This window comes from Felis catus, chromosome C1, assembly GCF_018350175.1.
Source record: "Felis catus isolate Fca126 chromosome C1, F.catus_Fca126_mat1.0, whole genome shotgun sequence".
Lineage (NCBI taxonomy): Eukaryota > Metazoa > Chordata > Mammalia > Carnivora > Felidae > Felis > Felis catus.
Window position 1 is genome coordinate 201,189,004 of NC_058375.1, and position 72,089 is coordinate 201,261,092.

The following is a 72,089-nucleotide window of genomic DNA, read 5'->3' on the forward strand; positions in this document are numbered from 1 at the left end:
ATTTACACCCTTTACTCCGTTTACCCCAGTGCGGCCACCTTATGTGATACTATAGTGCAATATCACAACCACGATATTCTTGCCATCGGCACAGTCCTGACACTGAACGTCTCCATTCCCTTGGGGATCCCTCTCCTTGCCTTTTTTTTTTTAATTTTTTTAAACATTTATTTATTTTTGAGACAGGGAGAGACAGCATGAACGGGGGAGGGGCAGAGAGAGAGGGAGACACAGAATCTGAAACAGGCTCCAGGCTCTGAACTGTCAGCACAGAGCCCGACGCGGGGCTCGAACTCACAGACGGCGAGATCATGACCTGAGCCGAAGTTGATGCTTAACTGACTGAGCCACGCAGGCGCCCCTCTTCTTGTCCTTTTATAGCCACACCCTCTTCCCTCCTGCCCTTATCACTCCAGAAACTGGAAAAGACCCAGATGTCCTTCCACTGGTGAATGGTCAAACAAACTGGGTCGCCTTTAAAGAGACGTGACCTGGAGCTGCGTGAGGAGGATCCCCAGGGCTCCGCAGCGACCGTGGGAAGTTCAAAGTCACTGCTCCTAACCCGTGAGTCCCACCAGAGTGTGGAGGGCTACCGTCAGGAGGAGAGCGGCAGGTGTGAAGAAGAGACAGGCTAGATTTACCTGTGGTGGCCTGATCCCCGCAACCCGGCCCCCCTTCTGGCCCCCGCTGCTTACTCCTTCATGGTCTTCTAGAAAGACAGTTGGGCCTTCACAGAAGTAGCTTGTGAAGTGAATTAGCATTCACTGTAGGCCGGAATGCTGCAGTCACCAACCAAGGATCTTACATAGGAACGTCTTTAGTTCCTCACTCCTCCTGTAGACACTATTATTATCCCCGGAGGCTCAGAAAAGTTAAGTCCCTTACCCAAGGAGACACAGCTATTAAGGCAGGTTAGGTCTTGAATCCAGGGCTATTAAATCAAAGGCCCGCACTCTTTCCGTTATGCTGTGTGGCCTCCAATAATAGCATCGCCACCAAAAGAAAGCCACTCAAGCGCTGCAACATGTTGACAGCCAATGAGGAGAGAGAAAGGGGAGGCTGCTAAATTATGGGCTTTTCGCTCTTGAGGGGCCATGATACAGAGTCAAGTGCCTGGGAGGGAGGGCCTGTGAGCCACTGAGTTCCTAATGGTATAATCCAGAGTCGACAAGGGGGCAAAAAAGAGGTTCTCTTTGAAGTTCATTATCATCAGAAACTTCTCCAGCCCCAAGTCACTCTTCCACTCTAAGAAGTGTTATTATTTCTTCCCTCTCCTCGACGTATCTGGGTTGGCTCCTGTGCCCACATCTCTCACTTCCAGCCAAAGGCAGGGGGTCCAATGCAGGAGGCAGACACCCTTGCCTTCCACACAATGCCACTTGCTGTGTGAGTTTTGGCAAGTTGTTTCACTGCTTAATTTCTGGGGGTTGTATTGTATCATGGGGCGTTACGTTATATTGTGTTGTATTACAGTCTTCTTCATGGTGTTCTTATGAAGATTGAGAAGATAACGCATGTCAGACTTCTAGCATGTTTCCTGGCATATTGCAAATACCCGTGGGCTACGTGCGTACTCTGTGTGCAACCTTCTTGAACTCATAGACTCTGGTCTCTTCTGCCTCCTACCGTGCCATAGGTCTACTCTTTCTGAAATGTTACTTGTGGCCCATTTTTTTTTTCCAGAAATTTTTGCCAGAGGAATCGAGTCTATTCGACAAGTAGCCAAGGTTTCTTTCTTTTTTCTTTTTAATCCCAAGTCTCTTCTCAGCATGCTCTTCTGATTGTGTGATTGTATGATTCCAACTACTTGTACGCTGATCATTTCCCCTACCTACCAGTGGGGGAAGACTACTGAGCTAATGATGGGAAGGATGTGGCTTCTACTCATCTTTTGCTGTGTTGCTGTGGGTAAATTGATTTCACTTTTTTGCACTTTCTATCCTCGGTTATAAAATGGAAATAATAGGACCTCTTGAAGCTGCTTCACAGGGTTATCATAAAAGCCCAAGAAAAGACACTGGGTAAAATATTTACACAACCCCCGAATACTATAAGAATATGAGGCATTGTCGTTCAGATATAGGGCTTCTTAGGAGCTTTACTTTGTAGCTCTGTGGTGAGTTAGGTTTTGATGTGGAGCAAACAACCACAAATTCTCAGTGGCTTGCAGCAATAAACATTTATTTCTCACACATCTGTGGAGTTCAGCTGATGCAGGCTGGGCTCACTCCTACATTGGCGGGGAGGGGGGTGGTGGTTGGAGTTTGGCTGACCATGCTGAGCCTGGCTGAGTAATTTGGTTCCACATGTTTCTCATCCTCTTCCCGGGATGAGTGGACTAGCCCAAGCATGTCTTTCTCAGGCTGATGGCGGAAGCATGAGAAAGCAAATCAAAACACGCAGGGCTTCCCAAATCCTGGGCTTGAAATTGGCACATTCTCACCCTACTGGCCAAGCAGGACTTGTGGCTGAGCTCAGGGGTAGGGGTTAGGCATCAGCCACTGTAGGAAGATTTTTCAAAATTTCATGAGAAAGAGCCTGCATAAAAGTGAAGAATGACCACTGGGGATATTAATACAAATCTGCCACACTGGGTTTCTTACCCAGCCCGTGGACAGGATTCTCTGGAGGTCCAGCATTTTTTCTCACGGAGCCCAGTGTGGGGCTTGAACTCAGGACCCTGAGATCAAGACCAGAGCTGAGATCAAGAGTCTGCCAACCGACTGAGCCACCCAGGCACCCTGAGGCTCAATGTTCTTGATAAGAAGGATGTTGGCTCAAATGGGGAGACAGAGTGTATCACCTCTGTCCTGGCTCATTGGATTTAGGACCTAAGGACAAAACTCTTTAAGTTTAGGTAGTGAAAAACAAGAAGTGACCATCATGAAGTTTGGTCTCTGCTTCTAGTCCTACCCATTGCTAAGTTGTATGAATTTTCTTTTTTATTGTAGGAATACCTGTCTATCTATCTATCTATCTATCTACCTATCATCTATCTATCTATCTATCTATCATCTATCTATATTTGTAGAAACATTTGCTCTTTCCCAAGATTATTGCTTTCACAAAAGTGGGAAGATATTTGATATTCTACCCCTCTTCCTTCCCAGCATCCTTTTAGATTCCTGTGAGTTCCTAAGGAACTAGAAGAGGAATACATACAACATGAGACTGTGGAACGCTTGTCTGAGACCACCTCCACTCTGGGGTCACTTTCAGCCCCACAGAAGTTTTCCTCAGAGCCAGTTTTATTCCTGGGGATACAAGATCCCCATAAACAGATGACTGGAATCACCACTGGTTCCCAGCAATGAGAGTTTGCCTGGCGGGTTTATTTGTAAATGATTCCAGAGTAACTGAGCAAGATATCTCAGAGCCAGAAATTCTGGGTTAGAAAGTTTCAAACCAGAACAGCCTCTTCAAAAGAAGATGAAGATGAGAGAGAGAGAGAGAGAGAGAGAGAGAGAGAGAGAGAGAGAAGTTAGCTTTATGGGCCAGCTCCAGGGCTCCAGATGTTCTTTCCAAAGGAATCTCCCAAATTATCTGAGCCCAAGTTACACAGTGAGCAAGAAAGAAAATTGTCTACAGCATCTTTGGTTGGGACCACATGAATTTATTGAAAGTGGCTTTCAGAGAGAATTGAGGGGTGGAGGAGCTCATGCACATGTATAAACACACACACACACACACACACACACACACACAGCTCAGTGTTTGGTCTTGTCAAATGCTTTTCTTCTTATCCAAGAAAGAGGCTGTTGTCTGCCTTTTAGTATCTTCTTCTTTCTCAAAAATTAAAACAACTACTTTTTCAAGTTGTGCAGCTGCTGGCTTGCACTGGACTTAAAAATTACCTGGAAGAACTTGTTGAGAGCTGTGGGTCTCGGAACCCAGAAATGTGTTGCAATAAGCTCATGTTAGGATTGCCCCGAAGTACCTGAAAGGGTGCTCAACCCTTTCACCAGCGCTTAGCTTTCCTGGGAGTTTTAAGTTTGGAGAAACAGCTTTGCCAACTCTTGCATGCTTTCTTTCCCACCCAGAATCATTCATTCATTTGATATATATTTAGTGCACATGTAAAACCTATTAGGCTCTGTGGATTTGGGATGCTGTGGTCAGTGGTGAAAGACACCCAACATGGTCTCTGTCCTCTTGGAATCTATTGTTTAGTGGAGGGGGCAAAATTAATTATTTAAATTTACCTTGATATCAGTGCCATGAAAGAAACAAGCAAAATTCAGAGACAGAGAATAACAGAGACTTTTTCATACCGGGTAATCAGAGAAGGCTTCTCTGAGAAGATGACATTTGAGCTAAATATGTATGTGGAGACCTAACAGTTGAGAAGAGCTAGTCATGTGAACACCAGGGGATGTGGGATGCAGTGATGTGCTAGGCAGAGAGAGTCAAAAGCCTTAAAACAGCGATACGATATGATTTATTCCCCAGCCTATTCTCTAGACAGCACTCAGAGAAACCTTTAAAAAATGTTTAATGTAAAGGTAGTAAGCAAAGAATCTAGTAGTACGGTAATAATATAATGACTCAGGTGGTGGCTACGGAAATTGAGAAAATAAAATGAATTTTGGAGATTTATTTTGGTAGTAGAGTCCGTAGCACCTGGTGTGGGATGAGTAAGCAGTTGAATCAGGGGGCTGGGGGTGCCACTGGGAAGAGAGTGGGAGAAATTGAAAAAAAATACCAAGTTTCTGACTTAAGACTTTGAGTGGATGGTCTATTATCTTCCATTGTAAGAATTTGTTCGTTTTTTGGAAAGATTAATTAAGAAGTCAAGGGTTTTGTATAAACATCTGGACTTTGAATATATTTACATCATAACTCTGACCCCGAGGGTCCCAGAAATTTCCACTTCTCCCTCTGAAGTGGAGGAGGTTTTGGCTTGCAACAGAGAAGACTAAGAGATGATTTAATCAAGATTTTAAGAATGTTGGTTAGCTCTCTCAGCTGTACTGGAAGTGGGTAATGGAGCTTAATATATTCTTAATACACATGTTCCAGGAAGTGTCCATGATTACTTCTGATTTTAATGGCAGGGTCAGTTGAATCAGCTTGGTCCCATAACTCCAGTTGTTTTCCATCTCTCTTGATGAAAATAGAAGTGGGTTTGAATGAACACAAGCAGGAAGTTCAGTTAGATACCAGAAGAACTTCCGAGCCATGCATGTTATGGACTCTTGCTCTGCAGGAGATAAAGGTAAGTTTGAATAAAATAATTGAAGAGTAGGCTTAGATGAAGACGAGAAAATGACAAAGATGACCTGTTAGAAAGTGTAGTAAACGAGATACAACACCACAAAAAAATGTATTATATGTAAACAAGTGGGGTTTTATTGCAAGAATGAACATTTTGTTCAGTTTTAGGAAATACATTAGGGTAATATGCTACAGTAACATACCTAAAGAGAAAAATAGTGATTATTGCACAAATGCTGAAAAAGCCTCTGAAAATAATTCAACATCCATTCCTGGAAAATGCATTTGAGTTTAGGAATTGATGGCTACTTCCTCAATAGGATAAAAATAATTAGTTTGGTTTTAAAGTCAGTATCTTCTTTAGTGAGACAAATCCATTAACATCAGGTATAAAATAAGAATGTTCATTTATTTAACATTGTACTGGAGATATTAGCCAATGCAATTAGACAAGATAAATCAATTAGAGGCATAAGAATTGGAAACAAAAAAGTAAAACTATCATTGTTTGCAGATAATAGTATACATGGAAAACTCAATCATGATAAAATAAACTCAAACAGAATATTTTACTAAATTTAGGGAAAAAAGCAGAATTTAAAATTAACATTCAGAAATTAGTAGTTCTTATATACTTATATACATACAAACATAACAGAGGATATATCTTTCATATTATCATAGAGAAAATATGGAGAAAAGTCCACTTAAAATATGAACAAAGAAAATAAAATACTCAGGAACAAGTTCAATACAAATGTGCAAAATCCAAAGGTGGGAATTTGAAACCTTCCTTAAAAACACAAAAGTAGACTTAACCAAAAGGAAAAATAGCCTTTGTTTTTTCTTACCATGTCTCAACATCATGGAGATGTCATTTCACCCTTGGTTAATTTACTTGTTGAATATAATCCTAAGAAAGCATTACATTCAAAATTTTTATAGAGAAGTTGATACTAAAGTTTATGTAGAAATGAGAGCAAAAACAATTAGGAAAATATTAGGAAATAAAAATGAGCTACAATGAGGGACTTATACTGCTGAAAATTTATTTATTTATTTACTTATTTATTATTTTATTTTTTTTTTTAATGTTTATTCATTCCCGAGAGACAGAGACAGAGTGCAAGTGGGGGAGGAGCAGAGAGAGAGGGAGACACAGAATCTGAAGCAGGCTCCAGGCTCTGAGCTGTCTGCACAGAGCCCGACCCGGGGCTTGAACTCACAGACCATGAGATCATTCCCTGAGCTGAAGTCAGACGCTTCACCAACTGAGCTACCCAGGGGCCCCATGTACTGCTCAAAATTCAAATACACTCTAAGGTTTCTGAAATTACACCATTGTAGACCTTGTGCATAGGTAGACAGGCCAACCAGTGAAATAAAATGTAATACAGAAACAGATCCACAAACATACAAAATTTTAATGTATGATTAAAATGGAGGCTCTGATAATGAACAGACATTTAAAAACCAATGAAATGTGTACCTCAAAACATACACAAGAATAAATTCAAATGTATCAGATATACGAAACAAAAATAAAATCCTACAAGTATGAGATTCTTATTAGAAGAGAACATGAGTAAATTGATTTCTAATTTAGATCTGATCTAGGTCTAACTATTAGTTGAAATCCTGCAATAATGATAACAATAAGAACAACAACAGTAATCTTGACCATATGAAATTTTAAAGCAACAACTTTGAATGCTCAAAAACACCATAAGCAACACATTCAAAAGCCGAGTTACAAACTGGGAAAACTATTCTTATGTGTAGCACAAATAAAGAGCTAATATTCTCAAAATATAAAGAAATTTAAACAGAGGAAAACAAGGAAAACCAAACACTATTTTAAAAATAAGGAAAATGTATGTCCAAATACTTTTTTCCACATTTCTGTAATTTTATTGTTGAACTATGTAAATAAGCATATCTTTCATGACATTTGGTGCTTATAAGTTTTAAATACAACACTATCTGTAGAGAAAAAATGTAAATTATTGCTTTTAAAAATGTAGCATTTTTGTATATTCTAAAGACTGGCATTAATAAGAATCCATTTTATTCATCATAGTTAGCAATTATGCACCTGTGTCCTCTCTGAATGGTGGACATGTGATTTCCATAAATACATGTGGGATTATCTTTCATCTTATTGATGGAATATGCCTGAAATATATTAAACAAAAATGATGGTGTGTAGCATTGGGATCTTATTTCAGAACAATTTTTAATAATACTTAATGACTATAATACAAAAATGAGATAAAAAGAATGGCAACAAAACCTCACCCAATGCCCAGTAATTTTGGAAAAAACATAAGTTGTATGTGAGGTAGTGTCTCAATATATTACATCTTTACTTATTGTTTTCTTATTTTATTTTTTCATCATGATAAGTGTACTTTTTTTTAATCATCACATTGTATACCTTTATTTTTTTCATTTTTTTTTGAAATTTATTGTCAAATTGGTTTCCATACAACACCCAGTGCTCATCCCAACAGGTTCCCTCCTCAATACCCCTCACCCACCCTCCCTTCCCTCCCACCCCCCATCAACCCTCAGTTTGTTCTCAGTTTTTAAGAGTCTCTTATGCTTTGACTCTCTCCCTCTCTAACCTCTTTTTTTTCCCCTCCCCCATGGTCTTCCGTTAAGTTTCTCAGGATCCACATAGGAGTGAAAACATATGGTATCTATCTTTCTCTGTATGGATTATTTCACTTAGCATCACACTCTCCAGTTCCATCCACGTTGCTACAAAGGGCCATAATGATAATGTACTTTTAATCCCCATTACTTATTTCCTCCTACCCCCACCACCTCTCTTCTGGTAACCATCGGTTTGTTCTCTATAGTTAAGAGTATGTTTCTTGGTTTGTCTCTCTTTGTCTCTCTCAATCTCTCTCTTCCTCTTTTTCCTTTGTTCATCTGTTTCTTAAATTCCACGTATGAGTGAGATTGTATGGAATTTGTCTTTCTCTGACCCACTCATTTTGCTTGGCATTATGCTCTCTAGCTCCATCCACATTGTTGCAAATGGCAGGATTTCATTTTTTATGTCTAAATAATATTCCATTATATATATATATATATATATATATATGTACATATATATATATACACATATACATATATATCTCTCTCACCTCATCTTGCTTCATTCATCTATCGATGGGATGCTTCTGTAGTTTGGATATTGTGCAATAATGCTGTAATTAACAGGAGTACATGTATCCTTTTGAATTAGTATTTTGGGGTAAATACTCAGTAGTACAGTTACTGGATCGTAGGGTAGTTCTATGTGTCCAAATAATTTTATTATTTATTTATTTATTTATTTAATGTTTATTTATTTTTGACAGAAAGAGAGAGAGCACGAGCATGAGCGGGGGAGGGGCAGAGAGAGAGACACACAGAATCCGAAGCAGGCTCCAGGCTCTGAGCTGTCAGCACAAAGCCCGATGCAGGGCTCGATCTCACAGCCTGTGAGATCATGACCTGAGCTGAAGTCGGACGTTCAACCGACTGAGCCACCCAGGCGCCCCACGTCCAAATAATTTTTAAAAAGTCTTTAGGGATTCCTGGGTGACTCAGTCAGTTAAGTGTCGAACTTAGGTGGCTCAAGTCACAATCTCACAGTTCGTGGCATAGAGCCCTGCGTAGGGCTCTGTGCTGACAGTGCAGAGCCTGCTTGGGATTCTCCCTCTCCCTCTCTCTCTGTCCACCCCCTGCTCTCATGTGTGCATGCGCTCTCTCGCTCTCTCAAAATAAATTTTAAAAATATTTAAAAAGTCTTTACATACATAAAAAGATGTTCAACATTTCTCAAAATAACAGAATGAAAATTAAATCTAAAATGAGATACTATTTTTCACCTAACAGAATAGGAAAAAAAAATGCTTCTTATCTTCCATTGACAAAGCTCTGAGGAAACAAACACTCGCACTGCTAGTAGGAATGAAAAATGATACAACCCTTTGGAGGGCAAGTGACAATATCTAAACAAAAATACGTATTTATTTCTTGATCTCGCAGCAATCTCCCTTTCAGGAATTTACCCTGAAGATGCAGCCCAACAATATGAAAATACATATCCACAAAGTGCTTCATTGCAGCATTGTTCATAATTGCAAAACACTGGAAACAACCTAAGCTTCTGCACATGGTAGACTGAGTTAATCATGACGCATCCACTCACTGGAGTACTATGTAACTGTAGAACAAAGGAGAAAGATCTCTCTGCCTGATATGGAGTGACTTTCAGGATATTTTTTTTTAAGTGAAAAAAGCAAAAAAGCAAAAGAGTATAGATATAATGCACATCATGCTACCTTTTGTGTAAGAAAGAAGGAGAAAGAAGAAAGCATACACATACACGGTATCTGCTTAATCTTCTTTTGCCCAAAGAAACACAAGAAGGATAAACCCCAAATGAATACAATGTGTTACTTGTAGGGGATGTGCAGAAATGGAGCAGGAAGGATGGGCAGTGGTGTTGGCGAGATGGCACTTGTCTGAGTATATACGTTTTGTATAGTTCTTACTTTTGGAAGCGTGTTAATTTTACCTTCTAAAAAAACCCACATCTAACCGTGTTCGAACTGAATAACATGACCACACTGGGTGATTAAAACACTAGTGTATGTCCTTTAGCCCAGTCGTTGGTTTTATACAGATTGCAGGGACTATCCCCTCCCAAAGGAAGGGGCCAAGTTCTTGGCATTCTGTGGAATTATAAGGCTAACAAAAATCTATATGGTTGAATTTTTAAGAAACTTGTAGTCTAAAGAAAACTACAACTCAAGTAGAAACGCTAATAAAACAAATAAAATAAAATGTGTCTCAGTGCCACAGATATGACCAGCAGGAAAGGCATATGCTCTCAGAGGAGCAAGAGGGGAGTATGGATAAAATATCTGGTCAGCAAAGTGCTGGAAACGACTTAGTGATTGGAGTCATTGAGGGCCTGTCTTGGAATGCTTCAAGAAGGCAGCATGTGTGGCTGGGGTTTGAAAGAAGTCAGGGATGGGCGCCTGGGTGGCTCAGTCGGTTAAGCGTCCGACTTCAGCCAGGTCACAATCTCGCGGTCCGTGAGTTCGAGCCCCGCGTCAGGCTCTGGGCTGATGGCTCGGAGCCTGGAGCCTGCTTCCGATTGTGTGTCTCCCTCTCTCTCTGCCCCTCCCCCGTTCATGCTCTGTCTCTCTCTGTCCCAAAAATAAATAAACGTTAAGAAAGAAGTCAGGGCTGTGGCAGAGAACCTGGAATATGATTGGCAGAGAAGAGTGGGAAGGGAATTCTTGGCATAGAACCAGAACATGAAATAAGTTGGAGATAATTAAGTCATCATACAAGGAGTTACCTAGACTGAGGCCAGAAGTACTGAAAAGGACTAAAAAGCCTTAAGTATCTCAGGACAATAATCAAATTGAAGATTGTTGTTAGAAGGGAACTTTGATGAAATAAACTTGAATTGGGCAATACCAGAGGTAAGCAAGCACAACGAGAATTCAACTAGAGAGGCATTTATTGAATTGAGATGAGCTCTATAGCGTCCAAGGGTATATGGGGAGCCCCCTATGCGTAGCCATTGCATCTATATGGAGACACTAGAGATCCAAAATGTTAGGAGAAGTAGAGCGGGTAAATATGGAACCAGAAGGCCAACCCTTTCATTTACAGATGAGAAAACTGAGACCCACTGTGAGACTGGCCTGGCCCAGTTTTGCCCAGTTGGTCCATGGCACAGAAAAGACAAAACACCAAACTCCGGGTTGGGCGGCGAGTGTTGACATTGCAATGCCCTGACCCCCACGTTCACCAAGGGTGGAGGAAGAATTGTAATACAAAGCGACAGGATAGAAGAAGGGCTCCGGAACTGTTGTTACTCTACAGAAGTCCAGGGAAGCCCTGAAAGGTGTGGATTCTACCACCGGGCTGCTATTTTGGCATGGGCTGAGAGAATCCAACCAGAAACCAACAGGTTTGAAGTAAGAGGTTTGTTAACCTCTTGATATCAAAATGCAATTACGAAACTTTTTGAAGAACTCAATGCCATGCTAGACATTGTCTGTGTTGGTCTTCGCATCTGCAGAGGCTGAATTATTCTATGTTTGTGTGATGGCTACCATTTTATCTCTACTATTCTTACCCTTTTCTTTGGTGAATATTGTTGGAGTTGTATACTACTAGGGTTTCCTCTATAGCTTTTGCACTAGCCCATCACGTCTTTTAATGCTCCTATCGTTACGCATCTTCAGTGAGTTTCTTGCAGCAGTCTGTGCGTGTGGGTGTGCTGTGTGTGTGAGCATGAACTTCTGTCCGCACACCCAGTGAATGTGAAAAGTTTCTGTCTGAACAGGACCCGCACTCGGATCAATCCTTCAAAAGCTGGCTGTGGGGTCTCTGTCCTCTACTCACCACCCATTGACTTCATCCCAACTGGAAGAACCCAGCTCTGAGAGCACCTTCTGCACAAGCTCTCCAAGTGCCTGAAATTCTTTTTCTTATTCAACGTGTAGTGAAAAGTGCATGGTTTTGGAGTCACATAGATCTGATTTCCATTCTTGGCTCTACTCTTTAGTGCAAATTGAGGCTGTTGTGAGTCTTGGGTAGAAGAACACACGAGGGGCTCCTAATTGCTGAAACCAGCACAGAGAAGTGAGCAAAAAATGTGAGTCGCTTATTTGTCCCACTTCCTCTGGTCTAACTTGCCAGAGGTAAAGATCAGTGAATCAGAATTTAGACTACTTACCCTCCTACATGTAGGTACCACACACATACACACAGACATACACACTCTTCTGGAATGTTTTCAGTTTGCCCCGTAGATCTATTCTGCACTTTTTGGAGGCTGATCTTCTGGCCAACATCAACGGGCTCCTGTGTCCTCTGGTTTTGATGGGATTTTATTGGACTTATTGGGTTTGCCAATGGGGATCCCTGGAAAATAATTTAAGGATGGAGAGAGATTATGGCATTTATTCCTGTGATACCCCCTCACTGTGGGCCACCTTGCACCATCTGTGTCCCTTGGCAGAAGATCACCCCTCTTGTTGGGCAATCCTTTCCACACAGCTCTCCCTGAGTGTTATAACACACTGAGTGCTATAGATTGTTCGGAGTGCTTTAAGGAACACTTCCTGGAAGAATAATGGGAGGTGTGCTCAGAAACAGGTGATAGTTTGATTGACTAGGCTGTTGGGAGCACTGTGGGAATACATTCCTGAACCTTCCATTTGCCTCCAACTCAGAATAACTGCTCAGTCAGCAACATGTCTCCTATTAACATGATAGATTTTAGGGACCATAGATTTCTTTGGGAATCTTATGTGAGCCATAAAGCCTCCCCCTAAGAAAAATCTACATACTCAATTCCACATGCAATTTTAAGATTTCACAGGTTCCCAAAGACCATTCATGATCCACCAGGGTTAAAGGTTTGTGTTCTAGGTAAAGAAAATACGCAGCCTCTGGAATACTAGGCATCTCCGAGATCACAGCCCACGTCTTTGTTAACTTGTGGTGTTTGTTCCATTACCTTTACAAAGAACAGCTTCCACATCTGAGCATGTGGTTCAGTGTTGCTTTCTTTCCACTTGGATCTCCCACTCTTGAGTTTGGACTTGATGTATCAGAAGAGCACTTTTCTAGGATCACGTGTTCATCTCGCAAACTCTGTCTTGCATTGAGGCTTTGGGGAGGATTATCAAAGTATCCTTTGGAAGAGGCAGGAAGGTGTATCACTAATTGGAGCTCTTCGTACACCTTTGGCTACTGACAAAGATTCCTTACCTTGTTATCCAAGAGGTCTGGATTTGCATTTCCAAAAACAACTGTGTGTTTGGGAAAGTGGTCACTCCCACTTTGTTCCTCTTTGGCATCTCTCCTTCTAAGTGACTTTCCAGGATTGCCCAAAGTGAGCAAGCAGCTTAGAGGAGCAAAAGAAAGTACTGCAGCATTAGCATTAAGACAGGTCTTGGAGGGGGGCGTGGGTGGCTCAGTCAGTTAAGCGTCTGACTTTAGCTCAGGTCATGGTCTCATGGTTTGTTGAGTTCAAGCCCCACGCCAGGCTCTGTGCTGACAGCTCAGAGCCTGGAGCCTGCTTGGGATTCTGTATCTCCCTCTCTCTCTCTCTCTCTCTGCCCTTCCCTGCTCGCACTCTGTCTCTGTCTCTCTCTCTCAAAAATAAACATTAAAAAATTAAAAAAAAAAGACACCTCTCCCATACAAAGGGTATAGTTTAGGTAACATACAGCTCCTTAACCGAACAGGGACACAGAATCACTAGGCAGAGCCCATATCTGTTTTTATCATCCATCGTAACCCAACAGCTAGCCACTGCATGGCACATGATTGCTGCTCGATGCCACTTTTCGAGTGAACAAACAAATTGAATGAATCAGAGACTGAGCATCTGAACAAGCTTTGGAAGTGATCTAGAGCCAGTCTTTCCTCTGCTGCTTCCTTGATCCCCATCCCCCAATCCAAAACATATTTAACGAATGTTTCCTTTGTCCAAGGATTCTGAAGTTGATCAAAATGAAACATTCGAAATTGCCCTAAAAATGTATAATCTTCTAGAGAATAAGATGTGCAAATAACTACAGTGCTAGAGAGAAAGTATAAAGAAAAGAGAAATGTCTATACTCAGCGATGAGTTCCAAAAATTTCAATTACAGGGGTGCCTGGGTGGCTCAGTTAAGCGTCCAACTTTTGGTTTCGGCTCAGGTAGTTATCTCACTTGTTCGAGAGTGTGAGCCCAGTGTTGGGCTCTGTGCTGACGGCATGGAGCCTGCTTGGGATTTTCTCTCTCTCTCTCTCTCTCTCTCTCTCTCTGAGAATAAATAGAAAAATTGTAATAAATGGATAAGTCAATAAAAGTTTCAATTATAGGGAACTAACTTCTACTACTAATAACAATCAATAGGTGTTAAGTGCCTGCAGTCCACTGAACACATTAAATCACTTTTCAGGGAGGAAATTGGGCTCAGAGAGATGAAACAACTTGCTCAAGATCATAGAGCTTGTAAGCGACAGAACGAAGACTCACATTTTGACCCAGGCCGCGTAGGAGCAGATTTATTGCCAGAAAGATCTCGATGTTGCACTAACATCGGCCTCTCCTTACTTTCCTCTTCGAACGAATTACGTTTTCCCAAGCCGCAGAGACCAGGTCTTCTTTCATTACTTGAAAAAACAATTAATGAGTTAAATTGCATCAAGTTAGTTTAATAGCCAACAATTCCCTACTGCAATTACGGTTCAGGCTGCTACCGCTTTCGTCCCAACTGTTGGTCCACACTGAAGGTTTGTCTCTAGTTCATTGCCTACTTTCCCCTGATTCTAACCCCGCCCCCCCACCCCCACCCCCAGAGATATCACCCTATCAACACTGCAGCCATATGGTGTTTTTTCTGTTTCCTGACTCATTGCCCTTAAAGCCATAGTGCGTCCGATGCCTTTGGGTTCGTGGCCCTCTTCCCTTTGGTTCCAGTCACTGTGTATCTGGTGGTTGCTCTGTTCGCTCATTCACTTATTTGCCATGACCGTCAAGGCCATCGGCGGGCAGACACTACTCAGGTAACGGGTATGCCCAGAGCGAGGGAGGATGCGATGCCTTCCTCCAAAAAGATTACAGTCTAGTTTGGGAGCCAGACACACAAACTTGTGTTTATAATACAGTAGAAAATAATGTTCGTGAAGCAATGTACCATGTAACGTGTGTGCGCTACCAAAGGGCCTCCTTGAAGCCTGGGCCAAGAACGCCAGGAAAGCCTTCACAGAGGAGACTGCGTTTGGGCTCAGAGCTGACAAAGGGCTGTGGTTTCTAAGCCTGGAGGTAGGAGGCTCCAGGGGGAGGAAGCAGCATGGGTGAAGCCCGTAGGTGTGAGGCAGCATGGGGTGGGGCAGGGTGGGTTCAGGCCCTGGGGGAGGGCTGCGGAGGAGCTCAGAGTGGCCATGAGAAGTTGGGGTGCCGGCCGGAGGGGTGGCAGCGCCAGCTTGCAAAAGGCCTCTTCCACCATGCTGTGGGGCTCATTGGAGTCTGAAGAGCTACCGAAGGAGTTTGGGGCAGCCTCCTGCTAGGATAAGCTTTATATTTTAGGAAATTCGCTCTTTGGGCCCCGGAGTGAGGATGGAGTAGAGGCAATGAGAGTGAGGGTGTGGCACCAGGCTTCACGACTGTTCCTGTGGTCCCAATGAAAAAAAGCGGGAAGTCCAGAGTGATCTGAGAAATAGAGATGACGCAATCCGAGGGACACTTAAGAGCATCGGTCCAGCCTTACCACAGACTCGTGGCTTCAACAGCAAACATTTATTCCTCATGGTTTAGGGGGCCGGGAAGGCAACGCGGCTGTGGGAGCCGTGTCTGCTGAGAGCCTGCTTTCTGGTTTGCAGACGGCCGCCTTCCCACCGCACCCTCACATGGAGGAGCGAGAGAAGGCCGGCTTTCCTCTTCGCCTTGGAAGGGCACTAATGCCATCATGAGGGCTCCACCTTCCTGACCTAATTACCCGTAGGCCGAGTAGTGGGAGGGGAACCAGGGACAAGAAGCATCACTAGAACCAACAAAGGAAGAGTTTCTGTGGTGGACTCCTAAGGGCGTCTTGCGCTGCAGGGAGGTCACAGGGCAAAGGCTCAAAACACTCTTTGATTTTTGACAAGAAGGTCATCAGGGCCTGGGTGAGTCCTCCTGGGCCACCATAACAAAGTACCACAGACTGGGTGGTAAACAACAGAAATCTGTCGTCTCCCAGATCTGGAGGCTGGAGCTCCGAGACCAGGGTGCTGGCCCTCTTGGTTCTCCTGAGGCCTCTCTCCTTGGCTGGCAGACGGCCATCTTCTGGATGTGCCCTCACGTGACCTTCTCTCTGTGCTTACGCACTTCCGACCTCTCTTCCTCCTCTTATAAGGAGCAGTCTTTTTGGATTAGGGCCCCACCTTTGTGACCTCATTTTAACGTAATTGCCTCTTGAAAGCCCTATCTCCAAATACAGTCACATTCTGAAGCGGCAAACAACAAAATTCTGTATGCGGGGACGCAATTCATCCCCTAACCGTGCCTGGGGCGGGGGTCCTTTTGGTCAGCGATGGGCACAAGCACTGGGTTACTATGGATTGTAGAGGGAAGAGTAGGTGCCGGCAGGGAGTCGGGGTGTAGACTGCTCTGGAAGTCTGGGTAAGAAGTGGAGGAGAGTGTTCAGTCAGCGGAGCAAAAATGCAGGCCCCTGAAGATTCCTCCCTCCTCTTTTTCCCTCCTCCTTTCTTTGTTTTGCTTTCTCTTTCTTCTCTCTTTCCTTTTTCTGCCTTCTCTTGAGAATGAGACTTAAAGAATATGTATATACAGACGGAAGGAGTGGAAAGTAGCGACGGGAGGCCGAGGACAAGGAAGAAAGGTTTTCCAGGGTGAGGTTCCCAGGGAGGCAGAAGGACCCAGGATAAGGTGGGGAGGGTGGGGAGACGCCTCTCCCCATCACTGTCTTTATCTACCTTCGTCTTTCTTCCGAATTGGCTCTCCTATCCTCTTCTTCCACGTTGTTTCTTCTCTCACATTTCTACGCAAGATAGCGTGTAAATGAGGGCTGAAGCAGGTGCACATTCACCACGTGTGCGCACCCACGTGTGTGCACAGGTGTCCGTGGTGTGCACGTGGCCACCCACTCTGACAGTTGCTCAAATAGTTCCATTCAAATCGCCTTGTTCCAGGAGCGCCTGGGTGGCTCAGTCGCTTAGGCATCCCACTTCCGCTCCGGTCATGATCTCGCAGTTCTTGGGTTTGAGCTGCATGCCCGGCCTTGTGCTGACCACTCAGAGCCTGGAGCCTGCTTCGGATCCTGCGTCTTTCTCTCTGACCCTTCCTCTTGCTCATGGTCTGTCTGTCGCTCTCCCTTTCTCTCTCAGAGATGAATAAATATTAACAAAAATATCACAGTGTTCCAGCATCTGTGTTGAACACTTGGGGAGGGGCAGACAAGACACTCTTGTAGGTAGGAGTCTGGCCTTGGGGAGAAAGATGGGGGCCCCCACTCCACATCGGTGATGTCTGCTCCCACCTGGGGTTGTGTGACTCCAATGGATCCTCTGCCTCCTTGCTGCCGTGAAGCGAGGGGACAGGTTTGGTCGGGGTGCATCGGCTTCCTAACCTCGTAGGTGCGTACGGTGAAGAGGGCGACCGTACCACCAGACAAAGAGAATCAAGGCACCTCCCACCCCCTCCAGCCTGTGGAAGGGAAGAGAGAATAGCAACAAAGTGCCATCTGCCCACCGTTCTCAGTGGGCACTGGAGAGCCACAGCGGGCTCGGGCTCTGACCCAGTTTCCACTTGGCTAGCCAACTGGAAATAGCTACTCAGTGGCCCACTGGGTTCTTTCCAAAGAACAGTGAAGAGCAGCGGTTTGGGGTAGGTGGAGGCGGGGAGGAGGGACTGGTTGGGCAAGAAAGTCAGAGGCGAATGTAGGCCTTGTGGCCTAGGAGTTTCTGTACCAAAGAAGCCCCTGTCTAGAGGCTTGGGGCAACCCACCCCAAATATGGGAAGAAGAAGCAGGAAATTAAAAAAAGACACAACCACTAAATAAACTGAAGCGCTCCTTAAAACCCCCTTAGATAAACAGATCATCTTCTTATAGAACAAGACGGAAATCTAGTCTGACCTTGCCCCAGCTGGTAAGAAATATGGAAGGTGCCTGGAATTTCAGGCCAATGTTTGCTTGCTGTAAATATCGTGATGCCATCTCCCTTTCCGCGTGCTCTCCAAGAGGTCTGTTCTCTTGCTTCTCATCTTTAGAAGCCTCTCTCGCCGGTTACTTGGTCCTCGGGTCCAGTGGGGTGCGGGCATCGCTAGGTCACGCAGAGGTGGGACAGCACCTTTCAGCTGACTCAGCTCAGACCCAGAGATGTGGGAAAGTCTGGATCCACGCAGCCCCCAAGTCATGTTTTCCCACTTAGCATTCGGCAGGGTGTCTGTCAAGTCTGGAAACATAATGTTGTTTTATTTTATTTTTACAGGTTGAAAATGTCCCTGGCAACAAAAAGTGTATTTGCCTACATTTCCAGAGTTTATGGATGGATGAAGGTGGTCAGTGAGAGTCATGTCGGGGAACAGGTTATTTTTGTCTGTTATTTATCTTTTGATTCACGCAACCAAGCAAACAGTATGTTTCAAGTCCTGTTATGTGCTCCGTACCACAGAAGACGCAGATACGCATAAGGGAAGCTGCCTTGGAGGGTTTACAGTATGCTCTGTAGGAAAGACGCTTCTACTGGAGTAAATAATAGAAGACAAAATATGTGTGTCTCTTTGTACTTACCACACAGTGTGGTGACTGGCTCAGTCAGGACTCTTAACTTATCAATGGCAGAAACCCAACTTCGACGTAAGCAAAGAGGAAATGATTTATTAAAAACAAAATGGAATTATTTATGGAAAGCGAACAGGGAACTATTTATTGCTTCACACAACTGGTAACTGCAAAGACAGAGCTGTCTTCAGATCCAGATGTATCCAAGACTTGTGATGTTATCAGGACGCTGCCTGAGCGTGAAGCCGACACGAACAGCGGAGTCTGGAGCCCCGGCTGCCAAGAAAGGTGGCGCGCTTACCCAGCAGACCTCGTCCTCTCCAGCACCGTCCCGCCACATCTCCCAGTAGACCCTGCTTACTCCTGCATGGCTTTTATCATCAAATATGGACCCATCACTCTGGCTTGGAGATGGATGACTGATGTTGGTCCTGCCAGGTCAGGTGCCTACCCATGAGACTAGAATAAGGAAGAAGGGAGATTCCCCAATAAAGGGGAGCTGGGTTAGCCAATCACAAACATCCCCTACTGGAAAACACATCCGAGGGGACGGTTATTAGTTAATAGGTAAATAGTAGAAATGATGGGGTGGAGAATGAGGTGGTTCCTACAAAAAGAAAGGGAAGGCACAGAAAGATGGCATTTGTGTAACAGGCAGTCATGGGCGTCGACTGTATCTTGGGGTCTAGGGAAAAAAGCAGAATCACATGGCCAGAGGGCCAGATGGGTGAGGTTTTATTTATTTTTTATTTGAATTAATTAATTAATTTTAATTTTAAAGAGAGAGGCAAAGGGGGAGAGAGAGAGAGAGAGAGAGAGAGAGAGAGAGAGAGAGAGACTCCCAAGCAGACTCCATGCTTAACATGGAGCCTGACGTTGGGCTTGATCTCATGACCCTGAAACCATGACCTGAGCTGAAATCAAGAGTTGGATTGAACTGACCTGAGCCACCCAGACATCCAAGGCTCTTTATGCCTTGGGTGCCAGCTGAAGAGTTTGCTCTTTGATGGAACACGAGGGACAAGATTTCACAATGGGACTAAAGTCAGGAAAATAAGGGTGGTTTCAGAGTGCTGGTGGAGATGGAAGAAATGAAGAGTCAGATGATGGAGGAGACTGTTCCGGTAATCCAGGGGAAAGTCAGTGAGGGAGGGTCTGAGCCAAGGTGTAACAGCAGAACTGGAAAGAACTGGAAAGAAAGGCCACGGTGGCCACATGAAGAATGAGGGTGGGGAAGGAGTCAGAACGTCACCAAGTTTCTAGCTTTGGTGACCAGCCGTGATCAGTATAGCTCTTAGGGGCAGAACTTGTGTCAACTCTCATGACCGTGTCTGGTAAAAGAGGTTTCCAATAAGTAGAGAACGCTACTTATTTCTAAAGACTGACTTCCTAATACTTTCGCCTCAGTCAAGTTCACTTGACCTAGAACCCCTGTCCCTGAGTAAGAGCGGTATTAACACACACTCTTTCAAACGGCTTCCTGTGTTGACCTTTCTGTCTGCCCTGGAAGACAGATTCAAAGACAAGGAGCTCTTTTTTTTTTCTTTCAATGTTTATTCATTTTTGAGGTGGGGGGAGGGTCAGGGAGCGAGGGGGACAGAGGATCCAAAGTGGGCTCTGCGCTGACAGCAGCGAGCCCAACGTGGGGCTCAAACTCACGAACTGTGAGATCGCGAGCTGAGCTGAAGTCAGAGGCTCAACCGACTGAGCCACCCAGGCGCCCCCGAGGGGTTGTTTCTAACATTGCCCCAATATTGGGAAAAATGCCAGCGGGCTGAGCCCAGCTCTTGATAAGATTTCTTTTTACCCCTGAAACAAAGAACTCAGGTGAGATTGTTGATAACTGAGTTTAAGGCACGGTCAAAGGTGGCCGCTAAAATTTCTGCCAGACCACAACTAAATTAACACAGGGATCGGATTGCAGGTGCCAGCCTTCAACTAACTGGAACAATGGGACGTCCAGTTTGTGGCTCCCACGGGCCCGGGAGCCCAAAGCAAGGAGCCCAGAAAGGACCGCACACCCTCACGCCTGCAGGTGACGCAGGATTCCGTCTTGGCGTTTCTAACACGGCCCCGTCGCCGTCTACGGCTCTGTTGCCACAGTTTCTGTTGCTCCCGGAGAAAATGTATGCATCTAGGCTAGGGAGGTGCCCTCACGTGTCTCCAGGGGAGCGTGGAGGGTTAGCCTGGGACTGGGAATGTGCTGACAGACAGGGAGAAAGTCAGAAGACGGCGCGGCGTGTGGTTAAGGGGCCGGAGGGACTGGCTTGGAGAGAGAGTTGGAAGTGCTGACATTAGCGTGCTCTGTGCCACCGACGCCCAGAGATGTGGCCTGATAAAAGAGTGCCAGCCCGTGGGAGGGTGCGGGCTCTGGGGGAGGGGGTAGGTTGTCACTGTGGCCCAGAGGGGCTGGCTGGGAGGAAATCACAGGCTGGGGAAAAGCTGCCTAATGAATAAACCAGTTAAGAGAGGACTGCCGCTAAAGGATGCTCGTCAGCAGGGACGTGCGAGAACCAGACAGAGATGAACTCTCGGCTCTAAACAGCATCCCACGTGGGGGCGAGGGCACTGCCGATGGGGCAAGGGGACTGGAAGGGTGTGTGCACCCCCACTTCCTAATCTAAAGGGTTTGCTGAACTCACCCCAGCTGCTGCTTCTCCTATAGCCGAGGGGAGCGCCAAGTCCAAAAAGAGGCCGGTTGGGGTGTGGAAACAAATCGAACACTTTGCTTCTCGTTAATGTCACTTCAGGAACGTAACACCTCGCTCGAACCGGGTTTCTCTCCCTGCTCCAACTTCTTTGCCTCTGAACATCTTTTCGGAACCCAGAGTGCACATCACCTGGGCCGTGGGGACTTCCCTGATTATCCTGGGTCCGTACCGTGTCTCCCTCCCCCGGGGTCTCTCGTGGTGCTTCCTTTTCTCTGTGGCGACTCAAATGAATCTGTGCACTCGTGTCCATTTCCACTGCTTAGTGAATGTGACCGAATAAATCCCGCCTGTCCCGTGGCCCCTGTTCTAGTTGCTGTAATTCGAATGTAGTAAGTGTATGTATTAAGTCCTAAGTGGCATTGTTCCATTTATTGTCCACAAAAATATTAAAAGATATTTTTTAAATTGTTAGATAACATTGCATATGCATATATATGCTTAATGGAATATATATATATATAATATAGTTATATAGTTGTTTTTGTTATCAGATTGAAAGAACACAAATTGTTGTATCAGGGTTGAGGGGATGTTGAATGTATCTTCCTCATTCTGATATTTCCTTCTAAGCGAACGGGGTTCCCTGGATGAACACTCTTGGTCTCCCCTGGAGACCACCCTGGAGGAGTAACCCAAGTGTGTGAATCTGGAAGGGAAGGCATAGCCTGGTCCCCTTTTTTTGCTCTTTCTTTTGGCGGGAGCCCCCCCCTCCCCCCTCCATGGGAAGCACGTGCTCTGTCTTGCCCCTCTAGGGGCTGAGCTTTCACCAAGCAGAATCTGCCCTACAGGGAAGCCTGCCCCAGCCCAGCAAGGTCTACAAGCTGGTAGGGAATGCCGTATGATTCCGGGATTCAGAATGAGAAAACCCACTTGTCCCCAGATTAAGCCACATTGACCAGCTTGCTTTCACAGCTTTCATTCTGGTGGGAATTCTGGTGGGAAAGGGGTGTCCTACCTCGAGGACTAGCTGGAAGAGGGGTGTTGGATTCTGCATACTGGGGGTGGGGGTGGGGGGAAACCTAGGAAGTTACTGTAAAGGCTACATACTAAAGACCACCTTTACCAGTTTCTGGAAGGGCTTATATCACTCTTAAGGATGAGCCAGATGAGGCCATATTGAAAGGTTCTTTTCAAAGAAGCTCAGGAAGAGGGTTAGCATCTCACTTTGCTGAGAACTGTCCCAGATCCTTGACACAGACATCATTATTCTATTTTACAGATCTAAGCTAAGGTGAGAGAGGGCAACAGGTCCCAGGCCTTCTGGATGTGGATCCCTCCCTGCCCGGCTGCAAAACCCCAATCTTTCTCTCACCTTAGCGAAGGGGTGTGGATGAGAAGGAAGCAATTAGAAGTCAGGGGCACCCATAGGGGAAGAATGAGGCATCACAATTGGGTCTCAGGAGTGGGAGAGGGGCCACTGTGTCTGCGTCCAGTGGGGCTGCGTCTCTAGAAGACTGGGGACGGACGGATAGAGATGACTTCTGGCTGACCCTACCTCCTCCACCTCTTTACAAGTCCCTCCACATCTGTCTTAAATCTTCCAAAACGTTGCTCCTGGCAGATGGAGAGAGTGCAGTCAAGCAGGTATCTGTGCCACACGTAATTGTTCCAGTGACCTGAATTTTGGGATGGTGACAGCATTCCATTTCTCCTCTTTAAGAGCTGGCTGCTGGCTCTGGGATCTCCCACCGCCCTCCACATGGCTCCGCACCCCCCACCACAAGGCCGTGACTGACAAGCCTCAGAGGAGCTGGGCTGGGAGCAGGATGGAGGCCGGTGCACCCGCACGCCTGTGTCTTGGGTGCCGTTGCGCGGAGAAGGAGCAGGAACGGGAGGTTTGGTGGGCAGGGTGGCCCGGGGCAGGCTGATGACGAGGCGGAAGGGACAAGGGTCTCTTGTAGGTTTGCCCTGGCTCTGTGAAGAAGCGGGAGGGCGGACAAAGGCCCGGCCTGGCTGAGTGTGAGGTGTCTCGGGAGTGGGTCTGGCTGAGGCAGTGGAGGATTACTTGTCAGAACCGACTTGTCATAAGCTCTCTAGCTGTCCCCGTGAAAGGTTCCCCCTCCTGCCTGTCAGATTCCTTTCCAGGCTAGGGAGGGGGTGGGGGGCGCTGCTCACCAAGGCAGCTGTGAGCTCATGGAAAGAGCACTAGACTCAGAGCAAACTTGGGATCAAGGCCTGCTTGACAGTCTCTCTGGGGTTTGTTGTTCTTTGAAGACAGAAGCAAAGGTAAACAAACAATGGATGGGTCGAAAAGCTTGTCTGTCTCTCCAGGGGGGAAAACAGCACCCACCACGTAGAACTAACAAGAACGAACCAGAGAGGTACCTTGCGCATAAGCCAGGACCCTGCTTGGCTCTAAACGAAAGCCTAACAAGGCAGTCCGGCGCGGGCCTGAAGAGCCACAGCTAGACGGACTGGAGGTGAATCGACCGGGCCTGGTTTTATGTAAAATCTTAATACGGGGCTCCTTGTGGAGTTTTTGTATTAATTTGGATTTTTAAGAAAATATTGCATCGAAATGTTATTTCTCTTGATTACTGAGTTTGCGGGGGACCCTGTTCCATTTTGTGCCCAGGGCAGGTGACGGGCCCAGCACTATTGGCCTTGCCCCTTGTAATCGGATCTCTTAATTCCCTGTGCCTCAGGCTCCTCGTCTGTAAAATGGGGTAATAATGGCACTTGCCACAGAGGCCAGTGCCGAGGGCGAAGTGTGTTGATATGTGTGCTCCCTCTTCATTGTCGGATATACCGAGTACCTATTAAGCACTCAGTGAATGTTAACTATGATTCCGGGTGCTCCTGTTGTCCTGAGAGTTATTAATCCTTCTGCCAGCCTGGGGAGACACCCGGGTGGGAGGTCTTCCGTGGAGGAAGAGGAGGATGGGCTGCACTCTGGGCACCGAAGCAGGTCAGCTGAAGGAGCCTGGAATGCTCCGGGGGCCCGAGCCAGGGCAGGGGAGCATGGGGGCTGCCTCAGAGCCCTGGGAGAGGGGCGCAGGGGAGAGGCGACCTCGCCAAGCCCTTGCAGAAAATGCTGGCGGTGCAACGGCCCTCCGGAGACGCCACGAGTTGCCTCAACAGCTTTTCCTTTCGGGGCTTGTTTAACATTTCAAACAAAAATAAAATAAATAACTGCACTGTTTATGGAAACCTAAGACAGAAATGAAGACGACTTAAGGAGAAGGCTAAGTGGAAGCAGGCCAGGAGGGGGGTTTAGAAGATCCCCCTTTCCCGGAGTTTGCAGTTTTGTGCCTCGGTTTGTCAGCTCTCCCTACCACACCCGCGCGTTTCTTCCCCGGCAAGCCTCCACGGCCGTGCACGCGTTTGCGTGTGCGCCTGTGCACACGCCCATGCACCCACAGGCACCCGACACGCTCCCGCTCCCACTCCCACGCGCGCACACGCGCTCACGCTCCCCTATCCCAGCGGGAGGCACCCACCAGACACGTCCTTGCACGAATCTCACACACGTCTCTCTCTTTCTGGAAATGCTCCCAGCTGCTTTCTCCTGCATGGTCTTGACTTTGTGCTTTTCTCTGAACAGAGAGCCTCCTTAACTCATCTGGCCAGGTGGTGCACGTGTCGTTAACCCCTTTGGTCCCGTGAAAAGTTTCCCCCGGCCCTTCGCTCAGCCGACCAAGCCAGACTCGCTGTTAGGTTGGTACGACACACTCCTGTCCCAGGTCCCAGGAGCTGGGAGAGGGGGCAGAGGGAGGCGGTCCCCACAAGGGCAGACTTTTGCGTAAGTCTTTGCCTCTGAGTACCTTAAGTACACGCACGCTATTGTGTACCTCCCTCCCCACCCCCTCCCACCCCGTCTTTTTTAGTCGTTGCATCTTCTTCCTCACCTACCCAGTCTCACTTCAGCAGGCTCCACCGACGGAAACAGGCTTTGCCAGAAGCAAGGATACCGTACTGGAAAGGGATGAAAAAGTAAGGGTTCTCAGAAGCGCGTGCACAATCTTCAGGCCCTTCCCAGGAAGCACAGCTCCCAAAGCCCAGTCCCCTACTCCCAATGCAAGTTGGAGCATTTCCAGGAATCCAAGCATCCGGAAGCCTGGGCCACCTCCGCCTCTTTGCCCCACCGGTGAAGGGACCCTGATGCAGGTGACAGCACAGATCCTGAAAGGCCTAGATCGCCTCCACGTGTTCCTCTTTGTTCCGGGTCGGCGCCGCGAGCAGGGCTCCCTGTCCATCGACGGCCACCACCCCCGTGAGCTAGGCTCCGGCCTGTAGACGCAGAGGGCTTTTCATCTCTTAGCCCAGGGCCTCACATCGTGACCTTCGGGAAGCACCGAAGATCCACACCGTGATTTTGGAGAACTGAAACCCGGCCCCACAGAAGAGCGCGTGTGGAGCTCCTGCAGACATCAGACTCCTTAATCGTCTGCGCTTAGCCAGGTGACCCGTGACCTGGGGACACCGCTTCTCTTGAGTCCCGGTGCTTTCCTCTGTAAATTGGAAGCACCACTTCCTAGGATTGTAAGAATTACATTTGAACAGGGTATTTTTAGCAGAACATACCAGGGGTCAGTGCCGTGTAAGGTGCTTTTATTTCCACGTGATTTCCTCTCTTCCTTGCTCTTTCTCTCTTTGAATAACTGCTGTAGTGGCTGTAGAGAGAGGGACACAGCAGACCAAGACCTTTAATGATTTCTAAACAATGTTCTACGGGGAACGCCGTAGTATTTTTACAGACCGCACAAAGTGAGAACATCATGCTGGTCAATGTACAAGGTGTGTCCTTCTAGATCCCTGGGGACTTCCATCAGCTTTCCTATTCCCAACTTCCCTGTTCCCTCCACCCCTCAAGCCACCAGGCAGAGGATACCAGACCTTTCTTAGGAAACTCAGAGCCATTAATATGTCCTGGGGCCATCTTTTCCCCGGTTGGACGCACCTGCCTACAATCTACTCACTATGTGGATGGACGGTCTAAGGGCTTCACCGCCAGGGATGACCTTCCTCCTCCACCCTGGGGCCCTTGATCCACCCCTTCCATACCCACTGGAGAAGGATCTGCTCTGGAAATGCTGGGCATAGTCCTTTTCTTCGGCTTGCTTACAGAGATAAGTGGCAGCCTTAGAGAAGCCCTCAAATGCCTACAATACAAGGCTGACCAGGAGACCGGGCTGCTCAGAGAACATTTCAAGGAGAATCGGACATTTACCGTCAAGTCTGAAACGTGAGCAGCGTGTGGCTATGGGTGTGGGCGGATGTGTTTGAGGATGCACCGGGCGGTGGGAAAAGCAAGCGGCAGGGATGGCAGGCCATGCTCGTCTGGACTCTGACGTCCCTTCGGGAACCTTAAAGATCAGGTTGGAGGATCGTGGAGCTGCATATTCTCCTGACGTTCCTCTGGGCGGGCGTGCTGCCCTTCGTCAGCCTGCCGTGTGCTCCAGATGCTGCCTCTGGGCTGCGCTGATGGGCTCCCTTGCTCGCTGGCTCGTGTGCGGGGTCGAGAGAGGAGGAGGAGGCCAGGAGATGACTCCTGCGGGTATGACTATGCCAGGCTGATCGGACAGAACCCTCGCTTACAGCCCGGGGGCTCATGGCTGCTCCCTCCTCCTGTCCCTGGAGGCCCAGGGATGGTGGCCTTGGAGAGTGGCAGAGCAGGAGTGTCTCCGTCCCTCGTTAATTTCCCTTCACCCTGCTCTACCTCGTAGATAACTCCGTCCTTCAGTTCTGCCCTGTGTCCCAGCCTCCACACCCTCTGCTCCCAGCGGGCTTGTGGTTGGTACAGATACTTTAGGGCCACGCAGTGGAGGCCGCTAAATGACAGGGTGATGAGACCAGAGGCAACGCCTGGGGAGCCACTTCTCACAGCTCCCGGCTAAGTTCTGGGCACAGTAATGGGTACTCAGCACATAGCTACTGACCAAGCCCAGGGAGAGCTCGAAACTCCGAGGGCTGACTTTTCAAAGAGGCCTTTGAAGCCATCGTCCCAGGAGAGATAATCTAGGTCAGAGAGACGGCCGTGGACAGGGCGCAAGTGAGCAGGAGTTGGGGCTCACAGAGCAGACAGGGGTGCTCCTCCTGCTGCAAACAGCCTGGCCCGGCAGCGGGGGCAGGGGTGGGGGGTGGGCACACATGCCCGGCCCTGGTGGAATTTCATCCTCTAACCGCACCGCTGGGAACCCCAGAGCACTCCTCGTTAGCATTTATGAGCTCATTATAAGCTTCCGAGAAGAACACCAACAAAGGGTGCTAAGTTCCTCTAGAGCTGGCTTTTTCTTTTTGAAAAAAGAAAAAAAAAATCATCCTTCAAATAAAGCCCTGATTTATAGAATTCAGACATAGCCAGGCAGCTCCCCGTTTTGCTATTTCAACTCCCTTTGGAATAATTTTGGGAATGAACAAAAAGTCACAGGGGCAGAAAATCCAGCCCACGCCCACACCTTTCCTGGCACGGCCCCAACACCGGCTTCTCCCAACAGCCTGCTGAATGTGTTTGCAGGCCGGGCTGGAGGACCTGAGGCCTGCCGTGGTCCGCGGAAGGAGCCAAAGATACAGTATCTCAAGGTCTGCGTTCAAATCCCAGCTCTCATGTTTTGAGGTCGGGGCTTTGTTCCTGAATCTCGCCGACTTTGGTTGGGTTCCCTGGTCTATAAAATGGGAATGAGGCGTGTACCTCACTGTTCTGTCACAGTGGATACGTAAATGGCATTTTCACCAGAACAGAAGGGAGGAGGAATGGAGGCCAGAGAATCCAAAGATTTCCTTGTTGAACTGAATTTCCCTTCACCACAGTAGATTTCCTTGTAGAAGGGAGGCTGAGAACGCTCTCTGTGTTTTTAATCTACGGCAATATTATTGGCTATTTTGTGAAAAGTGAGGGCCTAGCACACAACCTCTCTCACCTTGCCAGACCACCTGCCACACAGAGAATGAAGGCAGCCAGTGCTCTCAAGGCCCTTCTATATTTCAACCTGGCCATCTCCTTCCTGGATTCCACTGCTCCCCAGTTGCCTGCGTCCTCCCAATAAAATCGGTTAAACAAACGTGTACCAACTATGTGCGAAGACCCCCATGTGGCACTCCCATAATTTTCCAGTAGCTCTTAGAAGTAGGCGCTACCCCCCTCTTTTTACAGATCAAGATACTTAATATCATGTCGGGCAGAGATCACGGCACCACCACACCCAGCCACCCATCCCCAAGTGTGATCCATGCCAGGGTTTTCTCCCCATATCACCAGAGTTCCCCCAACCAGTCATAAGACACAGATCAACTCTCCAGTCTAATCCGTCCAGTGTGTAACTCCCCCCGCCCCCCCCCCCAACAAAACCCAAATGAGATGAAACAGACTGCACTAACTTTAATAAAAACCAGCTCTAGCCAGCTCCTGGCTAGAAGTTGGGCCATACGATATAGATAAGTAACTTTTATTCCGTGTTTACTATGTCCTGGGCATTAGTCTCAAGCACATTTTACGTGGACGGTCGCATTTAATCCACAGTCTAACTCTAGGACACTAGGTACTAATATTGCCCCCATTCTAGAGATGAAGAAACTGAGCCACAGAAAAGCAAAGGAATTTACCTACTTCCTACCACAAGGTGGCTGGCATTGGAGACCCAGCATTTGCCCTAAAGCTGAGCTCTTACTCATTCCACCATGGGCGTCTGGTGGAGTTGATTTCACAGGGGCTCGCTGGGCTGGTAGAATGTGCTTTTTGTTAATGGTCCTGTGAACCCCATGGTCTGTTTGTTTCTTTTTTTTTTTTAAGTTTGTTTGTTTGTTTGTTTAGAGCACAAACGAGGAAGGGGCAGAGAGAGAGGGAGAGAGAGAATCCCAGGCAGACCCTGCACTGTCAGCGTGGAGCTCAACGCAGAGCTCAAACTCGTGAACCCTGAGATCATTGCCTGAGCGGAAGTCAGATGCTTAACCCCCTAAGCTCCCCAGGTGCCCCTGGGCTGTTTGTCTCCAAGACACTTCCCTGCCAGCTGAGTCACAGCAATGATAGATGCAGCTCCCACCTACTGCTAGTACACTCCTGGACCAGAAGGCGTTCATCTTCATAACAATCCTGTAAAAAGTGTGTTGCCCCATTTTGCAAATGAAGAGTTGATTCTTTGTCCAAAGTCATATGGTAAGGAACTGGTAAAACAGGGATTCCAACCTAAAAAAATTTTTTTTTCTGAAATTCCAGGGACTGGAGTTGAACCCCAAAGAATGTGTATATATATATATATATATATATATATATATATATATATTTATATATATATTACATATATATGTATATAATATATATATTTATATATATATTACATATATATAATATATACATATAATACATATGATAATATATATGTATATATATGTATATGTGTATATATACATATATATTATTATTTATTTTTGAGAGAGAGAGAGAGAGAGAGAGAAAGACACAGTGTGTGTGAGCGAAGGAGGGGCAGAGAGAGAGAGGGAGACACAGAATCCAAAGCAGGCTACGGGCTCTGTGCTGACAGCACAGAGCCCCATGTGGGGCTCGAATCCACAAACCATGAGATCATGACCTGAGCCAAAGTTGACGTTTAACTGACCGAGCCACCCAGGTGCCCCCCAAAGAATATATTTTGCCTGTACTTATTCTTTAGTTTCCAAAGAGATTGGTTATTAAAAAAAAAAAAAAAAACAGAAACGAAAACAAAAACAACTTTGGGTGTAAAACAAGCTCAACTTAATTTACTAAAAAGTAATGGGCACCACCTCTTTCGTGCGTTTTCAGTATGACACATCCCAATATTAAATCGGTCAACACTTTCCTTTCTGCGACCTGTCCCTTCCAAATATTTTTTGCTATCTGCATGTCTGCCTTAGATACATAAGGACTTGACCTGTTCTCCATGTCTCTCAGGATGGTGTCTCTTTTTTGGGCCAGATGCCAGGAAACCCTGGGTGAGTGCATTTGAACAAAGCTGATACGGAACATACCTACGGAAGGAAGCCCTTGCAGTCCCGAAGGTAGAGCTGTAGACCTTTGCAGAACTAAATCATCCTTTTCCAAAATTCTGCATTTTTTCCCTCAAAGCAATGACTCCAGGCACAGTTCTCAAAGCAAATAGTTGTGTTACAGTAGAGGGATGTACAGCCAATTTTTCTATCTGCTTGTCAAGCACATTTTAAAACTTTGGCTGCCAGTGGAGGGCTTTCCATAGCGCTCAGAACTCCAAGTCTCTGCCCCGGGCTTCTGGGTTCACGTTCCTATGTGATGTTAACGAGGATCCCCAGCCTACCACCAAACGTGGCCAGTTGCAAGAACTGAGCTTCAGTGGGCACAAGTTTAAGGTTGCTAAACACATTTTCTTCTCGATCCTTTTTTTTCCCCGGTATGGTTTAGTATTACTCAGGAATCAGATTAAATCTCCTGGTATCAGGTATCCAATCAATCCACAGAAGAGTCACAAGCCCCTAGCCTCTAAGATCCCAAAGCTCTTGACTAGGAAGATCCAAGTGTCTGAGTCGTTTAGAAAGCTGGCTCAGTATAAAGGCCCAGGTCCCTTTTAGGTTCAGGATAGAACTGGAGGAAGATGAGTGGACGATGATGGACGTAGGGAAGGGACAGCACCTGGGAAAGGGATGGTAAGGAAGCCAGAACTCTTATGTTTACTTGACTATGGGAATCCACTTGCTTTACCTGCTTATTTAATTTCTTTTCCATTATGGCTGTGATGAAATAAAAAAAAAAAAAAAACTATCCACGAAAATGGAATTGGAATGCAGTTCAGATTCTTAATCTCACATTTTTGAAATGCAACATCAGGCAGCCTCTTCATCATTCTCTGTCCTATTTTTTCCTATCCCTTCTTCTCCTCCCTTCCTCTCTCTCCCTCTATATTTCTTTGAACTCTTTTTGTTTCTCCTCCCTGCCCTCTCTCCTCAAAAGGTAAATCATCCCGAACGCTCACGATTAGCAAAGTTGCCATTGCCCATCTATTAGCTACTAGAGATGCTCCCAGGATGGGGAAAGTACCATCTAGATGGCACTGGTTTCCTTCAAAGGAATATATTCTTGCAGGCACACTATGGCCACATTGTCTGATACAGCTAACCTTGATTGTACCTTGTCTTTGGAGATGGTGGTGGAACATGCATGTTCCCTGGCATCATCTTGTCTTGTCTCTTGGATTGGAGACCAGTGCTTGCTCCAAGTTGGGTTGACATTTGGACTTGGTGACATAAGCACTTATTTCTGTCTGATAAATAGAAAGAGGGCTAGATTCTTGTCCAAGAGTTATGGGAATTTGAATTTGAGGTGAAAACACGCGTCCTCAGAAATGTTGGGGAGACCAGAAATCCCAAAAGCACTATTCTTGGAAGATATATATGTACCTTCTCCACTCCACCATGTCCTCCTCCAATCCTGCTGGCTTGGGGTTGATATCAAGCTTGAGTGAGGAGCTTCCTTGAAACTTTGCCAGACACCCACTGAGTCACTCTTTGAACTTTTGACCCACCAAAAGTTGGAGGGACCAACCCAATCCAACCTGACCCAAACGAACCTGATCAGATGTTTGATGTTTTGAAAGAAACTTGTGAAGAATGTCAGGAATTTTTAATATAGCCTCTTTATCTTCTTCTGTCCTCCTTTTCTGCCAGTAATCATCACTAAATTGAGTTTCGGGGGCAACACCTATCTGGCCCAATACCTCATGCCCAGTAATAGCCCAGGCTACTCTTGGGCTATTACTGTCTTCGAAGTATAGAGCCCTGATGATTCTTTCCATGACTTCTATTTTTTTTTTTAATTTTTTTTTTTATCAAGTCTCAGGACTTAGAGGGATTCACTTGCAAAGAACTCTTCATTTCTCTCCACTCTAAAATTCAATTATTGCAAAATAATGAAGGACCACTGAAGTGAACATACTGGTCTCTCTGAATCGTTACCTTAAGAATCTCATTTGCAGCTCCTGAAAGCCTGATTCATCTTAAGACTCGATGGAATCTCCTATGAAGCCTTGCCATACCTAGGGCTTTAATTTTGTGGTCTGAATCTCAGTAGAAGACTGCAAGAAATGCCTGCCTCCTTTATCCCCTGCAGTGTGTGCCTGTTCTAATCAAATTGTTGGCAGGGTCAGTGACTCTTTTCTAAGCAACTTGGATTCACAACAGAATGATTCCCCTCCAATGCCAAGCTAAACAAATGCCATCGACTTCATCCCAGAAAGTATTAAAAACAGAAGAGTCCCTTTGTGACTCTGATTGGCTCTGTGACTTCCTTGGGGGCAAGTTTTGGTCTCAGGCTTGTGTCTCCTAATCATCCAAAATGTGGGTGGGCCACGTCCCACCCCAACCGCGGTTGTGAGCTCAGATGATTCACTCAGCTTTCATCATAAAGCAATAATCAAATGCAGTTGCGTGGTTCACAAAAGGCCCCCACAGTTGTCATTGCATCTGACCCTCAGGATGACCCTGTGAGCTCAGAGAAGTTAAGGGACTTGTCTGATATCACATAACCAGGAATTTAATGCTTGGTATCTGATGCCAATTTCTGCCCCGCATGATCTTCCTGTTGATACTAGACTAAATGTAGCATAACTAGGCAAGCAAATATTTTGCACAAAGTCTCTTAAAAATATGGACAGGCCTTTTGGGTTATTTGCTTCTTTGGGTTATCACGCACTGTGCCCCTTTTTATTCTGCAGATAATTGAAAGCTGAGAGCACAGTCTGTCTTTGTGAGCATCTCTTTGTGTGACATGTGTAGGTGGGGGAAGAACGAGGATGCAGAGTTAAGGCGAATTTGCTGATCTTCTCACTGTTCTTGCTTCTCTACTGAGAGAAAAAAGGAGCTGTATGGATATCCCATTAATAATAGCTATTTATTAAGTGCCTGCTATGTGCCAGGAGCTATGCTAATGCCTGATATTGTCCCTGTATGACAAGCTATAGAAGCCACGGGGTATTTGCACTTTCTGTTACCTCTGCCTGGAACACCCTCCCCATATCCTTATGGCTCCCTCCCCTTTGCTCCTTTTCCGTGTCTTCCTGAAGTCGCATGTTCGTGCGATCTTTCCTGACCACTCTACCAATAGCCCACACCCTCCCGCCATCACTCATTCCCTCTTACTCAGTTTTATTTCCCTTTATAGTACCCGACATCCTTACAGTCTGTATTTGTTTCCTAATCTGTGTATTATCTTTCTCCCCTACCAGAATATGAACTCCTTGAGAGCAAGGGTGTCCTCCCCTCTCCCCACTTCATATTGTATTCCCAGAACCTAGAACAGTGCCTGGCGGAGAGTAGATATTCAAGAAATATTCCCCGAGTGAATTATCTCATTTTATAAGTGAGGCATTTGAGGTTCTAAGGGATGAATAAATCATTTGCCTCAGGTGACAAAACACGCAGGAAGTGGAACAGAGCCATGAACCAAGGCAGTCTAACTCAGGGGCCCAGCCTCAGGTCCTGCTTAACTATTGTCTTTCTGCCTCGTGAAGGGAATCATAAAACGCTTGTCCGTTGGGTCTGTTTTCGTTCTCTCTAGTTAAGTCCTCCCAGATCCAGGTGAAAAGTCCCAGCTTGCTCAGCCATCCTCCTAATAGGGCCCTCGTGCCATCCCTACCCCATCTCTCGGCCAAAACCCTCCTTGTGTTCAGCTCACACACGTCTCCCCCTTCCCATTGCACTGTTTACGAGTGTGGGTCTGTGTTGATGCGTATCACAGCCCCCTTAGTCATTGTTTAGCTGTTATGCTTTGCTGGGGTAATTTTCCAGTCCTCTGTTTATATTATATTTGTGCTTCTCTCCTCCTCCTCCGTTTTTAAGGGCAGAGGAAGATGTGCAGTGATACAAACGATAATACAGTTATCATGAAGAGGGAATCATTTTGCCAAAAGGAGGATTTAGCTGTGATTCGTTGAATTCCATTCCGAGTGGATTTTTCTAAGAGCAAATTCATAGCTCTTTTATGAGACTTTCCAAACAGAGCAATCTTCTGACACTTTTGTTTCTAGAGGCTTTGTTCCAGCCTTGAGGGCTAGGGGGTGGGCATGGGGGGCACATATCTAGCAAAGACTGATTGCTGAGAAAGCTCAAAAAGAGACTTAAGAGGATATCTGGGAAGATCCCCCAATATATCTTCTCTGACCCCATGTCCTCCCATGGGGCTGGTCATTGCTCCTGGTAGAGAATGACACTAAGAACACTGCACCTCATTGTGAGAACACACTTCTAGCCCACCTTCCATTTTAATGCTTCCTGGTGTGGGTATGGATTAATTTCCCTTGCCCTGCCTGGAACTCACTGCATTTCACAAATGCAGAATTGCACACGCAAACTAGACTGGGTGGTAGACCTAATGATTAGAGAAAAAAGTGCCCAGAATCAGAGCTTGGTAGAGCTGAATTTAAGTGTGAACTTGAGCTTTACTTGCATGGCACCTTCCCTTGCATTCCCAATTTCCAGTGCCTTTGGAATTTACATCCTGTTTGTTCAATGTTTGCGTGAGGGCATTGGTAGTGGGGATGCCATGGAGGGAGAAGTGGGAAGATGAGTCTTGGGCCTGTTCATCTTCAGCAACATCTCTCGTGTTCCTATGCTCTGCTGGGAGCTTCAGGTAGCTAACCGTTTTCAGGTTGTGTTTTCTAGGCTCCTGGATCAGCTGGCTTCCAGCTGGGTTCTACCAGTGGGAGGCACTGGAGGCAGATGGGAGGGAGAGAGGAAGAGAGAAGCCATGTTTTTTTCTCCTTCACCGTCCTAGTCTTGGGTGGTTTCTCCAGGGGCAGCTACCTGCCTTCTTGACTCCAGATCCTACCAGACAGATAGGCTGTTGGTTCCAGCTTCTGTCTGGTGGCCCCAAGCCCTGGGTTCTGATAACTCCATTTTCCCCCTGTGTCCCAGCGGTCTAAGGGGTGGTAACTGTTGGTCTAAGGGGTGCCCTTGTTGCTACCCTCTGATTTGCCCCATTGTTTCTTGCCTGACTTTTCTATCCTTCCATCACCTGCGTAACAAATTCCCTGAACTTGAATGTCTGTTTTAGATACTCAAGGATGGTTTTCATTATTTTTATCTGGACATTGACTGATACAGAAAGATTTATCTTTAGAAATAAAGCAGGTTGTTTTTCATTTGTCCTTCGTCATTAGAAATGACATAAGAAGAGCTCATCAACATAAAGCAACGTCGTTGTATACACGTGTTTTTCTTGTCTCACACCAGAGTTTGATGATGCAAAGTACCAAAATGTCTTTTAAAAGCAAAGGGCTTTTAAGAGTAAAGGAATTTAAGAAGAAAAAAAAAAAAAAGAAAGAAAAAGAGGATGGCTAGGTCTCTTGTTTTCTCCTCTTACTTTTGAAACCAGGTTTTTTTTTTCCCTCTGTAATTTGAATATGATTCAAATGTTCTCTTCTACCTCCAGTCCTTGGCTTGTAAGGAGACAAAGACAGAGGGTGAGAGGGAGAGAAGGAGAGGGAGATCAGTCCAGCAGGCAGCAATCTCAACGTGCAAACATTTTGCATGAACACTGAATGCTTGGGGGAGCTGGGATTATTTGGCTGAGACAACATGAAACCTCCTCTACTTATTTGGGCTTTGGGATAGACTTCACTGGAAGCTGGAATTCAGGAGAAAGAAAGAAAAGTGCAAAGTATGGAAAAAGAGAGAGAGGCGTGGGAGATGAGGCACGTTCTCCCCTGGCGACAGGAAGCAATTTCTTTGTCAGGAAAGTGGTTCGTTTTCAAGGCCCGGACCCCTTGTTTATGCTTAGGTGTGAAGCTGGCTTAGGAAGTGAGTTTAGCTTGCCTACGTGCTTTTACAAATGTGCTGGCTGCTCAGCAAATTCAGTATGGAAACATTTTAGGTAAGCAGAAGAGAAAATATATTTTTAAAAAAGTTGATTTAGCAGAAGGTCAGAGTATACAATCAAGAAAAAAAAAGATATTCTATGTGTTGGGCTTATAAAAAAAATGTGTGCATGTGTGTGTGTGTGTGTGTGTGTGTGTGTGTGTGTGTGTATGTCACACACTAATTTAGACCAGCTGGGGTGATCTCACAGGGACCCCATGGGCCAGAGCTGCTGTTCCTCCATGGAGAGCACATCTCCCCTGGAAATGTGTACTCAGGTGCAGTTGCAGGGTCTGAGGTCATGGCTGTGGCCCTGGCCAAGATCCTCCCAGGCTTCAGCTTCTGCTTCCTCTAGAGACGGTTGGTCGAGAGCCATCCTTCAGAGGCCAGAGCCAGACCATGAGTCCAATGTGCATGAGGACAGCATGAATTATCCTTGGAGACCAGTGAGCCCTGCTAATCCAGACATTGTCTTTCTTCTTGGAGAAGTTAGATGTCTCTTTTCTCTCTTCCTTCTTCCATGGCTTCTGGGAGCTTGGGTGGTAAATTTCTCTGGGATAAGTTATGAGATATCTCTTCAGAGAAGCAGAGGTGAGACAAAACCTTCCTTGGACCCCTCTTCCACCTCATTCTTCTCTTCCAGAGCTCTTCCCAAGCTCTGGGTGAATCAGGGTGTTGTGCTTCCTAAAAAGGCCAGGAAGACCCATTTCTGTCGGCCAAAGGACAAGGAGGGAGAAGAAAGAAAAGGAAGGGCGGTCTCTTAAGAGGGAGAGAAGAGGGAGCATTATAGACTCCTATGTTTGGAAGGGACTGGAAAGGTCACCTTAGTCAGGTCACTATAATTACTCAAACAGTACTTGTCTTCTTGAGTTACTGGGGGACTGTATGCCTTGTAAGAGCTGGGCTTGCTTTCTTCTGTTCACTATTGTGTCCCAAGTTGAGCCCAGTGCCTGGGACATGAGAGGGAAGAGCTGGAGTCACCCCAAGATTCCAAAAATACAATGAGCAAGTGTAGAAAAGCACTTGTTAGTTGCAAAAAGTTCACAAAGCCTAAAACAAGTTGTGTTGTCTCTGTCCAGAGAATGATGGAAAATAAGGGAACCCTTACTGAATACCTACTGTGGACCGCCTTGGGCTTTTACCAAGGGGCTTATGCAGAGGCAGAGAATTGAGGCTATCATTCTCTGAAGACACAAAAGAATTCTGCAGCTTAAAAATAATCAGAGAGGATTAGTGCACCATCTGCAAATTAAAATGCCAGCCAGTGTAAATTAGTGAAATGGGCTGGGAAGGCACTGGCGCAGAATGACAAGCACGTATTAGGCTAGAGGAAAGGAAAGGGCTGACTTTGTGCGAGGCGATGGTGCCTCGTAGGTATTGACCTACGGTGTTGAGCCAGATCCTCTGGGTTTCAAGACAAGCCAGAGAGTTGGTATTCATGTGAAATATCCTGATTTGATATGTTGGTGACCAATTAAAAAATCAATACAGCTGACATAATGAAACACGCTTACAGATCGGATCCTTCCTGCCAATTTTCAGCCTCTCTCCTAATGCAATTCAGGTTGCCTCGTAACAGCCTACCATGTAATAGAAGTCCTTTTCTGCCTTTCTTCTTATATTGTTTTTCCTGGAATTGAAGAGGCATTTGCATGAGTTTGGGGGACAGGGAAAGTAGTGACACAATGGTGATACTGAGATTCCTGTCTCTTGTGGCTTACGGTTGTGCCTTCTGTTCCCTGAGGGCCCCACCTTCTTTTTTAAAAAAAAATTTTAATGTTTACTTATTCTTGAAAGAGAGAGACAGAGCATGAGTGTGGGGATGTGCAGAGAGAGACAGGGAGACACAGAATCTGAAGCAGGCTCCGGGCTCTGAGCTGTCAGCACAGAGCCCGACGCGGGGCTCGAACTCGAGAACGGCAAGATCATAACCTGAGCCAAAGTCGGATGCTTAACTGACTGAGCCACCTAGGTACCCCTGAGGGCCCCGACTTCTTTTGAATCCTTCCCAGCATGTGTCCCAGTGCTGGGCATAGAGAGGGCACATGCTACATATATGTTGATGAAATAAGTGTGGTTTTCCTCTAAGTCCAGCTAAACGGGGAACTGGAAGATTTAGGGTGAGTGGAAATTATCTAAATTGTTTGCAGCCAAATTTTTCTGCCTTCTCTGTCTTGAATTCTCTTGAAGTTTGCATTAGATATATATCACTGTGTAACAAATCACCCCCAGAGTTAGCTGCTTAAAACATTTATTACCTCATACTTTCTGGGGTTCAGGGATCTAGCTACTTAAGTCGGGTATCTCTTCCTTAAGATCTCTTATAAAGCTGCAAACAAGGTATCAGCTAGGGCTCTAGTCTCAACATAAGGGTGGACCCCAAGCTCACTCACACGCTTGTTGGCAAGATTCAGTTCCTCACGGACTATTGCACCGTGGGCCTCAGTTCTTTGTTGGATAGTGACCAGAGGTTTCCTTCAGTTGTCTGCCATGTAGGCTTTTCCCTAGGCAGCTCTTAACATGGGAGCTGGTTTCCATTAGGACAGGCAAGCAAGGAAGAGAGAGAGTACAAGAAAGAAGCCACAGCTGTTTTTGTAACCTACGCCGGAAGGTGATATCCCGTCGCTGACTCCAAATTCTGTTCATTGAAGGAAACTCACTGGGTCTACCTAACAACTGAGGGACTGAGGCCTTCAACCTTTCTTCCTGAATATTTCTTAGCCTTCCTGTTTGATCAGGAAACCCTTGGGAGCTTTCATCCCACATCTTCTTAAGAAATTCTGGGAATTACAGGCATTCCACACACCCCCCCCCTTCATTCAACTTACTTTGATATGAAAAAAAAAAATAAGAAAAGCAAATGAATTTTAGAATCGAAATTTCTGGTAGGTTTTGGGAGACATATGGGAAGGATCATGTTGATGAGTAGGAACAATGGGTTCTGAGTCAATCAAGCTGGAAAGATGTGGGTTTTTTTGGTTTTTGTTTTTGTTTTTTTTTTTTTCCTGTGCCTGGTGTCCAGGTCAGATGAACTTGGTACTACAGTGACTGAGCATCTGAGAAGTGGAAGAAATAATGTTGTTACAGTGGGTTCTGTCTTCTATCTCGGGTGTTGGACCATGAGATGGGCAAAACTAAGGAAGAACTAACCAGTTCTAACTAATGAAGAACCCCAGGCAGATTCTTTGTTGTGGAAATGCAATAGATCTGATGAAGCAGTAAGGCCAGGAATCAGCATCAAGACACATAAATTTAGAAGTCTGATGTCATTCCAATACCAAGAGGATAGGAACACCATTGGCGGAGGTGGTTACGAATGTTGACATCCAGAGTCTTTTCAGGCAGGAATGACACCTTGGTTACTAGAGGTCCAAGGGACAAGCAATCAGTAAGAATAGGCATAAAGCTGGCTTCAGGGATGACCTGGCAGGGCCCGAATTGGAGGTCAGGAGCAGGGCATCCCAGCTGCTAATGAGACTGGGCTCCAAGGAAGGCTCCCTGGGGAGACTGGGAAGGAAGCCTGGATCTCAATCACCAAAGATGGATCACAAGACAGGGAAGTAACATAGGAGAAAACTCCGGCTTATGATAGAGGCTTGGTCAAGAAATAAGCAAGAGCCTGATTATTGGGGAACAAGATAGCCTCAGTCAATCTGGGCCGGTAGCAAGACAGTGAAGAGACAAAAAGTTGATGGCTGCCAGAAACCTCGATTGGTCTCCAGCTTTGGCATGGGACTGAGACTACTGGTTGAGATCAGGCAGTGTCACTCGCCAGGGTTAGAGTAATGCAGGAACCCAGAGCCAGGACCGACATTACACCCTGGCGACCCTGTGACCAGTTGCACTCAATACCCTGGGATACCTCATGGGAAAATCAGACAAGCACTGTTCTGAGAGGCAATTAGGTTTCAAGACTTCCTTCTCCAGCCAAGCATCAGCATGAAATTGGAGGCTTGGCTTCCATGCACCCACCCTCCTCTGTTCTCTTTCCTCTTGTGAGGGGCAGGGTGAGAAAAAGGACACCGCAGGAGAGAGCCACCCTGGCCTTCCAGACCGCCTAAGGAAGACGCGTGCCTAAGGAGAGTGGGATGGGGGTGTGTGTGCCTTCTCTACCCCTCCACAAGCTACGCCCCCAGCCCCCAGCCCTCAGCCTAGGAATATTCTTTCCCTCTGTTTGCCAAGCCACGTTCTCCACAGGACTCACACATATTGAACTATGCTTTCAGCTTTTCCAGGAACCTTCTCACGTCTTCCCTTTTCTTCATCCCCCTCACCTCCTCCACACCACCCACAGCCCCCACCCCCCATGCAGCTTTTACTCATCGTGTTTCTAATTATGCAAGCTAATTTGTTTCCTTTCGTGTTTTCCCAACCTGCCTGTATTTTCCGACCCTGTCCCCCACGACCGTGGGGTGGAATACTTTCCCTGGATAGGGTTATGGTTTTTCCTTCGTAAGTGAATCCCTGGTGCCTAAGCTGGGCTCCGTGTGCCGTAACTTCTCCAATAACATAGCACGAAGGACTCTCTGGTCGAAGTGGAAACAAAAACTCAAGCGCCGTTCTGGGCCTCTTTGATCTACTCGGTTTGTGTTAAATTTCTGGGCACAGGAGTTCCCACAAATTTATAACATTTACTGTCCCCTCCCCACCTGTGTAGCATTGTGCTTTGTCACAGCAACCAAATTGGGAGCAGCTGGAGGGTAGGGGTCAGAGCACAAACATTTTCCGTACTCCTCCTAGAGCTAGCACAGTATGGGTACCCCTTGAATTGCTGACAAAGTCCTTGCTGGATGAAATGGAATTTTCCTGAAGTGAATGCCTTGTGCCTATCTTTAGAATTGGACTTTCATGATAAAACAATCGGGCGATTTGGCTGAATTTTCCACTCTTTCACTCACAATGTTGAGGTCATGTCGAAACAAACTTTAAGAACATAATGACCTTTAAAAAAAAGTCCATCTTTGAAGTCGGGGTTGGTCACTAGTCTGTGGCAGACCACTGCTTACATTATACACTTTCTTCTGTTCTTCCCAGGACAAGGGAAGATTTGGGGGACAGTCTGACTCTGGTTATCTACAAAGTTGAATTCTGAAACTGGCCCTTTGGAACTTCACCTCTGCAAATTAGCTGATTTTGCCTACAGTAAATTGAAATGACTGAAGAATGTCAAAGAAACCCGGGCAATTTTCTCACACAGGACCAGGGATGATTGAAGAGCACTGTCACACCAGCCCTCAAAATATTTCCCAAGATCCTCTAAGGGTTAGTACACGGAGTTGACAATGGTGGAGGGGGTGGGGAGGTCTTGCTGTCTCTGAACGTACCTGGCGCAAGCACAAAGATCACACACCAGCTGTGTAGATTGAGCAGATTAAACATATTGGGGAAGCAGGGGCTTCCGAGAGTCACCAGAGATGCCACCCCTGGCCTCTGTCCCATCTGAGTGCCTTGCTCTTTCGTCTGAACGAGAGCTAAAGTCCTGCTGTTTGAGTTGGCTTGCCCCTGCTCCATGATTTCAGTTCCTCGTGTCCATTCTCCAACATGTGGGCTCATTTCCGTCCTCCAAGCACTATTGTTTTTCTGACTCGAACGGTCATCCAGAAAACCTCAGTAAGAGGGACTTTGTATCGTTATTTGCTTTTCTAATTATACTCTGGCATCTGACTCAAGAGATGTGAGAAAGTATCTCGGTACATGAGTTGGAAAAGTAGGGCTGTGAGGCCAGGCCAAGGCCTTTAGTATGAAGTCCCAATGGTCTGGATGGGCTGGGAATCCTCTCTTTGGACTTCAGATCTTTGAAGGGGTAGTAGCTGCTCCCACAACTTGCCCTGCCCCACCATTCTAGAGGCAGGCTGGAACTTGAGAGAACTGACTTTGCTGATGAAACTGGGTTCCAGCGTTTCTTACTGTGACCTTGGAATGTCACAATGGCATTAGATAGGATGATGCAGACAGGGTCCATGTGGGTGATTCAATGGAAGCTTTGCCCATAACAATAATGGAAGCCCCGAGGTCTGCTGGCCAAGTGGCCTTATTCAGAGCACTAGGACCTGCCATTATTAAAATGCTCTGCTGCATTCCACGGCAGACATCTATTGTTCTTTCTTTCCAGCATCATCTCCATACTTTCCTGGAGCATCACCCTTATCTTCCTTTGCAAAACTATCTCTCTCCCATTCTCAGGGTATGTGGAATCCAGGTGAGGTTATATGACTCATATCTGACCAGTCAACACATCCCATGCTGCCACCCATACTAATTAGCTCAGGGATAGGTAAAGTCTACAAATGTGTGCATTTCAAATTTAGCCTTGGAATTTTGATTGTGGGGGAATAAGATTTCTGTCGGGCACCTGCACGGAGCCGTGCCTGAGCTTTTCAATTACATGACTCAGTGAATGTCCTTATTTATTTACGTTAGCTTGAGTTGAGTTTCTATCTCTTGTAACTGGCAGAACAACACAGACGCATGTTTGTACGGAAAGACAGTCACTGATATAATCTATTCCCTCCTCCAGGTTGGTTGCCTTTCTCTTACATAACAGGAGACAGGTGACACTTAATAGTGTCACTAGGTACTTACTAGTGCTCCTTACCTATTAGATGCATAAAAGAGCCAATAAACAAGAAACAGAAACATGGTGGCTAATGGTTGAGCTCTTTATAATTTTCATGCTTCCATTGACTTTATTCTGGTTGTGGTGTAGGAAGTGGAATCCCGGTTCTTCTAAATCCCAGCTTAATATTGGCTCCTGAGGGAGCGTTCCAGATCTTAAACAATCTCCAGTGGGTTTAAGGGAGAATGGATGGTCCTTGTAAGCCCTCTGTGGGAATTCCTTTTGAGTATTGGTTTCCGAGTGTAAAGTCAAACAAGTAATTGGATTAGGGAGGGCCAATGGTATAATCTGAATGCTACTGAAGACACTGGATGGAAAAAGTTCATGCCAAGACATTTTTTTACTATCATCTTTCAGAGGCTAAGTTGACACCACAACTGATGATCCTCAGGCTGAAAGGAATGGGTGGCCTTGGCCCTGGCTGGACATTTCCAGATTATAGTGTTGTTCAAATTAACCTGTTGGAATTCACCTTTTCTGGAGAACATTACCTTGAACCCTGAGTAAGAGTAGTGCAGGAGGCCCCGCAACTTAAGGACTGCCCATATTTCAAAGGTCATCCTTAAGTCTGGATGTTTCCACAAGATAATGAATTCCAAGGTATTCTAAGGTCCAATATTATATAGGATTATTAGCCTCCTGAGACAATGCATTGGTTCTCAGTGAAGTCTTCTCTATGTTAATCAAGAGTAACTTTTATTCCCTCTCTTATATGTTACACACATGGTATAGTTTTTTATTTATTTCTTAAATTTTAAAATATTCTACTCAAGTAATTATAGTATCTGAAACTATTTAGCTTATTTCTATCATTAGATGTTAACAAATTGAAGCAGAGGCTGCAGGTTGCACGTCGTTCTATCTCTCAACATTGTTTACCGTGTGTCCCGCTGTAGGTGCTTAATAAATGTCCATTCAATAAGTACCCCAAATTCCACCATTTATATCCTTCCCCTCTTGTGGAAAACATGGTGCTTAGGCTTCCCTTTGTGGATTGGAAATGAATAGCCTCTCTTCAATCTAACCGGTTCCTGCCCAACATTCATTCAATGGATAAATATTGAGTATTTTCCTAAGTGTCATGTACTATTCTAGGACCTGGGGATCCAAAGGCAAACAAGAGAGATGTGGTCTCTGCCTTCAAAGAGGTTATAGTTTCAAATCACAGAACAGTGGGCAATAGGCCATGGGGTGGCTCAATTCTTGCCTGCGCCAATCAAACTGGTCTCCGGAGTGGAAGTGCTTGCCCAAATCTTCATAGTGAGTCAAAGAAATGGTCCTAATGCTCTCAAAAGTTCTTCCCTCATAATGTCAGCATTGGCTCTCTGCCAAGCTTCTTCCCCTCAAAGGTTCTCCAACATTCTTCAGAGGCTCCATTAGGCCTTAGCCACGACTCACTTTTAAAGGTGACCTGCTTTCCTTGTTTACCTATTTTTTCATTTATTTGAGGATATTTACTTATAACCTTTATAAACAGAAAGTCATTATTAATCTTGCCCCCTAGGAAGCCGACATAGTGAATACCCTCCAGGGGGAAAATCAGGACATGTCAGTCAAGATCCCAGAAACTCTATATCCTGGGTGGACATGAGATGTTTCCTTAAAGGAGCGGCTGTCGAGACAGCCCAACCTCAGCCAAGCATGAGGCTGACTTTCAGGCAGCCTCAGAGCTCCTCTGGGCCTAGAATTATGACCACCATCATTGCCAAATGGGGCCTGGCTCCATTTGCATTTCCCTGAGCCTCTCTCCTCCTTTCACCGCAATGTTGTCCTCACCTCACCAGGCGCAGAGAATGGCCAATTGTTTCCTGAGCCTACTCAGCATCCCTACTGGGTTGAATAATGTTCCTTCAAAATTCATGTCCACACAGAATCTGTGAACATGATCTTATTTAGAAATAGGGCCTTTGTAGACATAATCAAGTTAAGATGAGGTCATACTGGATTGGGTTGGGCCCTAACCCAGTGGCTGGTACCTTTGTAAAATGAGGGGGATTTGGACCCAGAGGCACACAAAGAGAAGATGGCCATGTGAAGATGGAAGCAGAGATCAGAGTTACAATGCCACAGCCAAGGAATGCCACAGATTGCCTGCAAATACCAGCAGCTAGGAAGAAGCGAGGGAATATCCTCCCCTAGAGCCTTCAGAGAGAGCATGGCCCTACTGAAACCTGAAGTTCTGACTTCTAGCTTTCATAACTATGACAGAATAAAGTTCTGTTATTTTGAGCCACTTTAGTTTGTGGTAATGTGTCAGGGCAGCCCTAGGAAACTACCATGGCAAATAATCATTGGTTCCCACAAAATTCTAGCACAGGATGAATAGACCATGGGAAAAAGGGCACGCAGCTTCTTTCTAGCTGATTCTCTTTGCTGCCCAATTGCTGCTATGCATTAAACTGATGGCAGAGAACAAGTAGGGCATTTTGGGATTGTTTACCATTCTGAAAAGATCAGGGGCTATTAACACATTAAGACCCTTAGGATTCTATCTGAACTGGTTAATTCTAGAACAGATGTTTTGAATTTGGGGCTGTGTGTAATGTGTTAGTTAGGATTCTCCAGAGAAGCAAAACCAAAAGGAGACTCTCTCTATATCTATATCATCTATATCTATATCTATATCTATCTATATCTATATATCTATGTATAGATCTATATTATATACATAGATCTAGATTTATCTATATATAATATATATATATTATACTATAGTATATTTATTATATTACATGTTTACTTATTATTTATATATTATTTGTTATGTGCAATATATAAATACCTATTATATACAATTTATATAAAATTATAAATGTACAATATATACTTATATTTGATACATATAATATATTAAATACAAAATTTTAAATATATATATAATAATGGGGGCTAAGAAATCCCGAGATCTGCTATAGACAAGCTGGAGACCCAAGAGAGCCAATAGTTTAGTTTCAGTCCAAGTTGAAGGCCCGAGAACCAGGAGACCTGATAGTGAAAGCTGGCAAGTTCAAGACCCAAGAAGCCAATGTTTCAGTACCAGTCTGAAGATAGTAAAGACTACTGACCCAGCTAAAGAAAGTAGGAAGAGTTCCCTCTTACTCAGCCTTTCTGTTCTATTGGATCTTCAATCACCCACCAATTCAAATGTCCGTGTCATCTGGAAACATCTTCACAGACATGTCCAGGATGAGGTGGCCAAATGTCTGGGCACTTACACAGTGGCCCAGTCAAGTCAATGCATAAAACTAACCATTGCAGCAACATACTGGATCAGATCCACGTTGACTCCAGATGACCATCTTCAAGAACATATGACTGTCTTAATCAGGGTAAAGGGCAAAAACACAATTTCCTCAGTACCCTAGCCTGAGATCTCTGGGAAGTGACTATGAAACAAAGACTTGTGTACAGCTAATTTCTTTGGGGGTGTTATTCCAGGAGGCAGGAGACTAAGACAGGGGAAATGAAGTGTAGAAGGCTGGAGAGCAATTCAAAGATGTGTTAAACAATTGGCCACCACTACAGACTACTGGGGCTTGGTACTGCTGGGACATTGGGAAGAATCTTATACAGTGTGTCTCAGAAGGATCTGTCTAGAGGACCAAGCAGAGAAGAGTGCATCTATCACCTCCCATTCCTCTTTGGCCCAACATGCACTAACTTTCCTGCCCTTCCAGTGTGCATATGCTCCAGGGCAATGTGTATTTCACCATCATCTCACTACACAGTGCCAGGGTAGGATGTGAGAGATACGAAGTACTAGGACTGAGGCAATTGTACCTGTACAAAGCCTTTTGAAGCCTTCATATTGCTGATTGGCACAGGAGTGGCTGGACAGAGGTGGGGCCAAGTAGAGGATTTTGGAATTGTGTGCCACAAGTGTCCAGTGTATTTTGGGACACTGTGGCGGACATGTACCATTTGGGGTGGCCTCCTTTCTATTTTTGGTAAGAATATAAGGCCAAGCCTACCTCTTTCTATAGAAGCTGTAAATGCCAACACTCTACAAGCTATGTAGGCTGGGAAAGCAAGTGATAACATCTCAGCCCACACTCTACCAATCAGAAGGAGGACCTACCCCATGCCTAGAGGGGAAGTCAGAGATGTGAAAAAGAAGAAAGGCTAAGATACTGTTCTGGTGTCAGAAATACAACCAGGTCTCAGATAAAACATGGAAGAAAATCACTCCTTTGCCCTGACTGTCCTGCTCAGTTGCTTTATTTTCCATTGTTTCTTGATAGGCTCCCTCTGCTAACTCATCTCATGGGACACCCTCTCCCCCATGTTACAGGATTAGGTCTCCAGCTCTGTATTACCTTTCTTCTGTAGCTCTTAGAACTAATTCCTGATACAAAGGTTCTTACTGGTGCACCTATAATTCTGAGTCAGGCCACAAGTCTCTTCCCTGTTCAGAGATGGACTACCCCTGGGTCAGGGGTCCATTCTGGTCTAGTCAGTTATATTTGGAAATAGTGTCAGAAGGCATAAGACACAGGAACCTAAAGAATAGAGACTAAGAGAAGAGAATCCCCTAGAATAGAGACACATAGATAAACAAAATATTCAAGTACAGTATTTGTAGTGGGATATTACGGTCTGGACTGGGAATCAAGAGACTGGAGCTCGAGGTCGACTTCTGTCACATGCCTCTGAGATCCCAGGGAAACCAGATAACTTTCCCAATTCTCACATTCTCCACATAAAAGAATAAGTGACATGGGTCAGCAGATTGCTAAAACCTCTTCCACTTCTAGAACATGCAGGCCCCACTCAGAACCAAACTCATCCACAAAGAGTAGAGGCAGAATTGTGTTGGGCTCTTCTAGGGAAGAAATGTTATCGGAAGCCTGACGTAATGCCAGACACATCATCTTTCCCCAGTAGAGCTCCTAATATACTTCTCCAAACTCAGAAGGCCTCACTCATTTCTCTTTTCTTCTTTCTTAGAAGCACGGATGAGATGCACACAGCTGTGTTATCAGGAATGCAGAAAGACTTCTGGATATTCTAAGCCTAATCCAGGTGTCCTCAGGTTTTAAACTCACTCGGAAGAAAACATATTTATCTGCTTTTTTTATACAGGTGCCCCCATTTTGGCCGTCAGTGAAAATGAGTTAATATAACAGACTGTTTCAAAGAGGTGGGAGCCATGGCATTGGCAGGAAAACCTGACACGTAGAACAAGAACCAGTTTTTTCCACCCGAGGTGGCTTTGATAGCTATAGGTTAAGACAGTTCTTTCCTATCAATGTAAGGCAGTTTACATGTCCCTTCTCTCTTGAACTCGTGTTAGTTGAATTGAAGAAATCACTGTCTTCAGATTGTGGGTTTCAATACCCTTCCATTATTTTACCTTAAAATGAGCCCTTCTCCCGTTCGGTTATCGTCAAAGGAAGTCTTGATGACATTTCAGGACTCAACAAAACATTTCCCACTAGAAATTGTTTCCCTTAGGTAACAGCACCATGGAAGCCATCGCGCTCCACTGTCTGACCCCAATAAAAACAGCACGCCCTTCAACTTATAAAAGTGTAAATTGACCTGTCTCCTGGGATAGCTATTCCCTTGGTGGCCTGAGTCTAGCATCTCAGTCATATTACTCTACCAAGCAGAAGATTACAATTCTGCTTTGCTATTGATTCAGGTCATATCTTATTTTTCTGTTCTCTCATAAGATGGAGGAACCATTTATTATGCTCTCGACAGAAATGTTCAAGGCTGGAATCACAGCGTGTTCTGGCTTCTAAGGCAGGGTTGACATTTACCCATGTAGGTACAGGGGTCAGTTTGTTCCTCAGTTACCTCCACGTTCCTTATATTGGTCTTCAGGTTTCTTAAGTACTTCATGACAAGGAATTGAGTGGGACAAAACTTCTCTTCTAGAAAACCCAAACCTATACAGAGAGAACTTAGTTTACCGCATCTGCCGTGCATTTCAGGTGGTACACACTCCCTCTTGTTAATATTCTCAGGAAAGCCAACTGGCCCCACAGTGGTCTGCATAGACAATGGCCACTTCCTTTCAGGATCCCTTGCTGGCTGAATTCCTGCTTCCAGGGATTTTCTGGGAAAAGGTGGCCACAAGTCACAGGGATCTCTGTGAATGGCACCACCCAGAGAAGGGCTCACGTTGTCCCTGACTTTTCCACCACAGGTTCTAAAATAAGAGAAAGAACTGCCAGGAAATAGGTCTGACAGGCTGTCTGACTAAGCAGAGGCATAGGGATTGGCAGTGAGGAGATAGCAGTCAGCATTGTCTGTTCTGCTCCACCCTACGGTTCTGGCTGAACAGACAATAATGTCCCTGGCAAAGCAAAGCATAAGACTTGGGAGATCTTGAAGATCAAGTCCATCTCCTCATTTTGCTGATATAACAAAGGCAGAGGTTCTATCAGACCATGCTGCCCTCTGTATCATGACACCTGCTCCTGAAGGAGAAGGATAGTCAGAGACACAAAGGAAGCTTTAGGAACACCCTTTCCAGCTATTGACTCTTGACAATAATGAAACTGGAATTTTCCCCCACCCTGACCTTTTCCCGCAACATGTGTTATTCAGAGGCTTGAAGGTCTATGATGCTAAGACTGAGTGTGGGAGCCATTTTCTCAGCAATCTTTACCATCTTTCCTCCTTCATCTTGGTCATCCTTTTCCAAACATTGGTCTCTTCCAGGGTAGAGGCAATGAATCTTGATGGTAGGGGAATTAGATGGGTGGATAGGACCCTAGGCCAGCTTTGCCTATTTCACAATTCTGCAACACACAACAGAAGTTTTCTCTCCTCTGCACCCCCTTTCCTCACCTCCCCAGTGGTGGCTAGTGTCTATGGAATTGACTTGATGACACCTCATATCTTTTTGTATTTCTCCTTATAAAATGGACCATATCTCTAAGTCAATCTTTATGTAAATTTCCTTTTCTAAGCTTTGCCAAGAATGAGATTATCAAGTGTAAGAGGGAACCTTTAATGAAAAAATAGTGGGATTGGAGGTGATCTTAGATAATGTCTAGTCCAGCTCTGTGTTCTGCTGATGAAGAAACTGAGACCATGAGGTAGCATCCAAATTCTAATATAATTAGCAGGATTTAATAGGTTACTTTGAGCACAGAATAAAGTATTTCAGAGATAAAGAGACTATTTGTTTATAGCCCAGGCTGAGGATATTGGATATTAGGTGGCCATATTCATATTTTGGTACATTCTAAAATGTCTCTCATTCTCTCTAACATATTTTATAGTCATTTTTTAAAAAGTTTATTTTATTTATTTTGAGAGAGAGAGAGCGTGGGGTGGGGGAGAGAGAGAGAGAGAGAGAGAGAGAGAGAGAGACAGAATCCCAAGCTGCACTGCCAGTACAGAGCCTGAATTGGGGCTTAAACTCATGAACTGAGAGATCATAACCTGAGCTGAAATCAAGAGTCAGACACTTAACCAATGGAGCCACCCAGGTGCCCCACTTTATAGTCATTTTTAAAAATTACGAACATATTATAGTAAAAATCAGGTGTAGGTCAATGGATGATGCCAAGAAAATGAAAAGTTATAATTTTTAATGCTCTTATATATTTATAATGTATATATATGTTAATATGATTTATAACATTATATAATAGTATTATATAATTATATATAACTATATAATTATATAATATAATATAATTATATATAACTATATAATTATATAATAGATAATATAATTATATTATATTATATAATATAATATAATATATATAATATATATATTATATATATATTTTATATATATAATTATATATACAATTATATTATATATATAACTATATAATTATATAATATAATATAATTATATATATTATATAATATATATTATATTATATATATTATATATATTATATAATATAATATATATAATATATATAAAATATATATATAATATATATATAAAATAAATATATAAAATAAAAAAATATATATATAATATATATAATATATTATATAATTTATATATATATAAAATATATATATAATTATATTATATATTATATAATATAATTATATTACATATCATATATATATATATATATTAACACCCAAATATAGACATATATTTGGTGGAGAAACAATGTGGGTAAGCCTCAGAGTTGTCACATCAACCCATTGTTCCCCAAAAGTGAGTCAGCTGAGATAGGACCGTTAATGTCTTTGGCATGTCAGCATCACTCTGAAAAGAAGGCAGCAGTTCGTGGGGCTACATTGCTACCACAAAGAAGGTCCTGAAAGCTCCTGGTTGACCCAGTCAAGATTTTCCCAGTTAGCATCTGGGTTGTCTTCCTAGCTCTGGGTCGTTCACCCAACAGTGTTTGACATCTAATTTGGCCCCCTCTTTGAAGTTAATATACCTGATTTGAAGCGGAAAGTCAATTTATTATTTTACTTGAAGAAAAGCAAGTCAATATTTCTGTCTTGGCATAGCCAGGGAATATTTAATGACGGTTTAGGATGTGGTCAGCTTTTTTTGTAGTCAGTTTGGGGGATGGAAAGTCGTATAAGACACGGTGTCTTGCAAAAAGAGTTGGACATTCAGTAGAGCAGATGAAGAGATTAAAAAGCACAAGAGTTAAGTGGTAATTATGGTAACAGTCACTTGAAGAATGACACAAGGAAATAGAATATAAAGGAGACATTTCATGGAACTGCAGGAGGCTAGATGGCTCGTGGAGAAGGGGAGGTTTAGGCCGGGTCATTGAAAATAAGTAGATCTTGGGGCGCCTGGGTGGCTCAGTCAGTTAAGCGTCCGACTTCGGCTCAGGTCATGATCTTGCAGTTCGTGAGTTCGAGTCCCGCGTCAGGCTCTGTGCTGACATCTCAGAGCCTGGAGCCTGCTTCAGATTCTGTGTCTCCCTCTCTCTCTGACCCTCCCCCGTTCATGCTCTGTCTCTCTCTGCCTCAAAAATAAATAAAACATTTAAAAAAAATTTTTAAAAAAGAAAATAAGTAGATCTTTGATGACCATAGTTACAGGGTATCAGAACAGTGAGATGGAGGGAAGTAATGTCTCTGCCACGTAAGACTGGGACGGGTGAATACAATGGTTTGATTCTTATTAAGGAAGCTGAAAATTTCATCTTCCAATCTTGTAAATCGAGAGCCTTATCTGAAGAGTTGAGAGGGAACCTCATCAGCCTACAAACATAATCACCAACCACTGTGAGGTCAAAACAAAAAGCTCTTCCCTATGGATAATGTCCTTACGGGCAAAGCCCAATGCTATGTTTAAACAGAGCCATCATTCTGGCCTCCTTTCCCTCCAACCTCTTTCTTGCCTTCCTAGCAATTTGGGAACTCACCGGGGGGTATGGAGACCCGTGCCTTCGAGCTGACCTGGCAGACAGGTAAGGAAGGTCCTGACCTAGAATGCCGGGTAGAGTTCATCAGGGTACTGGGAGCTTCTCCACAGACTGTAAATTAAAGAGGCTTCAAAGAGTCCCCAGCAGGGATGGATGAGGGGAAGGGGCTTGGTCACCAAGTGTCACTAATCCTTCATCTTTTCCTTTAAGGCCAGGGTCAGCAGCCCAAGTAAACATGGTGCCCCGCAGAGATGGTCCCGCAGCCAAATGGCTCTCAGTGGCTTGACTCAAAGTCACCTGGACAGGCCTGACGGAAACGCAGGATGGCCCAGCCCTTCCCTAATGGGTTTTCCGGAGTCAATCCATCATTCTGCCTGGAGAAGGGGAGGATGAGAAATCGATCAGGTGCCTCAGGACCGTGCCCTGCGCCGTGGAGATGCGAGCAGGTGAAAGAGAGAATGATACAGCCGGGGGAATTGGGGGGTGCTGGCAGGCGGCACACGTCTGGGTTCAGAGGAGAAGGGGGAGGCGTTGGCATGGCAGTGAGGCGCTGGCACTGACTGCCTCCAGGCAGGGCTCCTTCTGGGCACTGAGCAAGGCCCGTGGCTTTGGGAGCTGCCCCAAGCTGGTAACGATGCCAGTGCTCCATTCACCCTGTGAAATGTATTAATTAGTGAGCAGCTTTGGCCCAGAGAGGGTTGCCGTGGCTTCAGATGAATATAGCAGAAGAGAGGCCGGTCGGTCTGCAGGCACCTCCGAGAGCTCTCAGCTCTCGTGTGCCCGAGAAGAGCTTCCACTGGAGAGGAGGTGAGACCCCGGCAAAGCTGGATGGAGAAAATGCAGAATTAGTCCTAGCCCACCAACCCTGGACAGTGAGAACAGAGCCAAGCTGAATAGAATCTGCTACAGATGAGATTATTAGGAACGAACCAAAGCAAAGACCAGGCAAAAAACCCCCTTAAATGGTGCTTTGCTAAGCTTCTGCCGCCTCTCTGCCCTCACTCCCTTTTCTAGAAAGGCTGCATACGACCTTTGGTCTGACGTAGCCATGACATGTCAGGTCTAGAAGACAGCTGTGAGAACTTCCTGTCTCACTTCAATTGTCAGAGGGTAGGCTGAGGTCCCAGAAGTGAGTGGACTTTTCCCAGGCCCCGAGGCTGGCTAAGGGCAGAGCCGGGTAGGGGTGTGGAAAGAAGTCTCTTCCTCCCCAATCCAGGATTCTTTCTCCCACCACACATCTGACGTAGTTAAGTGTTTTCAAATCTACCTGCCCCACGGTGCTGACACGGTGGTCTCCAGGATAAGTAGGCTAGGGTCTCAAAAACTGCTGCTCTGAACGTGTCACCAAATATCACTGTTGGGTGCGTCACCTCCAGCCCTTGTCTCTGGGTTCCTCCTGGGTCTCGCCATTGACATTTCTTCAGAACACTCTGCCTTAAACTTTTCTCCCTCTCCCTTGGAAGAGACAGCTTCCTTAACACTCATGCCCGCCTAACTCAGTGCGTGTCAAGTGCATAAACCCTGCTGATAATTCTGGCAGAATCTTTATGAGGAGAGAATAAGCGTGGACGGAAAGACAGGGAATAAAGTGATAGGAAGGAAGCAGAGGAGAGGAGAGAAATGAAGAGTGCAAGGCAATTAGTATTAATTGAACACTTAATATATGCCAGGCTTACAGTCTAGTTCTTTCTTTTAATGCTCGCAATAGTCCCGCTCTCATCCATATGTTTACAGTTGCATAGTTAACAGAAAAGCTCACAGCTAGAAAAAAGCAGAGGGGCTGGACCCAGAAGCGATGGCTCTAAGGGCTTAGTGCTTTCCATGCTCACAGAGAAGAAGAGGAAAAAGAAGGAGGTTTTGAGGGTAGGGCTGTGGGAGAGAGAAGAGGGGCTCCGGGGAACCCCAGGCTCTCACGCTGACCTCCGTGTCATTCCTTCATGTGCCATAAGAACATCATCCCAAGTCTGCGATGAGCCCCCCTCTGCCCCACGCGCAGGGTTCTGGTAGAGACCGACAGGAAGGAGGGTGCCAGGAGTCTGTCACTACAGTGGCCTGGGTTAAGGGAATAAGCCCTTAGAAAATAAAGCAGGGCGGCCTGCCACAGAGAGCGCCTGGGAAAGAGAACGAGGTCACCTTAGGGAAGGTCGCTGGGAGGGGCCCTCTGGGAAGGTGACGTTTGACCCGAGACCTGGGTCATCAGTGTTGCCGCGCATGTGATGAGGCACACAGAGACTTTCCTCGGAAATGGAAGAAGCAGTGTGGCCTGACCCTATATTTGGTCTCTTTGACCCAATGTGGCTGGTAAGCATGGGCAGTGGCCCGCAGGGTGGGGGGCTGAGATGGGTCTTCCCCGGGTATGGGCACCCGGGGTGCAAGGTCTGTACAGAACTGAAAGTCGATAATTAATTCTAACACTGTCAATGAGAAAATGCCCCTGTCACCTCCCACCCCACGGAAGAGTGGGGCAGGTGCACCTGACTCCAGGGACCAGCCCCGGGAGCAGGAGCTGATACCTGGGGACTGCGCTAAAGCCTCTGAAAGTAAACCATACAGGGATCCATGCCCCTTTTTATTCTGGAAAGGAAAATTCACTCAAGACCGGTTAGCCCTAAGGACCCCTGGGAATCGCCCCAAAACTCTGACCAGCCTCTAGGGGAAGGCAGTCTGCAGAACTGCCCACATTCCTCGAGCCCGTGGCGGAACCCCAACTGCCTGTGCTTCCCTCTTGGTGTAACTCCCGTGAGAAGAATTTCCCACTCGTGGAAGGAAGTCTATTTCCTCTTTGCGGATGTCAGTGAAACCAACGTGTGTTTAAAGGTCTGTCGCCTCAATTCTCTTAAATGGCACTTAAGCAATTGTCTGAGCAAACCGGAGGCGTCCGGGGTACAGGCTTCATGTAAACCCTGGGACCCGGGAGAGGCTGGGAAAAGAAGAGCGAGGAGGGGATGCAGGGGAGGGGCCGTGGCTTCAGGAAACTGAGCAGAACACCCTGGACTGGGAAAGCAGATGCGTCAGCAGGCAGAGGGGGTCGTCCACTAAAGCCTCAGTGAGACGGGGAAGGACACCAGACTTTGCCCGCCACCTACAGCCAGGCTTCCCTCTCCTTCTTTTTTTTTTTTTTTCTCCCTCCACCCCCCTCGCCCTGAGATCTTGCTCTTTCCCACCTGCTGGATCTCCCCCCTCCCCTCGCCCTCTCTCTACTCCTCATCCTTCTTCTTTCTCTGTCTCCTTCTCTCTCTCTTGTCCTCCCTCTCCCCTAGCCCTGCCATCCGACCACACCCTTCCACATTATTCTTGGGAGAGTCCAAGGTGCCAAGTTTATTGGGAGGAGCGAAACAGATGAAACTGTGGCACACGACGCTTGGTCCGCAGTTGATGCTTGGTTGATGGCAGCTCCTCTCCTCGTGAGGCACAGGGCTGTTAGCACAGTGCTTGGCACCCAGCAAGCAAAATTTCCATGAGCTTCAAAAGTTTCCACGGGGGAGCTAGGAATCCGGCCTCCATTATATGGATGAGGAAACCGAGGCTCAAAGAAACGAAGTACCTTGGAGAGGTACTTTTAAGAAGTCTTTTTTTTTTTTTTTTTTAAAGAAACAAATTCCACCTGTGGCATCACCAGCTGAGATGCTTTCTGGGGATTTCTACGCATTCTTCCCCATTCTGTCTCCCTACTGACCTCCCGCAAACACCGTCTTCCAAATCCCAGCATCACGTGGTGTAAAATACACCACAGGCTACGATAACTTCAAATCATCTTCTTGTCACTTCTGTGAAGTTCCAGGGGAAGCTGAAACTCAGGTTTCTCACAGATTGTAAGAAAACTCCTCCTCTTTATGGTTTCTGCCCCATTTTACTTATTTGTTTATTTAATTTTTAAAGCCTTGATTACATTTTGCAATGTTTATCTTGTTGCACAACAAATGGAAGCATTGGTCACAATTTACGTAGCTGATTTCATGTAACTGAATTCTGTGGTGTTTATTACTGTTAAATACCTTCTCCCAGAAATTGGAGAGGCATGCCATTCACTGTGACACAACCCCCCCCCCCCACCCTGTTCTTTTCCTGTGCAACCCAAACCACAATTTGTAATTGGGTGTTTGTTTTGTCTTTAACGTTTATCTTTTCTTCTGGACTCTACGGGACTGTGAGGGCAGGGACCACATCTGTGTGATTCTCCTTCTTTTGTTACATGCCCAGGATCTTATTCTCAACAAGTCAATGGTCTTAACTTTGGCTGCACGCTCAGTCATCGGAGGAGTTAACAGATAAACAAGCAGGAACTTACTGATGCCTGTCTAGACCTTCGGGATTCGGGTGGCCCTGAGGCATCTATAATTTTAAAAGTTCAAGTGATTCTGGCTCAGGTAGAACCATTGATCTTAGGCACAGTGACCCCGCTCTGTACATTTTGTCTCCCTGTGTCCTCTCCTGGCACCGGCTTCTGTCCCTGCATTGCTGGCTGTGCCCAATCCCTCATGCTCCTGCGTTGGCCTGACGCATTCCCCGGGGCCCACCCAACACATTCCTCCTTCGCTCTAAACCCCTGTTTACGGCTCACCACCTCCAGGACGCAGCTCCTGACAAAACGGTCCAGATTCTCAGCCTCCTGTGTAATCCAAGTCCCGCCTTCCTCCGTAAAATCCATTTCTACAATTTTCCACACGCGTGTGTTTCTGTTGGCATCTTTGCGAGTGCGATTGATTTTGACCGTAAGTTCCCTGACCTTTTCGCTGCGGGCCACATGCTAAGGTGGCAGGGGCTGCCTCTGTTCCCACAGTGTGACCTGTGTGGCTGGGAAGTGGGACAAGAGGGGGCTCTGGGCAGACGTAAGTGTGAGACAGAGAGAGACAGGCGGCAGGTGGCATAACAGAGGGGGCTGAGGGCGGACGAGAGGAGGGTCTTCGTGGCGCTTCGTTGGCCTGGCGCGTTTGAAGAAACAGCCTGCGGGAGATCAGATTTGCACCCTGCCGCCTGTGAAGACACGACTGGGCACAAACTCAGCTCAGTGTGAGGAAATACGCCTTGGCTGGCGGAGCGCTTCTGGTGGGCCGGTGAGGGCTTCCCGGTACGAAGACTGTCATGCCAGTCTCTTGGTTTTTGCCCTAATTCTGCCCCGCCTGTGCTGTCATTGACCCATTACAAATTTTTTAAACCTGGTGTTTTCTTTAAAACAACTTGAAACAAACCGACTTTATTCTTCTCTTTAAAAATACCTGTGAGGGGGGCGCCTGGGTGGCGCAGTCGGTTAAGCGTCCGACTTCAGCCAGGTCACGATCTCGCGGTCCGTGAGTTCGAGTCCCGCGTCAGGCTCTGGGCTGATGACTCGGAGCCTGGAACCTGTTTCTGATTCTGTGTCTCCCTCTCTCTGCCCCTCCCCCGTTCATGCTCTGTCTCTCTCTGTCCCAAAAATAAATAAACGTTGAAAAATACCTGTGAGGGGCGCCTGGGTGGCGCAGTCGGTGAAGCGTCCGACTTCAGCCAGGTCACGATCTCGCGGTCCGTGAGTTCGAGCCCCGCGTCAGGGGCTGGGCTGATGGCTCGGAGCCTGGAGCCTATTTCCGATTCTGTGTCTCCCTCTCTCTCTGCCCCTCCCCCGTTCATGCTCTGTCTCTCTCTGTCCCAAAAAATAAATAAATAAATAAAAACGTTGAAAAAATAAAAATACCTGTGAAAGCATAGATGTGTAAGTGACTGCTACGTGCATGTGTAGAGAGCAAGATACACATATTTTTTTTCCTAAACGTAGGAAAGGTGGTGCTCAAGGCAGAGAAGCCGGCGGGACTTTGATGGGAAATGTGCTGCCTGTCTCTGCACCCGCTGCAAGCCTGGGCCCCTGTGACAAGGTCAGATCCGTCACTGAGGTCTAGCGGGGGAGTTGTCAGCCTCTCGGAGCCTCAGTTTCCCCAAATACTCGACCCATGTCATGGGTATGTGCGGTGTGTGTATATGGTATGTGTGTGTGTGTGTGTGTGTGTGTGTGTGTGTGTGTGATGTGTGTGTCTCAGGGTGGGAAAACTGATTGTGAGTAGGGAGGCTGCAGAAAAAGCCGACACGGAAACCCTGTTAAACTGAGAGCTGAAAGATGATCCCGACTGACCCCGTTTTCGGCAGATACATGGAATTAAGTCTAAAGCTAATTAGAGGCAAATTTCAGAGCAAGAGTAGTTCTTCAGGCTCCCAATTTAGTGTCTTTTCCTGATCATTTCGTCCCTGTGGTTCCAGCCTCGCTCGGGAAGGCCAAACACTCCCCTTTAATCACAGGGCTCATGAATGCCACCAGGAGTCAGCTGCCACCCAGCCCCGGGGACCTGTGAGGACAGACCCAGGGGGCAGGGGACTCTAAAGGCAGAGTCCAGGGAAGCACAGCTGGGGCTACACCGGGCCTCTGGCATCCCCTCGTCCTGAAGTGCTTCCCAGCTCATCTTCCACAGCCTCCGGGAGGGCCGTCTCTCCACGCCAAGTCCCAAAGCAAGATCCGCTTTCCTCTTCCCGTAGCTGGCCCTTCCCGTCCCTCTAGGGGCATCTCTGCTGGAGCCCCGCCCTCCTCCTCTTCCTGAGGTCTTAGGCTCCCAGGCTCCCAGGGTGTCAGAATTTCCCTTCCATCTGTTGTTCCCTGGAACCGGAGTCTCTTATTCTCGTCAACAGGGGAGTCGACCAAGGAGCAGTGATCTCCTGAGACCAAGCTCCCAAGGCCGCAGGCGTGCACGGTTGTTCACCTGAATCACGGGCCCGTTTTGTCGGGGGCTCCCCCAGATAGGAAACACGCTTTGGGGCATCAGCAGGGGTGGGCATGGGGAGCAGTTTTCTAGGGCTTCTATTGGAGCTAAGGATCACTCCACCACGTGACTAGAGATATCGGCCAACCTCAGCTTTCCTTCCAAACTTTCTCCCAACTAGGCCCCCATGTGTCGCTTTCCCTTGCTGGGGTCCATAATTTCGTGTTTTTGTTCCTGTATTTCCAAAACATTTTACTTATTCATTAACTACATATACTTTTCCACATGAAAAGTGGGCACGGGCGAAGGAAGTCTTGTCCTGTTTGGATCCTACCTCGTAGGCCAGGTTTGTTTAAAGACCAATCAGTTAAAGCGAGTGTGTGTGTTTAGAACATGTACCTTTGCCGGAATGGTCAGTTAACCAATTCCTGGACTTCACAGTGGCTTGGGAAAAGTTCAAGTAAAAAAAAAAAAAAAATGTCCTCCACACAAATGCCCAGCACCTCTGTGCTGTTAATAGTTAAAAAGACCTTCGTGATAGCCTTCGAAGGTTTCAAGTTCCTGGACTCTAGTTTGTGACCATGGAAGCCCTCAGGGAAAGTCAGCTGAAAGGGTGGGGCTCAAGGGGACCATTCCTGAATGTCAGGAGCTGGAGACTCCTCTGCTCATTAATGCATTTGAATGCATCCTGGGGGAGAATGGAGAGCCCGGTGCATCCCGCCCCAGAGCTCCCTGTCTGGAGAAGCTGTGGAAAATGGGAGGCTCTCATTCTGCCTTCAACCCATGGACTTACGTGTGGAGATTTCATACAAAAATCTGGATTTCTGGCTTCTTTGTAGGAGGCCCAAAGGTTGACCCCTCCTGAGCCCGCATTCCCATTCATCCCTGAGGAAGTCTCCTCCTTCAGTGGGGCATGATCTTTGGTCTGCCTCTGCTCCCACTCTCCCTCCTGCAGCAGGCTTGGCGGCTTCTCTCCTGGGAGTCTCAGGTCTTCGATCCTGCCAGGGGCAGTTGATGGGCATGTCCAGAGTGGGGGCAGGAGAATACGAGCGGTGGAAACTTAGGAACATCAGGGTCAGATCAGAGACCTCATGGGATCTACCAGGAATGGGTTCGCTTCTAGAAACTGCTTCCCGCAACCAGAATTGTGAAAGCCTGCCGTGTAAGGCAAAAGGAAAACTACTGAGGCCTCCTTCCTTAAGGAATCTTCAAGAAGGGGAGGCCAGCTGTCTGCCATGATCACAGTGGAGTCTTGCTCTGCGGCAAGAATAATCCCTCCTAGTTCCTTGCAGCCCTAGGAACCTTAGTCTGTAGGAAACGTTGAACTGTGCAGATGAGAATTTGCTCTGATTTCTTAAAAAAAAAAAAAAGCACACTGCTAACTAACCCTTGCTCCTTGGCTCTCTGTACCTTCTCCCCCATGGGTGCCCAGCTAAGAAAACGACTTCACGGATATAGATATATTTTTTTCTATAAAATGTAGTCGGTGCACAGCACTAGAGACTGAAGATGGGGCAGGCCATGTGCCCAAGATGCTCCCAGGGATGACGCTGAGCAGAAGGACAAGCGGGCATCTCTGCAGAGAAATCTCTCAGACAAAGCAGGTTGTGTTTCAGTGCAAGTACCCTCTGCATGGTCGCTGAAAAGAATGACTTAATTATCTAGGGAGGCAATATGGCTGACCTGCGACCATGGCCATACTAGGCTTTCTCAGAGCTACCAGCATCTGGGTGCAAGAGGGACAGTGAGGGACGTGTGAGGAGAGCATTGTGTGGGCGAGGGTGTCTGAGGGTCCCAGGCTGGGGGGTAGCTTCATGACCGATGACATAAACTAAGAGACCTCCTGGGGCGGCTCCCCCGGAACGGGGAGGGCAATGTCGGGTCAAGGACTTCAGTTATTTTGAAATGAGACTGGGGTTTGAAAATACAAGGGGGGGAAAAAAAAAGAAAAATGAAAGAAAGAAGGCAGCTGAGAATAAGAATGTCATGTGGGCTGGTGAAAACAGAGCCCAGTGCTGAAGCGGGAGTGAAATAGGGCACTTTTTGTCCCCGGCCAGCGGCCCCCACACTCTCATCTCACTGAGATGTTTAGAACTAGCCCGAGGAGCTGTGACCAGACGGTTTGTTGTATATATGCTTTTTTGGGAGATTTTTTCCCCCCTCTTAGCTCAAATGAATGCACTCAGAGTGATGTGGATAAGCCAATAGGCAGAGCACGCACCTGCCAAGTGTCCCCAAATACAAGTAGGGAGACTGGGGGAACCCACAGAGAGGTGGTTGACATTTCAGCATATGCTGTGTGCTTTTCAGGGGTTAGGACCTTTCTAGGTCTTTAGCTTGGGCTCGTGCCTCCTGGGCTGGCAGAGGCAGCTGAGCCCGACTCACCAGCAAGACGGGGCTCCTCTACATGGTGCTGCACAACCGGGGCAAGTGAGGCCCCGGGCACTTCCCAGGAGCCGTGGGAGGCAGGCTTCATTGCAAGTCCATTTACAGTACAGTTGCGGAAGTGGGGCCCAGAGATTTGAATTGATAAACTTGTCACCCGACTGCCTGGGGCCAGGGCACACGCAGCCTTTCCATTTGTGAAGCAGGGTTTCGCTGGGCCTAACCCGAAAGCAGTGGATCGTCTGTGTTGAGAAATGCACTGAAAACCATCCTTCCGAAGTGTGAGTCCCCTGATAGGCCTAAAGCTGAGAAAGTCCTAAGGACTCTACGTGCTGCGGCCCCTCTTCCCGGGGATGAAGGCCAGAGCTTGAAAATCACTGTGGACTCAGGATGGGACACAAGGAGGTGGACTGTTGGAGGCTACAAGCATTTGACCTTTCACGCCCCATAGGCTGAAGTATGGATCAGGTGAGGCTCCACTCTGCTCACAGAGCCCATGATTTCAGATTTTCACATCGACCCGGGAGCTCAGTATGTCTTGGGAACCCAAGAATCACTCCGGAAAAAGTGGAAAAGAAGATGTCTGCCTTTTCTAGCCTGCTCTTCGATAAACAGACTTGGGAACTGTGAGAACCGGTCAGAATGCTGGGTCTATGAGCTGTGTGACCTCAGGCAAGAGACTGGCCTCTTTGAGCTCAGTTTTGCCAGAAACATGAAGGGGTTGGATGCATGATCTCCAAGCAAGCTGACTGCAGTATCGTATAATTCTGTGTTCTGTGACCCCTGTCTTCCTTGGAAGGCTCTTCAATTATTATTTTTATTAGGATTGCCTTGGTTCACATTGATAATCACTTTTTATTATTACTTCTCAGACCAATGTGACTGATTGGAGCGCACAATTATGACAAGGACAGCAGCCAGGCGTGCTATAAGCAGTCATTGTTGAAGCAGAAATTCTATGGGGGCTGAAGTGGTTACTAAATGACCCTGCCCCCTGCCTCCCCATCCACTGTCCCTGAGGTAGGCCAGGCCTCAGGGCTCAGCCCGGTGACTTTTTCTCCTGGGTAGGGCAGGAGTCTGAGGTGAGCCCAGGCTGCATGAGGAGAGAGGCATGCCTTTGTCGTTTTGGGGAAAAGTCTTAAGTGGCCTATTCTTCTCTCGGGAAGATGGCAGCTCATTAAACTTTACACAAGTTTATTTTATTTATTTTTTAAAGTTTATTTATTTTGAGAGACGGGGAGGGGGGCGGGACGTGCAGAGGCAGAGAGGGAGAGAGGGCAAGAATCCCAAGCGGGTTCCATACCGTCAGTGCAGAGCCTGACACAGGGCTCGAACCTCTAAACCGTGAGATCATGACCTGAGCCGAAGTCAAGAGACGCTTAACCGGCTGAGCCACTCAGGTGCACCTACACTTAAGTTTACTGCTGATTTGGGAGGACTTAAGGGGGTAGCACAGAATGGTGGAGAAGAGCACACACTCTTGAATCAGATGGCAGGATTGTATATTCCAGCTACTCTGCTTCGTTAGCTGTGCATCCCCAGAGAACTTACTTGCTTTCCCCACCTGTAAAATGGGTATAATCCCAGGTCCTATTTCACAAGGCTGTTGGAGGATTGAATTCATACACGTTAGAACAAGGCCTGGCTCACTGTGACAATTTTAAATTTTTTTTGAATGTTTTTATTTATTTTTGAAGGAGAGAGAGACAGAGCATGAGCAGGGGAGGAGCAGAGAGAGAGGGAGACAGAATTCGAAGCAGGCTCCAGGCTCTGAGCCATCAGCACAGAGACTGATGCGGGGCTCGAACCCACAAACTGTGAGATCATGACCTGAGCCGAAGCCGGACGCTCAACCGACTGAGCCACCCAGGCGCCCCTCACTGTGACAATTTAAGACATATTCACCATTGTGATCTCTTCAACAAACTTGTTATACAAATAATAGGACTGAGTGGAGGTGGGGGGGGGGGGAGGAGAGAGAGAGAAAGAGAGAGAGAGAGAGAGAGAGAGAGAGAGAGAGAGAACACAACCTAAGCAGGAGCACATGGCCAGTGGCAGCAGAGTTGGATGAACGCTTAACTCTCCTGATTCAGTGTTGCCCCTGAGGGTCATCCTACCTCCCTAGACTTCCTACAACATGTCCCAAACGTCCCTCCTAAATGTCACCTGCTTCTAGTGCTGACCCCTGCCAGCAGCCCTGGCCTCTCTGGTGCTTCCTGCACACGCTGAGCCTTCTCACCTCCCATCTCTACCCTGGGATTTCCTTCTTGCGTTTCTCCCCCCTCTTTAGGGAACATGTCCACACCGCTCCTGGAGAGTGGGGACAGTTCCCAGACTCCGATGCAAGCCCCCTATCAACACATCCCTCATCGTCCATGCTTCTCATTGGGAAATGACATTGCCCCTGTGGTGTGGATCGTCTTTGCCTGGTCAATGCCACCTAGCCAGTCCCTGCTGCCAAGATCTCTGTAGGCAACCTCATTTTGGGGCTGAATACATTTTGTCCTTCCCCCTCTCTTGCCGGCAGCCTCCCTCCGAAGCCCCCACGTTTCAGCTGTTGGCCCTCGCTCTCCCCTTCCTCTGCTGCCGATGAGCCGGGCAGTGGTAGAACCCACTCTCTGTGTTCCTTCTCACACTGAACACCACGGCTCATTTTCTGATGAAAATCCAGCCAACAGTCCTCCTTCAGAAGCATAAATAGAAACTTCACCTCAATTACAAACAAATGAGGGAGCTCTGTGATTCCAGCACAGCGTTGTTCCTTACCAGAGGAAACATTTAAGATAGGTTGGAATTAAAATATTTTTCCCAGCACACAGTTATGTGTTGAACTCTTTTCCAGGAAGCAGGAGTAAAGAACTAAATTTTCATTCTCCCTTCTGGTTTTCAATTGCACAGGACATTTTCCAAACCCTTCTTCTTATAATTGGAATAATGTCATGGCCTCTCTCCAAATGGTTTGCGATAGTTTGTTTTTATTCATGTAAATGTTGCATGCAAATTTCAGTTAGGTAAGAAATGATGGTAGTAAGGAACGGTAAGTCTCATGAATATGTTTATTTCAGTATATGAAAAATGAGATAATATTTTATTTACTTATTATTTTTAATCTTTTTAATGTTTATTTATTTGTGAGAGGGAGACAGAGCATGAGCAGGAGAGGGGCAGAGAGAGAGGGAGACACAGGATTGGAAGCAGGCTCCAGGCTCAGAGCTGTCAGCATAGAACCCAACGTGGGGCTCATACTCATGAACTGTGAGATCATGACCCGAGCCAAAGTCGGATGCTCACCTGACCGAGCCGCCCAGGTGCCCCCCAAAACATGAGGTAATATTTTAAAAGCAGCAAATTAGTAGGTCAACCTCAGAGCAGAACCCGAGACTTCTCTGATGACCAGTTAAGCATTCTACTCTCTAGGGTCCCCTGGCTGCTCTGTGACCTTGGCGAGACCCTTAATCATTTAAGGACCTCATTTCTTCATCAGTAAATGAGGTTGATGACACCTGCCCTTCTGATTTCCCAAAGCAACTATAAAGATAAAATGAAATAGACTGCAAAGCATAAAGCACTAGACAGAGTATAAATCACAGTTGTGACTTTAAATTATGTCTGAAATTTCATGACTTCATCTTCGCAGGACGTCTCTGTGGGGGAAATCTGAGACACCGGTTCTATTGCCCTGTTTCTCATCAGCCCTTGAACCTGCCCACCTGCGTGCTTCCTTCTGTTCTCTCTGCCACTGCTGACACAGGTTCGTGACCTGCCACCACTGGGCGACATTATTTCTCCCCACATTCTTTGCCATGTGCTTGCAGGTATTTTTATTTTATTCGGGAGCTCTGAGCCTCACCCTTTTGCCTCCTCATTCCTGCCCTCTCAAAAGGCTTTACCTTTGAACCTGGACTCTGCTACCCTCCCTGATTTTTCCCATTTATGGGATGGCTGGTCCCGTTTCCTCTGACATAACTCTTTCCTTTAGTAGGTCCTTGTTATCTCAGCTGCTTGCTTATTTGTGTGACTTCCCTGCCCCAGGACGGGCTCCACCTGCCTCCTTTCCTCTCCCATGCTGACCACGGCCCCCATTTCATCCTGCTGGTGACAAGTCCTAGCCAAAGCGCAGTAGGCCAAGGCTGCGGGCCCCACGTCCTCCCCGGGCCTTGATCTTGGGGAAGCCACCAGGAAGGAAGGGGCCCATCTGTGGTTTTCTCTCCCCCTTCTTTCCAGTGTAACCTGTCAGCGTGTTAGGAGAGAATCCAGGCCTCTGCCAGAAGGACAAATAAAGGAAAACACCAGGCTGTACCTTCCTCTGCAGAGGACTGGGAGAATTGGCATCAGAAGGGACTTGGGGACCAGCTGGTTCGGCCCCTCATTTCACAGGCAAGGAAGAAGAGGCGAGGAGGGAAACGGTCGCTGAGGTCTCTGTGCCTGGCCTGTGGTGGGAACTGGGTACCATCCTGGTCTGAGCTGTTCAGTCAGGGATAAGGGAACATTTATTGTATGGACTAGATAAGCATCGCTACCTGCTGATTAACTGAGACTCTCCCATAGCGTCTTTGACTGAATTTCCTTCCCCTCCAAAAGCCATCCGACGTCTCCCTGGATGTCAAGCTTCTGACCTATCCGTGCATAGATCTCAAACTTGTATCGGAAGGATTTCCAAACCTAGGGAATCCCTTACCCTGAGGCTGCTCCTTTCTGCTGTTCCATAGCTCTCTCTGAGGATCTCAAGTGTGGGCAGTGTAGCCAGATAAGATAGCTTCTTCCCTGCAGGGCCTAAAGACCCTTTCGCCACTTAGGACAGACAAAAGCAGTTCCCAGTGTTTTCAGTCAGCGGAGCGCCTCCAGAAGTGAAAAGGAACCTCTTTTCCCATAAAAAAGATTTGGACTCCTTTGTTTATAATGCATATGCTGCTATTATGAATTGACTGGAAGGGCCAGGAGGCACCATGAGTTACCTGGGAAGTTCCTTTTTATTTTGCTTTTCATTTCATGGACCCTTACCTTCTTCCTCAGGAGAAGAGGGTCCCAAAAAGGATGAGGGCCAGAGATGTCCTGGGACAGGCTGAGAAATTGCTATGACAATAACTAATGATCAATGACTCAACTCATACCTTTTGAGGACCATGTATCAGTTACGACCGCAAAACAAACCAGTCCAAAACCTAGTGACTTAAAACGAAAACTACCTTAACGCACATTATTCTGCGGGTCAGGGATTTGGGCAGGGCTCAGCGGAGTGGCTTATCTCCATGTCATGTGGTGTCCCCGGGGACAGCCCATTTGGGGAAGGAGGATTCAAAATGGCTCTACTTACAGGTCTGGGGCCCTGGGGCTGGCTGTTGGCTGAGCTGTCCAGTTCTCCATGTAGCCTCTTTCTCTAGCAGGAAAGCCTGGGCTTCTTTACCCATTGGCTGAGCTTAAAGGAAAGCTACCATGTGCAAGGGCTTACCGTGTCTCTGCTGTGTCACATTTGATGATGTCTCTTGGTCAAAGTCAACGACATGGTTAAGCTCAAGTCAGAATGAGAGGGACAAGGAGACACGATCCATTGAGGACCATATGCCAGACCTAGGGGACACAGACGATTAACAAATATCTTCTTGGGACAGAGACTGTGGCTATGTAGATCATGTACCCTCTACCCCAGCTGACAAGACTCTGTGAATCTCATCAGATTCACCCCCTTCTTTCACCCTATGTGTTCACATTTCAGATGACTTCTCTCCACCCAGGACTAGAGGAGGTTGCTTCATTCCTAACACATGTCAGCAAGCATGAATAGCAAGGAACTCTGACCCTTTAGTGTAGATTTAATGAACACTGCCCTTCTCAAAATAATGTCCACATTTTCCGTTAGTGGGGATGGCCTGTTAAGAAGCTCAGGGTGGGGCACAGCGATGTGGGCACCTGGCTAGGCCCTGGCTTCAAGGGTGAGGATGTCAGGGAAATAGTATTGAAATCCTCTGGTCAAATGGAGAAGGTCATTGTCCTTGGGTTGCCAAGGCAGAGTGATTCCAAGTGTGATCTGAGAGTTCGTCCTCCTGGGACATGTGATTCAACTGTGCTTGCTAACTTTGGGGAAATTACTCACCCTCCGCAGTTTTCACGTATGGAAGATGGAAACAACGCATATCAATCTATCCATGAAGACTGTTTTGGAGATCAAGTGGTAATGCACGTCAAGTGCACTGGTGGGCAGTGAAGGCTCACAAGCTGAACTATTTGGATAGGTGCTAACACACATTTATTTACCCCACATCTTCACCATTACCCCTCAGCAGTGGAATCCATAAATATGAATTTCCTGGTGCGGAAGAATAGAACAAAGGGAAGAAAAAAGGGAGGGAAGGGATGAGAAGGCGATGTAAGAGAGATGAAATAAAGGGGTGAGAAGATAAAAAGGAGACAAAGGAGAAGAAGGGGAGGGCAGAGACAGACAAATGAACCGGCAAGACTGAAAACACACATACTTGAAGACCAGAGATCATTTTCCGAGAAGGAGTCACATCCCTGGGGTTACCCAAAGCTCACTTGGCTCCTGGCAAACTTAAAATATTTGCCAGTGGGAGAGGTGGAAGGGCGTGTGTCAGAGAGTAAATGGAGTTTGCCACCCAAGGTGTCTGTACCAACTTGGACGGGATCACATGGAAAACAGGCAAGGGAGTAGGGGCGGGGGGAAGGGAAATATTTCTCAGAGCGAGGCTGACTGGTTGGCTGGGAATTCAACCATGAGACCTGGCCTATTGGCAAGTCTGCGAATAATACATACAGCTTCCCCCTACATTTCCAGCTCCTGAAGGAAAAACAGAGCGGCCCAACAACCTACGCACGTTTCCAGACCAATTCTCTTTCGGTTGAACCCTCCTCCTTTGCCCCCCTTTGGCCCCTTCTTTCCCCCTGGGAACCCCAAGCTCTGGTATTGGTGGAAAGTGAATTTCTTGGAAAGGATGGATGAGCAGGAGCAGAGTGACCTGAGGGTCACATCCTGGGTCCAAACTCCATTCTCTGCCATAGGCGACTCCAGGGCTGGGACTGCAGACTTTCATCCGTATGTAGATGGAAGAACTAAGTAATGACATGACTCCAGACAGGATATAGTTGGTGTCTTTATCCAATTTATGGAGCCCAAGACTTGGGATGGTATAAAGGGCTCCCTTTGGCAAAAGGGGCCATGAGAAATCTCTCTGGCCATCAGCACCTCCAGACCTCCCATTCTGGCCAAGGTCCTTGGCCACAATGCAGGCTCAGCCATTTGAGAAGGACCACCTTCCAAAATTGTGATGACATGTTTCTTCCTTTAACATATAAGTATCTTTTGACTCAAAAAGATTTGGGATTAAAGGTGAGCATTTTATATAGTAAGTTTACATCACTAATATTTTAATGTTTAGAAGTCCGTGCATTTTTGGTATTTCATGTTCTTATCATGTTAAAAAAAAAAGTTAGTCTACTAGGGTACAGGTCAACCTTGTAACTCCAATTTTTGAGAAGTAACTGAATGATTAGGCATGAGTTTAGGTTGAAATCTTAGTTTATATTGTATTCAAATGATTAAGGAAACTTAAGAATCCCTGTCTTTAGAAGGTTAGTGTATTAAATTTATAAGAATCATTTAAGCAATTGAGAACATTTATCAGACACATTCTTTTAAGTAAAAGCAAATACGAAATTTATCAATGCAGCGCAAAATGTTCTTCTTAATAAGTTTGTAACTGGGACCAAACATTAATCAAAGCTCCTTATAAAGTGATAGTCAGACTCACCAGCTCCATAATCAGAATTATAAGATTTCTAAGTTGAAAGTAATGGATTAAAGGAGAACTAGATTTTTTCATGTGGAACCTTAATTAATAGAACATTTAAAATGAATTTGAAAGTGACCTCTGGATAGGTTTTCTGCTCATAAAATCTACTTGAAGAACATAAAAGACATCACATTAAAATTATTTTGACCAGGATGATTATTAGCATACGGGCTTTCTGTTGCTGTGTGAAAAATTACCTCAAATTGAGCAGCTTAAATGAATACCCGCTATTTATTATCTCACAGTTTTCATGGAGCAGTAGACCAGGCGCAGCATAGCAGGGTCCTTTGCTCAAGAATGCATCATTCCTTGCAGCTGTAGGACTCGTAGTGCCTTGCTTCTTCACGGCCAGCAAGAGAAACCATCTTTGACTTATAGATCTTGTTTTAAAGAATTCATCTGATCAGGTCAGGCCCACCCGGCCTAGTCTTTCTTGTAATTAACTCAAAGTCAGCTGTTTAAGAGCCTTGATTGCATCTGTGAAAGTCCAGTCACTTTTTTTAAAACATTTTTTTTAATGTTTACTTACTTTTGAGAGACAGAGAGAGAGAGACAAAGCGCAAGTAGGGTGGGGCGGAGAGAGAGAGAGGGAGACACAGACTCCGAAGCAGCGTCCAGAGTCTGAACTGCCAGCACAGACCCCGATCTGGGACTCGAACTCATAACTGTGAGATCATGACCTGAGCTGAAGCGGATGCTTAACTGACCGAGCCACCCAGGCGCCCCTAAAGTCCATTCACTTTTGCTATATAATGTAACCTAAGTACTGACGTGCCATCATATTCACAGATTTGGCACACCACCAGTTTGTCTATACTGGGGGAGTGAGAGCGTTAAGGGTGCTCATGGATTCTGCTTGCCACACTTCATAACGGTATCTTCCTTCTATTTAAAAACACAGACCCTAGGGCATCGCTTCTACCACGGTCACTTCTTCCTCACCTCCCCTCTCCTCAGTCCCGTCACTCAGGGTATGGCCGATGCTGTGTCCCCACCATCTCTTGACCCGGTCCCTTCTCCGGAACCATTGCTTTCACCTTGGTTCACTAGGCCCTTCTCTTTTGCTGGCCGATCATAGCTGCCACCGCCCTGGCTTCCCTGTCTCCCGTCCTGTGCCCTCAATTTCTTCTCTATCCTGCAGTCAGAAGAATCTTTCTCTTAAAAAAAAAATTATTTTAGAGAGAAAGTGCAGGTGGGGGAGAGGGGCAGAGGGAGAGAGAGAGAGAGAGAGAGGGAGAGAGAGAAGCTTAATCAGTCCCCATGCAGAGCAGGGCTGGATCCCATGACCCTGGGTTCATGACCGGAGCTGAAATCAAGAGTCAGATACTCCACCAACTGAGCCAACTCCCGCGCCTCTAGAAGAATCTTTCTTAAATGCAAATCTGATCATACCGTTTCTCCGCTTATAACCCACGGCCCAGTGGATACATTTCAAACCCCTTACTTGCATGTTCTTCTCCATTTAGCCCCTCAGCCTGTCTCTCGCTCCATCCCGCTTTGATCTCTCCAGGAGTTCCTGCTCCCCGCCCATTTACTGGGCTCCTATCGTCCTAAATTGCTACGTGCCATTCAACAGACCAAAACTTCTTCTCACCCCAGTGCTTGTCCTCAGGGCTCTCTGTGCCAGGCGGTTCTGTCCCCCAACGTCCATCTGGTAGACCTACAAGGACTTGGCATACGTTTCAGCTTCTCTCCGAGGGCTTCCCTACCCTCACCGGTGGCCTTGACCACTCCCCTTTCTTGCCCCCGTCTGCCATAGTATATATGGACATTACAACTCTGTTAACGCTTTACTGCACACATGTAAATTTGTCTTTCCTTCATTCTCTTAGACAGCGAGATCCTTGGAGACAGAAACAATTTCGTGTTTATTGTGCTAGCCATAGTTACTGGCACAGTGTTAAGAATATAATAGACAGCTCGTGCTTTTTAATAAAGGACAGAAACAGGAAGTAAATGAATGCTTCGATTCTCAGAACCTCAGTTTTCTTAATGGAAGTAATATTATCTATTATGTAGGGTTAATGCCAGGACTGGGGTTGTCATAGTTCTGCCTTTTCACCAGTATAGCTCTGGGGAAATCAGGATGGCTAGAAAGTCGCCTCCAATAGTATGAACCGAACCCTTGAGACTTTTATAGCCTGGTTTGGAATGATAAAGTGGCAGACCTGTGACAGTGTGACAATAGCCTCCTTCATGATAATGAGATGCAGTTCTGGTGGCCATAAGACTGAGCCCCACAGACCTCCTACGACAAGGATCTCAACTGACAGAGGAACTCAGATGCTTGCTCTAAAATCCATCACTGTGTTTGCTCCAAGGCCACCCCTCCCACGGGCTGCTCCCCACTAATGATTGAGTGCACTGGGGATATTAAGGCAGATCGATTTCTAGGAGTCACAGGACCGCTCTGTCAGCTCATTTGGGCTTAGTGATTCCCTGACGGCTTTGCCAAACCTTCCTTAGACTTCAGAGCAGTCTAGGGCATTCAACCCAGTGCTCCCTCCCTTTCTCCTTCACACAGGGTTAGATTTGTTCTATCGGCTGAAGGCTCTCCCAGCCTTGTCCGGGTCTTTGCTGATTTCCTCTCACAAATGCATTTCCCCTCATAAAATCCTTGCACGTTTGATCTTGTCTTGGTATCTTCTCCTTGGAGGAGCCAGACCAGAAAAAGCAGTATACTATAAGGATATTTTTATTTTCTACGACTTAACAAATAGCAGTGGCACAAAGTGTCATTCTGTCTTAACCATGGTCTGGGGAAATGAGGAAAGGAGCTTTTGTCCTTACTTGGGACAGAGACTTAAAAAGAGGAGCCCTGGAGGGCAGGTCCATAGCGGTCATGCAAGTCATTGAGGAGAGTCGGGCAGGAGGGACACAGGACAGTGCCAGGACTGGATGCTTTTCCTCAGCCGGAAAATTGTCTTAGAGAGCTCATTTCTACCCCTACCTAAGCAAGCTGTGTTCCCTAACCCTCACGTACACAAGTGCACACACACAAACACACATGCACACGAATACACATGCATTCATACACACAAACATGTGTACAGACACAAACATATATGATGCACACACATACACAAACACACATAAGTACACACTCACACACACACACACACACACGCACACACTCCCCTTGAATCACTCATGGTCCAAGTAGGAGAGTATAATAGTACAGGAAGAATTCAAGAAAGGAGGTATTTACAGAGCTCT

At 46.3% G+C, this 72,089-nt stretch overlaps 1 long non-coding RNA gene across 1 annotated transcript; it reads right to left on the reverse strand.

Annotated features, from left to right (window-relative positions):
- Positions 1-25,047: 25,047 nt before the first annotated feature.
- Positions 25,048-42,194, reverse strand: LOC123379272. The gene is made up of 3 exons (XR_006583536.1): positions 41,347-42,194; positions 25,754-25,842; positions 25,048-25,144 (listed from the first exon to the last, which is right to left on the reverse strand). It is a non-coding gene; the product is annotated as an uncharacterized LOC123379272 (long non-coding RNA).
- Between the last annotated feature and the right edge of the window lie 29,895 nt (positions 42,195-72,089).